Raw genomic sequence first — 72089 nt, 5'->3', positions numbered from 1 at the left:
TCCAGTTTCCTCCTTGAGAGAATTGAAGCGGAAGAAATGGGATGACAAACAGGTTCAGACTGCCCGAGCCAAAGTCTCTGAAACTCCTGTACAGCTATAGAAGCAAGGAGATTGGAAACCCTGGCTAAAAAATGGGCTTCTCCACTGAGCTCTGACCTCTGAGCATGCATCAGGGGGCAAAGAAGGTGAACCCTCTTCCATCGTCCTTGGAGTCATTAGACATTAGAGCAGTTTTTAAAGTGCTCCTCAGACCCGGAGGGGTCGACCAGATGTGCTCGTTCACCTCTCTGCCCTTCAGTCTCCAGAAATTCCAGAATCTCTAATTAAAGCAGAAAATGGGTTCAGGGAAGGAGCAGATGGTGTTAGGAGTCAGAAGGTGTGAATACGCAGCCACAGGGATTTGAATTGGTTCCCAACCTCATCTCCTGATGGGTCCTGCAAGAATGTGGTGCTGTCCCAGAACTGCACCTTTTTTATGAGGAAGGTCACTGCAAGAGTCAGAAGAGGGAAAGGAAGAAGACTCCAAACAGGTCACGAAGCTGGGTTCAGCTCTGAAAAACACACTGATTATTTCAGAGGAATTAGCTTTCCTCTTTGGAAGGTTACTGAAGTAGCCAGCACACAGACGTGAGGGCCCGTGAACGCAAGCGAAGCAGTAGGTGCTTAGCACCTGAAAAAATCAGGGATCCAAGAGGATCTGAAGCTGCTTTGCTTTCCATCCCCGGCCTGGAGCTAACCACTGCTGCTGAGCTGCGAATCCAGACTGAGCTTTGTTAATTTTTGTATGTTTTGAACAAAAGGGTCCCGAGTGCTCCATGGGAAAGGAATAGACTCCTTCACAACAGCTTTGCTAAGACAGATGACTTAGGGACATCTTCCACTACCAAAAACTGAAGTGGGGGCAGTGCAATTCAGAGGACCAAGCTCTGGGTCCGGAGGCAGGAGACCTGGGCTCCGTTTGCAGCTTTGCTGCTGACTTGTCCTGTGATTTCTCCATCTGTGCAATGGAGAAGAGGATTCTGCTCTCCATGGTAAAGCACTTCAGGCCCATTCTCCTTCAGTTAACATTTAGCCTGGGGAACTTTCTGTCGCTTAATAGCATTGTGACCAAGAGGAGAAATATATGTAGAGGTATAATAACATGACTTTAAAATACCCTGAAAGATAAGATCCTGGGCTAAAAGGATCTTTTGGTCCAATCCAGGATGGCAATTTTTATGTACCTAAGTGTTACTAGGACTATCTTTGTGATTTAGCCTTTTCCTGTATACATTTTCACTTGTAAACAGAACATAAATTCTATGGCACACTGGGGGGGAAAGCAGAACTGAATGAACTTTAAATTTGTTTCCTAAATAGCTGGAACAAGCCAGGTAATTTGCACAGAAATTGGTCAATTGTGCACTCTTATTCACAGTTTTCTAGCTACTGCCTCCACTTTCCGCAACATGTTATTTGCTTCTCTAGCAAAAGATATTTCCCAAAGGTATCTGAGCATGTGTAGCTATATTTCATCCCCTTAGTTAATTCTAACAAAGAGAATACTGTTAAGCTAACTATCAAAAACCATTCTCTCTGCATTCAGAAACAAAAAATGCATGATCAAACCCTGCCATCAGTTCAGAACCATTTAATAACCTCATACTTCACCAATCAGAATAATTAAATAGGCTTTTTTATTTTAAATATTCATTGCATCCAGATTCAATGTTTGGCTTTCTTGGTCAATTTGGTTCCTGCTAATCTGGGGTGGGGAAAAGACTATTCTCTAGTGGTTCATTTGCATTAAAAACACTATAATTTGTAAGTAAATTGGAAAGGTTTTAAGTGAAAAGGGAACTTCATTGACTTGACAGTCAGCGCTCTCCTTTGTTTTTCAAGCATAATGTTGCAGAATGATGTTCTTCCTTCCCTTGAATTGCACTGCTGTATGAATGGAGCTATGTAATCTCTCATTAATCCACAGCTATTAAGAGTCTTGGGGAACAAACAAAGCAGGTAATATCTTGCTTGTAATATCTTTATTGGGAAATTAACTCTAAATGGCTCCATCTATGTAAAGAAGAGCGGTTTACTGTCAGGGCGGAGTCAGCTCATTTGGAGAAAATATGAATGATCCAAAAATGGCCACTGAGAGATCATGAGGTCCTGTGGATCAGGCAGCAGAGTGGGGGAATGCAGCCCTGGGACATGCTTTTTCCAGACTCTGCCTCTGGATTGCCAGGTGACCTCTCTGTATTTTACATCCTCTCTCTGCCACATGGCAGTAGATAAAACAACTGCCATTGTTGCTTATCCCCAAGAAGGGTGTTTGCACCCAAAAGCTTGCAAAGAAGAATTTTCCCAACTATCTTAGTTGGTCTAATAAAACACCCCGCCTACTGGTAGTAGTAGCGCTTAGATTCTCTATGGCCAAGAAGGAAAAGAAGTTTTCTCTTGGGTCTCCAGCTGGTAAATGTGTCTGTATTCCCATTAAAAGTCTAACCAGATTACCACTAAATGAAGATCTGGTTCCTGGAGAATATTTTGGGTTTCTCTGCGGTTTTTTATGGTGACCAACTAGATCCAGCCCTTCCTTTTATTCCTCTCTTGATAGATCATGTGGTTTCATGGGCAGTTCTTGAAAATCTTCATCTCTGCTGTATTAATGACATTGTTTTCTTTGTCTCTTCCACCTCCTTATTTAGGAGGAGGAGGGGAGAGGAGTGAGAAATGTAGCAGAGAACCTTATTTCCATGCAAATCTATTGCTGATAATTGCAGTTTAAAAATCTTCTCAACCTACAGCTGAACAAAGATGAAAGAATAATGGCTGTGAATTATTAGCTGTTCCACTTACCTTGAAAATAGTTCTTGCCTTGCTGTGATACTTGAATATATTTTTGATGTTTGTGGTACTTGAATATTTATTGTTGTAGATCTTCCTTGGTCTTTTTAATATACTTGCGAGACCCATTATTACTATTATATTCTAGTCAGGACTTGGTGGTGGCAGTGGGGGGGTGTGCTGTGTCGATTGCTTTATGTATATATTTCAGAAGGCTAAAATCAGTAACAGTTGGTTTAGAAGAAAGCTCTTGCAGTCTTTGTTCCACACTACACTATTCTACTTTCATGCTAGTTCAACACTATTTCTGGCTATGGAACAACACGATTACAAATTGAGAGTGAAGGAAGTGATTTGAACTGATTCGCAACTGCTTTTAAGCTGATGCAATGGATTGCATCTGTGCAAACTGAGCTAAATCCTTAGCTCTTGTGAATTTGCATAGGTCCATCCAGGGCCAGATTAATGCACAGGCAAACTAGGCACATACCTAGGGCCCTGAGTTTTAGCGGGGGCTCGTCCTTCCCTCTGTGGTGGTGGCACAAATGGCCCCATCTGCCTTCCTCCCCTTCCCCTCCCCTCCACCTGCCTCATCACGGCGGTGGCTGTTTCCTAACGGTGGCTCCAAGCCTCGCTCCCCGGGGGTGACAGCGCCAGGGTGGGGAGAGGGGCCTCGACCAGCCTGGGCTCCCCAAGTTTGATGGATCTGGCCCCAATTTAACCCTGTAGTGGGCACTGGGCAAACAAAGTCCAAATGTACGCAAGTTTGAAGTCGTGTCTCAGTGTGTGTAAAGCAGGTGTGAAACACCACCAAATCAGGGCCATGGCGTTTTTCCCACACCATGCACTTACTGTTTCTAGCTGTCAATGACCAGTCAGGTTATAAGGCAGTGAAGTACCAGACATAATGGAACTATTGTGAGACAAGGATACCCATCCCCTAGGAATTTAGTGCCCAATATCTTTTACTGATAGCAGGGATATAGGTGAGCCTTTAGCTATTACTGTACCCTTCCTCAGGTCTCCAGAAGCTCATCTTTGTCCCTTCCAATTAGTTGGAAGTTATCACCCACACAAATCCTTCCTTCTGACGTATCTCCTGCACTATCGTGGCTACAATGTCGCCGCAGCACTACTTTGCCGGGAACTTTTGCCGTTCGCTTCAATCAGGATGGGAGTTTTCATCCAACGTATGTAAAGTCTTGGAAATCTAAAACCCCCTGGGGACCTGTGAGTAATATTATTGCATGTCTGTGGGTAGAATAGGTGATGTCTGAATTTTAACAGGTACGACCATGCTGGTCCTTGATTAGAACTTATAAAACAACAAAGGAATAATAACAGGAAGAAGCAAGGCTATTAAAAACGGAATTCTTCACAAACCCATGCCACACCAAGTTTTTCTACTTTCCCAAGATTAGTCTTAATGGCCTCTTCCCTTTGAATCACAAAGCGTGCCATGCAGCAAGCAAACGCGGTAACTGATGCTTGTATTTATTTTCCGTGGCAAAGGCATGGCAAATCGAGATGGATACGTTTCCACCCATCTGAACTGACAATTTATCACCCTGACTCCTAATGGATCAAGCATCTGCTAAAAGTGGGTAATTGTTCGGATGTGAAGCTTGGCTTTCTGATGTGAGGGATTTATGATGTGTCAGGCTGCAGACATCAACTATAACATCATATTATGCTAATTCTTGTCATGCTCATATATGTGAAGTGACACAGTGTAACGCAATGTGACTCTCTAACGTTGAAAGGGAACGAGGGTCTTTGTCATGGGGATGCCCACTGTTAATTTATAGAGCGATTAGCACGTGATGCCAACACATTGATAAAGCTTGACAATGCTGACATCTGGTGAACAGAGCAATCAGCCATCTACCAAACGTTGTTATGGGTGGAAAGGAAAGGAAAGGAAAGGAAAGGAAAGGAAAGGAAAGGAAAGGAAAGGAAAGGAAAGGCCCTATTTGTGTCAGGGTAGCACTCACAAGGAAAGGCCAGAAGTATATTTGCCCTGTTGCGGAGGAAAAGGCTGTAGTCTAGGCAAGCAGGGTTTGGCTGCAGCAAGAAAGCCGGGGATATTCTGAAATCCTCCCCTCCCCGAGCAGTTGGGCTTGTACAACCTGTGTTGATTGCGTCTTTGGATCTCTACTCTAATAAAACTCCAATCTGAAGCTGTTCCAAGTCCAGGAGTTGACTCTGTGTGAGCCCACATATCTGAAGTAGGGCCTTGACACTTGAACAGGCAAGCAAGACTGGAAAAGGAGGTAGAAAATAGAATACCCCCTCCCAACCACAGTACAGATAATAGTGGACAGAGCACAGGGATTTGGATGCAATCCTGACCGCACTGAAATTAATAGTTCTGCTGTTGTCTTCAGGAGGGCCAGATTTCACCCTCTGCGTAGGGCTTGCACCACATTTCTAAGGCTCGGTGACCCTGTCTGGTTAGAATTGTGATTATAATGAGCTAAGTGTATGCGTGTTCGCAAACCATTTGCAGTCCCCAGGTGGTTGGTACAGCAAAAGTGCTACTTCTTCTTATTAATTAAGTTGCTTCTGAAAAACCAACAGATTTTTCAAACCTCTATCATGGCTATTAAGAACAAATTAATTAATTGCACTTAATTTGGGAGTATTCTCTACTGACTTGACTGACTAAAACAAGCTACAATGACCGCTTCAGCAGGAAATGAGGTTGTTTTTGTGGTTAAGGCTCTGCACTGAGATGGAGAAGATCAGGTTTCCCATTTTTGGCTCTCTCCTAGACTCTTAGGCTGACCTTTAGCAAGCATTTCAAAGGCATTGTGGAGGACGAGCAATGCAAGCAAGTGCATAGCCCCTGATCCTCAAAGGTAGTTAGGCACCAAATGCCTATGAGAGATTGTCGCTCTAGTTGCGTTCTAAATAATAATTAATATGCAATGAAGAGTTTTCTTGTTACATTTCCTTCTTATTCAATCTTTGCACAGTTGTCCTGGAGCAGTCACTAAAATCCTTTGCCTAGGCTATCTAGATAGTGAGATCCTTGGGGCAGGGACTGTGTGTACAGTGCCTGGCCCAGCAGGGTGCCATCCGTGGTCAGTTTTCTGGCCCTACGGTAAGATGAAGGTTAATAACAAACACCTGGGAACGGTCTTTCCCCTGCCATCCCCAGAGGAATGTCACCTGCTGATCAGAAAGAATAAAATCCCCATGTTCAAGGAAAAGGCAATGTGTACTTATCCAGGGAGCAGCTGACACACAAGAAGGCATTGTTTCTAGCAGGAGGTTCTGGTGAGAAGAACATCAAAGATCCTAATGACTCGACAGGAGTGACACTAGGGTAAGACTAATAATAACAAGCAGATGAAGGAGAGCTCATCCTCGGTAGAGTAGCTTTCACAGCTTGCCAGAATAGCAAAGACATATCTGATCTCCGGCAACGAGGTAGAACCACAGTTGCTAGTGCACGCAAAGGGAGATGAATTATTAACACAAGACACTGGATCATCACCTGAAATCTTGGAGTTAAACATGCGATCCTTGTTAATAAGCTTTTTACTGACTACTTGGGATGTGCAGGCTGGTTTCTGAGAAAGCAGAGAGAAAGGGTGGCATACGGAGGAGCTGGGGGTGGAATATTACCCATACAAAATGTACAAGCCTCTGGTTTCCAGTTGCAGCTGGCATACATTATCCACATTAGCTGAACATACATCTAATTCAAGCGAAGGACAAACGTTGAGGCATCAAGGATTTGATTGTTCTCCTCGGCTGGAGGAGGGGCGTTAGACCATATTGTTTTTGACACTGCGTCTCAATTAGGTCTTAAAAATAAAATTGGTAGTACATGCTTTGTGAAATTGGAGAAGCGGTGGCACGTTCCTGGGAGAATTGAGCTGCTTGGTTTAGGCCTGAGCGTGATGTTTCTCCACAAGGGAGCCACCAGTCACAATAATTACATTGCTGTCTTCTCATAATATGATTTATTTAGATGTTGCCTTATGAATTAATTCTCTCTAATTGCTGTTCGTCTCACTGTAAATCAAGGTTTCCTGCTTTCTGGAGAGCAGCGAACATGATCCTACACTGAGGTAATTAGTCCAATTAGAAAGGAAGGCAGATGTGGAAAACCAATTACTTTCAGGAATATGTCGGCTCCTATGTTTTCCAAGCGCTATTCAATTGAAATTTAATAGCGACTTAATAAAACATTGTTTTATTCATAAACTCAGCCCAACATTCAGACTCCCTTTGGGTTATTTATTTTTTCTGAGGAGCCAGCTCCAATGAATTTTATGACTGGTGAGTCTGGATCGGATTTTCCTCTGGTTTACAGAAGGGTGCAAATCAGAATTAAGCCCACTGATGCTTATGGCGCTACATGGGTAGAAAAATGCGGCAGAGAAAAGCAGCAGCAGGCCCTTCCTGTACAGTGACATTAAGTTATTCACCCTGCAGTGAGAACGAAATGAATTTCAGCCCCTGGAATTAGTACATTTGTCAAGGAAATACCCAGCAGAGGTGTGAATGGATTGTCATCCCTAGGCCCGCTTCTCTTGCGGCGAATTGCACCTAAAGCCTTGCCGGAGGCTGTACCCACATCAAACAGACCGAATCACAGTAAATACACAGACACCTGTCCAGATCTGTAAACATTTCCCGAAGCCTCGTGTCGGCAATCCTCGCCGCCTCCATTCATCTGTGACCCACATACAGACCCATCAGCAGCCAGACAAATATCAAGTACCCAGGATGTTAACAGGGGACTGGTCGATTATTCATAAAGGATATACAAAAAACTAAAAGCAATCATTATTCTGGACATGTGAAATTCTCCGTTTTGCAAGCAAATCGGTGCTAGCTGGACATTTTTTGAGACAGTCTGAGGGAGGGAAAATACTTTTGGAAGAAAGGTTCAAGACCATGGTTAAATGAAACTATTCCAGCTTTACCATCTGAGGCAGAGTTTCATTTAGGAACTTAAACTATCCAGGCTAAAAAAAAAAGACAGGGGAAAGATGGTCAAAATGAAAGCAAGCACTTCACAGTTCTGGGAATTCATATTTTGATAACCCTTAACCAACGTTTGTGTTAGATTTTTTTGATTGAAAGTGTTCGTGTTTTTTACTTTTCCCCTAGATACAGGACAGACGAATGCTAGAGATCAGGGAAACCCTTGTGCAGGGGGAGGAAGCCCATTGCTCACCCATCTCTAATGATGACTGATAGGCAAGGTGCCTTGAGGGGCAGTTTGTTGTTTTGTCTAATCAGCCTTGATCCATGGCCGGGTGTTCAAGTGGAGATGCCACGCAGCCAACCCGCCTACTGGGCTGTGAATGTGTACCAATGTAATGTGAAAGGTGTGAAGCTGGAAATATTTATAGGCCTATATGGGGAACGTCCTTGTCAGATCCTTTTTATTTTACCCGGGATGATGATGTTGAAGAGGACGTCTTGCCTTTCATGGTAAAACATGTGGCCGTTAGCCTGTCCCATTAACTGGAAATCACCATTCACGACTGCCCTGCACCTGCTAGACACCATGGTGGACTTGTGATTGATGCCACTCATTATGATGGCCCAGCATAGCGTCAGTGACTTGCTTCATTTGTCAGCAAGGCCATTAGGCAGTTGCTTCACCTGAGAAAGCAAGATTTAGCAAAAAGCTGAAAAGTGAATATTGGGCCAAATTCCACTCCTGGTTTTACACCAGTGTAAATCCTGAATAGCTCTACTGACTTTGGCCATGTGACCTTCTGAACTACACTGGGCAGTTAGGAGAACTAGCCCATTCGTACTTCGACATCCCAGTTGCTAGATGCATGTAGCAAAGCTCCAGAGGAAGAGCACATTCATACCCTTTAGAATAGGGTTTTCTTGGGGCTGCCATGGAGAACACAGGTAGGAGGACTGTGGAGCTACCTTAATGTCAGTGCTCGAGTACCTGCTACTTTTGCACCTAAGGATTTGTGTGTGTATGAGCGCACTCAGAAGCACGTGTGTTTGAATTGCACTAATCTTCGTACATCCCTAGGGTGCAAGAGAGGTTGGTTTCACAACAGCCAGCTCAAGAGAAAGGGTTTTCCACCCACTGAAGTCAACGGATAAGACTCCACTGATTGCAATGATGTAGTATAGAGCCCTCGGTTTTGCAAAAGGTATGGTGGAGTCAGAGAATAGAATTAACTCGGGGAAAGATAGGAAGGTTGGGATGAATCCTTCAAGGAAGGGACAGAATTGATGCATACCCTATTCTGTACTAAGTTACCTGGAGGAAAAACCAAACCCAAGTGCAGTGCTGTTGATAGCCTCTTCAATGGCTGCTTGGTCTAAGGCTATGAGATCTAGAGACTCCATTGACTGACAATAAACTGAATCAGTCAGTTTGGCACTGAGGAAACACAGAAAAGCAGTGGCTGCAATCAGGCAAATAAAGAGTTACACTTGAATCCAATAAAATGATGGTCTGACTCTTCTCCACCCCATGAGGACACTGCAGCTAATAACATTTATGCCAAAGTGATGTTGAAAACAAGCTATGGCTCCGATAGTCCTAAGCCCAGAAATTCAATGCCCTTAGCAAATGAGCAATAAATACTGAGAACTGGCTAGACAGAGTGCTGGACAAGAGCACAGCTTGTGCTCTCCAGGCAGCAGGTTTCCACAAAGATGCTTTGCGTACAAAGTGCCACCATTTTATTGCATGTGTAATTGTGTATCATCCATGTGAACCGCAGGCTAGATTCTCAGCTGGTGGCATCAGTGGATTTACACTGCCTCGGAGAGGAGTATGTATTGGACCTTATTCTGGGCTCTCCTACATGGTTTTTATATTGGCAAATGTCTATTGACATCTGTGTTTCTCCTGACTGACACCAGCCTAAGGGAGACTGGAATTAACAGGACCATTTCTTTATTGCAATGAGATAATTGCAATAGTGGGGCTGATTCTGGTCTCTCTCCCACGGCATTTATGTCTAAACAACCCACTGTGATTTCAGTGAAGTTAAGCCCGAAGTGCCCCCATGAAAGGAAGACCAGAATTAGGCATTCCAGTCTACCCAAAAGTAGTGCACAAAGTTGCTGCCAAGTTACCTCCCTGAGAGCAGAGCAATCAGACTGAAACCAGCGCTCACAATCAGATTTGATCAAGGCAATTTGGAGACAAAGCTTTTATTCTCAGAAACATTTCTAGTAGACAGGCAGCAGCTTGTGTGCTTGCAAGTAATGGTCCTTTCTCTATTTATATCCCCATCATGCCTCTCCAGTTTGGAGATAGGATTTATTTTACAAAGAACGCACTTTGTTTGTTTAGTATACAAAAGTAATCGATAAAACATTAAGTGCAAGAAATGGAGAGAAGCAAATGCTCAGCACTTTTCCCTGTAATTAATTTAACAATGCAGTGCTCGCAATGCTGGTTGTTACAGCGTCTCATGGAGAGAGGCAGAGCCAGAGGAAGAAACAAACCCAAGGCATCTAGCTGTAATTTGAGCACAACAGAGCTGGAATTGCTGTTTTTTTTGTTTTGGTTTTTTTTTAACTCTCCATTAAAATACCTGCAGAGGAGTTTTGCACTGGAAGTTTGCCCATCTATTTTCTCCTATCTACTGCACATGAGACAAGCATCCCTCTAATTGGACCATTAAAAGAGGTGTTGAAATGTTACTAATTGTCAAAGGCAATTAAGTGTAGCAACATGTCACAGGTAAATTAACGAGACTCCAGGTGTCTTGAGCAAATTGCATTTATGTGGATGTAAAACAATTTCTATCTTTTTTTCCCCCTGCAAGTTGCTGGTGGTTCCCCCTCCTTTCTCTTCTTTATGGTATGAAATTATGCACCAGCATTTGGGCTGATTACATTTATGGGACCTCGTTCATTAAGCAGCACATGCTGCATGGGCCGAATGCTAGAGATGCTAAAAAACTACAACTGCCGCTTAAGGCCACGGGGGTGGTGTCTACTCCTGGAGCTTTGAAACTCCGGCTGTAAAAGACTTTGGTCCCTGGTAAGTCTTGGCTGCAACGACGCTGAAGCCTTTTCTCATCTTGCTCCAGCCTGCCATTTGCATGGGAGATACAGGAGCTGGTAGACAGGACGGTTTTCATATTAGCGACCTTGGCTGTATTTCTCTAGCAGTGCCAAGTGGCACTGGGGAAAATCAATGCAGCAGATGAATTGTATCCCATTTTCAAAGGAGACAATGGGCACATCCTCCAAATCCCGGCTTTAGTCACCCACTCACTTGTGCACACAAGGCAGTTGACTTCTTTCCCAGCTCCCCAGTTGTGAATGCAATGGTGGGGTTTTGCACACAAACTGTTTGTGACACGATGGAGAGGCCTGGCTCATGGCAGCAGCATTGAATCAAGGTGATTCCGATTCATCCGAACCAGTCCAGCCATGCCAGAAGGGAACTTCAGCCTTTTGTAACAATCTATGTTGTGGAAAGAGGAACTGAATTGTGACTGCAGGGATTTCATTTTTGCTGATTATTACCAGAACATGGGGAGAAATGGATCCTGCCAACAACTCAACACCCAGGTTCCCCTTGATTGCACTTAAGCATAATCATTCTTGCCTATGTCTCATATGGCACCATTCATCTCTGGATCTCAAAGCACTATCCAGGGGTATTCCAGCAATTCAAATAATTTGTGCTCTCTCTCTGCAAAGGGGTGAATTTTACCCAATCTCCAGAAGCGTGCACTCATCTAGATTAACTCCCTTTCCCACATAGGTGGAGTCACACTGGTTATACTGGTTAAAGCTAACACAATTTGTTGCAAAACATGACAGTTACTCCAGATTTACACCAGAGAAAACAGAAGCAGAATTTGATCTTGTGTGTGTAGCGCTCAGCATTTGTTTCTGCATAGGGTGGATCACGGATACTTCTTGCCATGATGTATTATTCATTTTCCTGGGCATATAAGACTGTTTTTGGATGGCTGCCTCTAGTGATAACCATTCATCTTTGCCAAAATGGTTGACTTTTGAAGCCAAAGATCCAAAAATCTATCATTTAAGCATGATGGAAATGATGGATACAGAAGAAAGAAGATTCTTAGCTAGTATAATATCAGCACAGCTCCACATCTTTAATGACTGCAGAATTCCTAACTTCTCCAATAGTTTGGAAGGCTTTTTTATTAAAAAGCAACTCAAACTATTTCAGGGTTTTATTTTAGTTTCAATACAACATTTTGATTTTTAATTTTGCAGGCATGATTTCCTTCCTTGCATAGCCTCTCTGCATCCCTGTGTTTTAACAATAGGGGCTCATCGCTTTGTTAGTTTGAAGGATACAGAGCATTGCTCACTAGGATCTAGTGCAAGACCTCCGCATTTATTTCCCACAGATCATGAAACAGCAACGAGTGGATCGATTTTGGACTACAGTGATTTGGAACGAGCTGAACATGATGTCCTAAGTTTACAAGCTCTGCAGCCCATTTCCAGTCTTATGAGTTTCCTATTTCTCAACTAGGTTTAATAGTAAATCTGTTTAGGCTCAGTAGACATCACGAGCTTAAGAGTAGCTCAGAGCCATAGTCTTCCCTTGCTTTATCACCAACATGTAATTAAATCATTTATTTGAGAATGGGCTTCAGCTCCTAAGTCACTTAGTCACTCTTAAAAATTCTACTTATTTTTTCGTGGAGATTAATGTCTGGGTTTTTTTTCAGGTTCTGGTTTGTTCTTTCTCCTGGTTTTCATCCCATCTCCATGAGGATGTCAGATGTTTCATTAGTTAATTATTTCTGCCATGAATCTGTTCATCTCAAGCTTCTTGTCTTTTTTATATTTTAAATAATTAGGCAGCTCTGGAGGAGACAGGAACATGACAAACAAGATGAATTAAGAGAGATTCATACTGCATGACTGTGTTTATTACATAAATGTGAACTCCTGTATAAGATACTTGATATTTCATTAGCAATCCAGGTTAAAACATATTCAGAAATGATGGAACCTAATTGTTGGGGTTTTTTGTTTCAGGCTTTGACATGCTTCCCCTGCATTATTTACACCTTTCTTTGTCTTGCTTTATACCGGTAATCGGGAGATTGTGTAGGGTGTTTGTCAGCAGCATTTTATATGAGGAACTAGTCAAAGTAATCCTGAAATATCTGCTTCTTGCAACCTTCTAATTACCCATAAGAATTTGGCAGAGGCATCTGTTAGTTTATTTATAGCTTGAAATAAAAGCGTGAAAGAAATCATGGTTCACTGTTGCATTGTGGCAATTCTTCTGCATCCCATTGTGTCCTGTAATGAGAGAGCCTATCCGCCACATGAGTAAAGCCCGAAGCTAAGCCAGATTTGCAACAGTGCTCTTAGGTATGTTGTGTCCACGTTGTGTGCTGAGCTCTTCCGAAAATCTGACCAACCCAAGCTAAAATCCCTGATTTCAAAGGGAAACGGATTATTTTTCAGAAATTAAGACATTTTCGTAGAGAAATGAATTTCTGTTCACATTTTCCATTCTTTTAGTGACAAAAACCCCATTTTCTTCCTGTTTCTGGGAAGGGAGAGTAGATTTAGTGACCTGGAAATGATGGGGATATGCTTATATGGCAAAACAGAGGGGGTTTTTGGAAGTTATCCTGATGGCTGCTTTAAAAAACCTGCCCCTCAAGCATTTCTTCTTTTTCAGGTGAGAATTGCTGGGCCTGATAGCATGGCCAGTGAAAGGCCTGATTTACAGCTCTTTGTTGGGTTGCTTTATGATTTCTTTACTACCAAAAAAGTGGGCTAGGCACCTCCCAGAAACAAGGAAATGAGCAAATCTGGCTGAAAATGCCTGCATTTGTGCCGTCTGTCTAGAGGCAGGTAGGAACAAAATGGCTAGTCTGAACCTGCCAGGCATTCCCAAGACCCGTAAGGAAGCCCTTAGCAGATGCAAAGCCAGGGGACCACTGCTCTCGACATCAGTCATACTGTAGGGGACTTGCTGAAAGTGTGTTCATCACCAGTCTTCCCTTGGTGTCCAGTCCACTGGGGGCTGCAGGCAGCTGCAGGAGCAGCAGCACATGGTAGTGGGGAGGGAGCTGCAGAGTCCCATAAACCACTGATGGAGCTCCTGCAAGGAGCTCCAGCAAGGTGCTCCTGTTTAGACACCACATGGCGTTGCTGTGCTCCACCTGTCCTTCAGCATCCAGCTGTGTGTACGGACAGTTGGCAACCACTAGTTTCATATGGGTCCAGAGACTAAAGCATGCCCAGAAGTGATGGTTGAAAATGATCAGATTTAGACAATTTTTGAGTGGAAGAAAGGATTTCCTCCCCATTTTTCAGCCAGCGGTGGTTGAAAATGTCATTTTTCAAGCAGCACCGGTGCCCACTCTGAAGGCCTGGCTCAGGCTTTGTCTGACCTAGCTGAACCAGGGGACCTTGGAGGTCCGCATGCCATTTCCAGAACAAGAGGCACTCAGAGCTGTTGAGAGATGCACCCAAGCTTTTGAGGGACCTGAAGTCTTGGCCAGTCTAATTGCTGCTCTATCTCCACTTGGCTTTGCAGTTGCAGTCATTAATTCATACCGATTTTTTGGTGTCTCTCTAACAAGACCCTTAATGAGATGGATGAGCAGCTGCTGTGAGTGCCTCTGAGTGGGAAGAGTGAATTCAGAGGAAGCCACATCACAAACGCTACCGCAGTTTCGGCGTCGCACTTTGCAAACTGCATCCTCCCTTCATTTCAGTCCATTTGCTATCATTCGGCTTCCCTTTGATCCCTCTGTTTCACTTGGAGCTCAGCTGTGGCATTTTTACTTCCCAACTCAAAGGCAGCAGCCGTGTTGTTGCGCTGGCTAGCACTGCCCCTCTTGTGAGGCACAGACCATTCAGTCTGGCTCTAATTCAGCCGCTTTGGCTGACCTGCCGTTTCTCTCTTCCTTTCATATACCTGAATACGAGACACACGCAGAGAGGAATTTGCTTGGCAAGTCTGTCATCAACAGACCTCATAGTGTTACAGGGGAAAGGGATAACTTGTTTCAGTGCATCTCAAGAAGAGGTTCGTGTGAGTATATGTCTACTGTAGCATGAAGCCAGGCAGCTGGAAATCTGGGGAAAGCTTTAGGCAGAAGCTTTGCAATAAATCAGAGACAGAGTAGCTTTAGGGATCATAGTGCTTTTCCTTAGCTCTCTTTTGCAGGATGACAAATACAACCGATAGACGGCTTGCTCACATCTTAAGAGACCTTGGTTCAAATCCCTGTTCTGCCACAGGCTTCCTGTGTGACCTTCGGTGACATTTTCAAAGACGACAAATGGGAATTTGGTGTCTCAGTGCCATCTGTGGCTGGGAAATCATTTCCCGCCCCCAAGTCTGCCTCTGTACCTCCATTCCCCATCTATACAATGGGGATAATAGCACTTTCCTACTGCTCTGAAGTGTTGTGCAGATAAATGTATCCAAGATTATGCAGCATTCAGAGTTCATGGTAATGGAGAACCTGTGAAGCACTAGCTATGGCTGATGGATGCTAAAATGGTCCTTGTTCGGTGTTCAAGTAAGAGTGCCTTTTTCTTTGATTGCATTACCACATGAGAACACTTAAAGATAATAGCACCATCACTGAGAAAGCAGAAATGCTAACAGCTTGTCTGCAGAGAGACAAAGTCCTTATTCTTTCAGGTTGGCACCCAGCTCCAATTAATTTATAGTAAGAATTTCTGTTATTTCTGGAGACGCTGGGACATCCCATCTGTTGAAGAGCATTGCGGAGACTGTCACAGTATGATGGGACTCCTAAGTGCTCCAGGTGCTCTTTGCAAGGTGTTTTTATACACTTTTCCTTGTATGACAAGGAAATACAGAATATACACAATGCAGACATATTATTATTATTATTAGCATTTCCCTCAAATGGAGCTTTCTTCCTGCAAGGCTTCCCTATCTGCAAATGGGTGGAGGCAGGAGAAAACTCCCATCCTGGAATAGTATCTGGTCAAAGCCAAAGCTATTATTAAAAAAACAATGGAAGAGAAACCCTGAGCCACGTGCTGAGGTTCATGCTGTGAATTCTCTGGACACCTGTATTTTACTTTATTGAGTGGATTGAATTTATTGTATTTTGAAATGTAAAAGAAAAACCATGCAGCAGATGCTGAGAGCAGTTTTGTGAATTTCCCCCGCTCATTTTGATTGACCGGTAAAAACAAATCCGTTTCTGAAATGTACTACAAGTTCTTAAAAGATGCTAAAAAAAGAGGAGAGGGAAGATCTACAGCCACCACCATCAGCCTAGCATCCAGTGTGAGGTACCCAACGACAACGTACATGCCAATCCTATACATTTCATGACAGGAGTTCCACATTAAGGTTTACATTCAACGTAGTACTTGTCCTGAATGTTCAGCGCATTGATTTCAGTGGGATTGTAAACGCTTAATGTTAGTCTGGTAAATTTGGGCCTCAGGTCCCAAACCTGTAAACACTTATCTCAATGAATGAAAACACCTACAGTGCATCTACATGCACATTAAATCGCTTTAATTAATGCACATTAAATCTAGTACCTCCATTGTGAGGTACTAAAAGAATGTACATTAGTCTGTCTTAATGCACATTAACTAAAGAGCATGGTTTTTAAGTAATGCTTACTACACATTAGCCTATCCTAATGTGCATTAATTAAATAGCATGGGGTTTTTTTAGTGACGCTTTAATGTACATTAAAATAGGCTAATGTGCATTAAAGTGCCCATGTAGACATGCCCCTATTTACCATAGCATGGGTTTGGCTTTGTCATGGGACAGTATCTGCCCTTTCAGTTTAATATAAAAGAGCCTGGCTTGAGGTTGCTGGGCAGCTGCATCTTTACATCCAGAAACATCCTCTGCTGTCCCATCCACCCTACAATACTGTAGATATAGAGAGAAGCATGTTCCCATAATTAGCACTCTTTGTTTCTTTTCTGTTCTTGATGTGTTAGATCCCCTCCCTGCAAAGAGACGTGTGATTTTCTGTGTGTTGGGGGGGTTACACTCTTAATTGTATATTATTAAAATATGATTTTTCCTCTTACAAACTGCTGGCGATGTACGGTACCTCCCTGAAATCGGGTGCAGCTGGCTTTGACTGGCACTTACAAAGTTGTCCTCCAGGTGCTGCATCAGAAATCCTTTGACACAGTGTCAGTAATTAAGTGTACAATTAAGAGAATGTCTGCAATTAAGTTCAATCAGTCAGTCAATCAAATCTACATTTCTAAAAGACCTTTCATCTCAGCCTTTCTCTTGTTTTGGAGCTCTGTGCAAAGTTAACACCAGACACAATGTGACACTGCATTTGATGCTAAATCAAAGAAAGGGCTATTGGGTTAGCCTGAGAAAAAGAAAGGCATGCGAGGTTATACACTTGAATGAAACTGGTTAAAGGAGGGAACTTAGATGCTGCAGGAAGATTTGTGGTAAGAGGACCTTGTGCTTAACTTTAGGGATATGTATATGGAGGCATTCTTTCTAATTCTGTATCGTTATCATTGCTGTTCTATTACTGTGACCTGAGAGTTATCTTGTCTACAGGTTTACTACAGCCATATATAATGTAGGATAGTCCTCACCTGTGTAAAGTGGCATAGCCCCACCCATGACTTCAGTGCAAAGTCCAGCAATTTTTGTCATGTTGGGCAAGTTTCCACAGGGCATGTTCCTTCCTTGGATCCAGTGTGCAGCAGTTCCTTTTGTTGCCAAACCATTATGTATGCTACTTGATGATGGAAGTCCATCGATAGGAAAGATCACCCAGGGCAGTCTTGCTGTTTAACATCCCCAGCATCAAAATAACTATTCATCCTATAGACTGAACCCTCTCTGGAGGACTGTTAGATTTACAGGCTGTGAAGACTTACACTGAAAGAGCAGCTCTGTCTGAGTTACAGGGAGTAGCGTAAGGAGGCCACTTCTAGTTCCTGATTCTGCTCCAATGTAGCCTATTAAGAAGGGTGCTATTTTTTCCAACCTTCTTTGCTTTCTTTTGCCTATCTAATAACTGTGAAATTAGCTCAGAAGAGGTCAGTAATCATTAATCAATATTGCAATTAACCATGCCTAAGAACGACAAGCTTGCAGAGTGAGGCGTCTCCATCCTCTGCCCTCCTTGCCCATCACCTTTCCCAGCTGTGGACGCTTCACGGCTGGACCTTCCAGGCAGCAGCGAGTCCTGGTGCTCAATTCTAAGGACTGCTCTACATGTGAAAAACTAAAATCCCTATGACATTGCTGGTAAACCTAAAAGCACAAATGCCTTTGGAAAGGCAGGGGTAGGGGTAGGGGTGGGAGGATATGTGTTTCTTCGCATTGAATCAGAACTCGTGGTAGAGGTGATATCTATTTTTAAACCAACTAGATTTTTTGCAATAAAAAGGTCTTTAGTTCTTTGGGCAGATGCATTTGGGGTTTAAACAGGCCCTCTAGCGGTTTGCCTAAAGTAACAGCACCAACATTAACACAGGCAACACACACCAGGGCTGAGCTGCAGTCGGTGCTGGCTGCTTTGACTGACAGACTCACATCTGTCTGACTCCATTCAGTAGGAAGTCATTTTGACACACGCGTCTAAGCAGCAGCAGCAAACACTGATGCTGGAACAATAGCAGTAACGCAACCTTTCATTGTCACGCAGTCACATCACACTGATGTCAGTGTGAGACTGCAAAAGAACGGGGGAAGCCAGGCCCATAAAGGGGAACGTTACTTCTTCCCAACACACTGGGATACCAGACACAGGAGAAAAGATGCTGATTCTCACGTATATGCTGCTGTTCTGCATCCGAGTGCTTGCTGCAAGCTTTGCCTTTTGGTTTGAATCATCAGTTACCAAGCTGCCAGCAAAGGCCTGTACATATGAAATCCTAGACAAGCGCATGTTACTTTGAAGAAGTTTGGGGTTCTTTTCCCCTTGTCTCTAGAGCCGCATCAATGCAAGCCACAAGCCGTGTGTTGTTTGATAATAATCTTGCATTTACATAGCACCTTTCATCTATTTTAAAGGAGCTTTACTAGCTACATGGGTATATTGACAAAAGTCATCCACAGGGATCCACGTCTCTGGTGGTTTATGCTTGTTGTCTCATTCAATTTGTGCCTTTTATGTATGCTAAGCTGTTTGCCAACATTCCCACCCGCATGTGCAGGGCAGAATGAATTGATATGGAGAGTGGTGTAGTTTGCGCTGGTGCGATGCTGCTACTTACCACTCACCCGGTGCTTTTCCGCCACAGATCTCAGATGTGCTTCACAAAAGAAGGTAAATATTCTTATCCCCATTTTATACAGTGGGTTAGGGTGAAGTGACTGGCCAGAGGTTACACAGAAGCAGGTCTCTGGCAGAAATAAGCCTAGAACCAAGGAGTCCTGATTCCTAGATGCTAGCTTTGACCACTGAACCATGTTGCTACCTACATAGCAGTGTCGTAGGTCTAGCTACTCCATATGTATAAGGTGATGGAAGCTGCAAGTCTTTCATCTGCTAATGTTTGGTCTTTAATATTTACCCTTTATGTTTTGCCATTTTGTCTTTGTACAAAGCTAATGGAAAAAAAAAAGTGTTGCCTCTTTGTATTGTTACCTCCATCAGTACTCATCACCAAAACACTGCTTCAAGGAGGCTCATTAAGATCTCAGCTTTGCTGAGATGCCCTGAAGAAAAATGCTGCCTGAATGACGCAGTTGTAGAATACTTTCTTTTTGGAAATGATGAAAAGTTACCTGTGCAGAGAGGGCCAGTGGATTAAAGTAAACCACAGCAGTGCTTTACAACATTTGTATTTTGTTGACAAGTCTAAAACTATGTGTTTTTGAAGGGAGATGTGTAACAGCCTTTCAAAAAAAATCCTTTAGTGTAATAAAAAAAGGACACATTATTTATAGGGTTTCTTTATGCACTGGGGAACCAGGATGGGGCTGTGTATACCACATTAGATTAGGACTGAGCAGGCCAGAATTCTGTTTCTAGCTGGCTTGGCTGGTTGCCTTTGGGCGAGCTGCTTCACCTCTCAGTACCCAGGGGTCCTCATTTCTTGAAAGGAGATGGTATTGGCCTTCCTTGAGAGCTCGTGATGAAACATGCTTTATTAGATAGAGATTTAAATTATGTACCCACCCTTGAATTATACTTAATAACTTTAAAAAGGATTCTATTCCCTAATATTGTGTAGGGGGGGTTGATTTTGGTAGAAGCTGGAAAACTCATTGGCTCATTCTTATTAAACTTGATAGGACTTTTTTGTAGAGGGTAAACCGGCAGTCATATCAGATGTCATAAGTCAGAATGCTATGCTAGCAGTATTGCTAGAGTGCAGGATTTGTATTGCTCATAGCTTTCCTGGATCAGGGTCATATTTGGTCACAGATATCTGGCTCTAATATTGGGAAAGGGCTAGGGGTGGGCTTGGGGCATTGAGTTTTCCTGAATCATTACTTCAGGGGAGGAGTAGGCTGGATACAGGTCCTACTTTGTGCCTCCCACACCTGGCTGAGTCCAGGTGAGTTGAAGAGGTAGGAAAGCTGTGTACCTGGGCTGGGGTCCCTTGCTCGCAGGTGGCTGTAAATTCCCCTGTCATTGTCTGTGCCTCCCAGCTGCTGCTGGCTCCAAAGTAACTATGCTGCCAGGACTTCCCCAGGTTTCACTGAGTCTTAGAAACCTTTTTCTGGTAGCTGGTGATGGAGACAATATGCTGCCCTATAGCTGTGCCCCTCCGCAGGCACAAATCCTATGTAATTTCCTCCACAGGGCCAAAGTCAAGTCTTAAAGTGCATTAAAGATTTGGAGGGTTGTTGGTTGTAGCTGTGTTGGTCTAAGGGCATAGGCAAGCGAGTTTGGGGAGATGTGATATCTTTTATTAGACCAACTAAATAGTTGGAAGAAAAGCCTTACATCTGGAGGTGCTCAGCTATGGTGGTGATGGTGGTGGGGCATAGCAGTACCTCAGAAAGATGATGTTGGTTCTGAGCACCGCTTAAGTACCTTTAAATGCACGGCATATTTTGATCTGTTACTTTTTTTAAAGAAAAGATTCATTAAATATATTGACGGTTGCAATGTAGAAGGCCAACACATTACTAGGAAAAATTCTGGTTTGAAAATACAGTTCCGTTCCCGGAATTGGGGTCACATAATTCTGAGCTGGGATTGTGGCTTTAACAATAATTAGTTTTGATGGGGAGAGGAAGGGATATAGGGCCTGTGAGATGTCCAGGACTATGTACAAATTCTGCTTAGGAGCCAACCTTTGGAAAAGTGACAAAAAACCAGGAGTGTCAAAGTTGCTTTCACTCTGAGAACCCAATATCATGTTCCATCAGCAATGGGTGTTAGGTTGCTGAACAACACATCAACACATGCCTTGCAGTGATTTGGATTTGTGAGGAATGCTATCAGCAAGCATTTTTTTTTTTTTTAACGCTTTTAAAATCAGTCAAATAAAAGAAAGATTAGGCAAGGAACAGAGAAATAATACAGGACCATAAATCCTTGCAATCCGGCACTAAATCTATCAAAGCAAATAATATGTCCCAATGGTGGAGGGACATTATTTGTTTGTGTTTTAAATTTGCTAAGCCTCGTTTTTTGAGCATCCGTCTCAGGGAGATGAGGGCCGTGAAAAGGCAATTACAACTGGTGAATGATTAGTGGTAGATGTGACATTTTTATGTGTCAAATATGTTTAACTGCATTAACCTTTGTGGAATTTACACTGACATCTTAAAAGATCTATCTCGCAAGCAGCCTGAAAAATCTGAAACCTCCCTCAACTTAAATCTTATTTACATTCATTTTATTACAAAATAAATGGGCCTAAAATTTTAATGGAGTTTTTGCCAGGTTCTGAAGGCATCGCTGCCAGGAAATCAGATGGAAGCAGGTGTTGCTTGTAGATTGCAAAGGGAAGGTTCTTTCTGCAAATGCACAGCTTTGTATGCACACCAAAAAAAAAAAAGTTACATTCCAGTTTTGCTAGTGGATGTGCCATCCTGGAGGGAAAAATCGCTGAAAGAGACAGGGTTACACATCTAATTTAGCTATATTAGAGTTTAATTTCCTGCTAATGAGACATTTAAGCTTTCAAGAAAGCAGACTGTGGTCTTTTGTGGACTTTTTAATCTTTACATATTATTCAGACTGTAAGTATACTTCCAAAATAGTTTTGTTTTCGTTTTGTTTTTTCTGGAGACTTTCAAAGATTATACAGGCCATTAACATGCTGGGTGGATTGCTCCTCTCATTGCTAGTTTCCTAGCATGCTTGGTATCTGGATGCTTTGCTTATCCAGTTTTCCATGGGGAGCGCTTCCTTCATTTGAGTCGTCGTGCAGTAGTTCCTCTCGTTGCTGATTCAACTCCATGTCTCTTGTGCTTCACTCCACTGAAATCTGATTAGGTATGAGACAGACTCCGGTGGAATGAAGGACAACAGAATCCATGGATCATTCTTAACTCAGAAAAATCGAGTGAACATAGAACATATGAACATGTCCCAATAAAAAAGAAAAAAACAACATAGCAGGTACAGTGGGATGTTCATGTGACATGCATGACCGTGGCAGGAGACATGATATTTTGCAATGAGGTCCTAGGTAGGCTTTTTTTTTGCTGTAAATTCTCTTTGCTAGAGATTTGCACGTCCAAAACTCTCTGTTTTTATCTGTAGCCTGTAACAAGCTGACCACTGGGTACAACTTCTACTTACCAATGCCTGTGAGGGTTTCTCCATCACTGGAAAATCCTTAGATCAGCATGCTTTTTTTCAGGCATCTTCACTAGCTCAACCAGAGCTCCAGGTGCAGGAATCCCTAACAAGGTTTGATGGCCTGTGCTTTGATTGTGGTCAAGCTAAATGGCCAAGAGGGTCTTTCCCAGTTTAAAAATCTATGAATTTATGTTTGCTGAGGAACAAGTGCATATACGGTTTTCTTCTGCGTGTTCATCTTCCTTCATGATCTCTATCAGCAGGAAAGAAGCCTGTAACTAGTTAAGCCCAAACTCTTCCTTTCACACTTGGTAGGGGGAAAAAAAATATCTCTTAGCTATAAACAGATTAATCCTGAATATGGGCACTGGAGTCTGATTGCTGCAGGTTTGTTGTCAAGAACAAGTTGATCACACAGAAATAAAAGCATCTCTTATTCAAAGGCTCTTTTTACCTTATAACATTGGTTTTGCAGACACATTAATACAACAGTAAAATTGATTATTCGCATTATGGTGGTGCTCCAAGCCTCCAGTCAGAATGCAGGTTCCCACTGGGCTAGGAGCTCTGCAAGCCCACGTGGATCCTGCCCACAAGAGTTTGCAGTTCTCAAAATACAAGAAAAGCATGTTAAAAATATCAGGAGGTCTCAGGTAAAAGAAATATAGTGATGGAATGAAAGACGCTTTCAAAAGAGGACCACGGGCGAAATCGTTTGCTCTCCTTCGGAGGTTGGCCCTCCTTTGGAGGGACCAATCCTTCCTCTGTGCTTAGAAAGCACCTAGCGAACTCTGGGTGTTGTTGCAGTAAAATCACAATAGTCCTGACTCTTTTGTCCTTCCCCTCCCAACAGGACAGCCCTTTTTTGCCACCCCTTGCAGAGATAATATTGGAAGCTTTAATATGATGTCTATAGGTTACACTTGCATAATGCCTTTCATTGAAGGAACTCAATGTAAGACATGATTTTTTTTTTAAGTGTTGTAAAGCTGACACCATCCTGGCAAGGTTGGGCAAGTGGTGCCACTTCCAGCTAGCAGATGGGAAAGAGAAGTTCACACATAATAAACGGCTGGGTAGGGTTCACTTAGGGAGGCAGAAATTGGGGCCTTATTCCAATCTCATTAGTAGAAAACCGAGCTGTGTCCTGTGCAGACGATCACAGGAATGTGGCTGAGATTTTCCAAGCTGCCTGGAGGTCAGCATCCAGTGTTCATGAAACACAAACCTTTTCCAATGTCTCTCTGAAAAATCTCAGCCCATAGCTTTGGTAGAGCAGGGGATCCAGCATGAATAGGCTTGGACATTTAAATGGGGGGGGGGTTGAGGGGTAGGATCTGGCAGTGATTTGCTAAAATGTGGGTTATTAAATCACATAGCTGCTGAGGTAGGGCTGGGGTGGGGGGGTTCTTTTTAACTTCCCTTTTAAATACAAACCTGCTTTCTGCTGCTGTGTTGAGGCCTCTCCCTGAGCTCTGTTGAGACATGTTAAGAGCTTTGGGGCAAGTTCTTGAGAAGGGTGGATAAAGCAGGAACCCTTCAGCTGAAATTCCTCCTGCAATCCTGTCTTCTTTGAAATGCCTTTTTATCAGGCAAGTTCCAACAGGCGCGGGTGCAGTAAACACCTACCGACAGCTTCCCGCACATTAACTCTTTGCAGCGATGGATGCAGCAGCATGCTTAGAGAAAGGACTGTCCTGGCCCAAAATCTGTTTGGCTTCCCCCAGGAACAGCTCAAATTGTAAAAGCAAGGGCACTTTATCAATAGAAACTTCCATTTAAAAAAAACAGTATTAAAAACTTGATATCTCTGCTCTAGGGACCCACCTGCAAGAGCTAACTAATTCCCTACCTTAAATAACCCATTTAAAGTATATTAAAGGTTACCAATATCATTTTTTTGCAACCTTTAATTAAAGAGACACCTCTGGGTTTTGGCTGGTCCCCAAAGAGAAGTCTTGAGATTTAAGCTTCAGAATAAAGCCTGTCTCACACTTCCACCCAAGGGAACAGCAAAGGTCCTTTGCCTCCTTACAATTGATGGGCCTTTAACTAAAGGTCAAATGAAATTGTACTGGACACCTCAGATGAACTTTAAAGTGAGTGAAAGTTACTATATTTGCTCGTCTAGGGAGGGATAGAAAGAAAGATGCTGGGTTTGAGACAAAGCCCATTGACTTTCTACTGTCTTCAGTGGGCTACAGCTGAGAGCAATAGGCAGGAAGCCAATGAAAAGTTCACTGCTACTGAGGCGATGGCACACGCTCTCCAAAATGTCAGTGACCTAGGGCCTGATCCCAGAAAGTATTAATCATGGGCTTAATTCTCATTGATGCCTATGGAACCCAAGCATGTGCTTAAAATTAAGCATATAACGGTAGGCTCTCTCTCTGAGCAGGTTTTCAGGAGGGCCAAGTGCCTGTCCCTCCTCCTGGGTGTCGTGGAGGCCGCAGAGGGTCCATATGTCTGGAAATGAGGCCCTTTGGAGACAGTGTCTTGCCTGATACTCAGCCCCTTACTTGCTTAAGGGGAGGGGAATCTGCCTCCTGCCGCCAGTCCCTTCCCGCTGCTCAGCTGCTTTCACGGCAGCACCCTGTAGCGATCCTCTGAATATGCCTGTACCAGTGCAGTCACTGATATGAAGCCTTTCAATCTGGAGAGAGCTGCTGTTTTAAAGGAAAACTCCTCTGCATCTAATTTCATGAGATGCATGAATGCCTGACTGGCTTAGATTCGGGCGACTGGGTTTAGCCAACCCAGGATGGTCACTTGAGTTATCACCGAAGAGCAATGATTTTAAAGAGATAGCTGAAAGTCATTTGCAGAGCTCAAGAAGACCCCAAGCTTTTAAAGCCTTTAAGAGGGTCCGGCTGCATTCCTTTCCATTAGTGCCGGTGGGAATAACACAAACAGACCCAAATGGAAAGCCAAAGGCCCACTGCCTCAGCAGAATCAAGAAGCAATCCCCATGGGGTCAAGAAAAGACCCAGTTACACATCTAATATTTCATTACTGACAACATATAGCAATAAATACCCTTTCATGACCACGCACTTTGCAAACATGGTTAAATCAATATGAGTTTTTATACCTTTTTCTCCTTAAAGAAAGATGACAAAGTGATGCTCTGGTATTCTTGAGGGCTAATATTTTTACAAACTTTTGATTTTTGTAGGCTATTACATCATTTTATCTGTGACAACAAATGGAAGGAAAATTTTAAAACCCACTTTTATGAAACTATATCTTAAAATAGGTTTACAGGCTTCTTATAATACAAGCAGTGTAGGCAAAAAAAATCTACCCACTGACATAAGAAACTAAACATCTATACCTGTCAGTTCAGGTCATAGGCCTAATTTGGTAGGTATTTGCACTGAATAACTCAAATCTAAAATAACTCCACTGATTTTCACTGGGTTACATTCTCCTTGCAATCAAGTAATACTGAACACATTTTTATCACCTGCATACCTGCTCATGTCAATTGCTGTCAGAAATAATCCAGTAATTAATTATCTAGGATTTAAAACATCCATTAGAAATGCTTAAGCTATTTGATGCTTTTCTTTTTCAAGAACTGACTACTGCCATCAGCTTGCAAACAGCAAGGGACAACTATCTCGCTGTTCAGCATGGCTAAATAAACAGGGCTGCTGGTATGTAGGCAACACTGAAGCAACCTGTTGCAGCCTATTTCCTTCCCAGCAGAATATCCTTCCTAATACCTTTCTTATAAAGCTAGGTATTTCTTTATAAGAAATGTATTTTCTTACAGATCTCCCAACCACATCACTTATAACAGAATATTCTACATATAGCAAAGCACATTGTAGCACTGTTCACTCACCTGCCCCTTGATAAACTAGGTACAGTCCCAGTCTTGTAATAGTTTTACTTAACTTTAAACCAAAATAAAATAAAAGAACAACTCTGTAATAACTAGAAAGACAGAAAAGAAAAATAAGAAGTCAATTAAAAAAAATCAGAAACTGCTTTTTCTTTTCTTCTTTTCCTTTTCTTCTTCTTTTCTCCTCTTTTCGATAGGGCTCCAGAGAAAGTGAAACAAACACATAGAAGAAAATGACTAGTCCTCTTATTAAGACTGTAGTCTTGCTTTCAGTTATCTTGTCCAGCTAAATAGACTGGAAGCAAATAAGAAGGTTTGGAAAGAAAAAAGATGTGTGAGGGGTGGGGGTGCAGAAGAGAAAGAGGAAGGAGAAGAGCAGATACCAATGAAAGTGTGTTGAAAAATGCATAAGAATTTTTTTTTTTTAAATAGTAGCAGAGATGGAGAAGAAAAGTTCTGCCCATTTTAAGGTGGTGTCCTTCAGGTTCAGTCTTTATTCACACTGTTGTGCAGGAGGCTCCAGTTACCTGTGGGCCCCAGCCAATGAAGAACTGAAGCACTTCACCTGACTCCACCTCTCACCCTCCCGGGAAGGAATGCAACGCTGCAGATCTGACAGCAGGCCTCATCTGTTTTTCCCCTCTCCTTTCAAGCAGAGCCAAAGGAGTGACTTCTGAATCAGTCCACAGCCAAGCAAAAGACCAAAGCAACCTAGATGACTCCAACCCTCTTGTTCACTTACGTGGGGTTTTCCATTCTGACCTAACCTGATGTGAGCAAGAAAGGACAAAGACAAACATCCTGACCTTCTTAAAGGGTTTCTGATCCATGCACTGATTGCAACTTCTGCAATGCCACTGTGCCTGCCACTTGAAGGAACGGCTCACCCCTCTCTTATCCCGCCTTTGTCAACTCCTTATGACTTGAATGGGCCAATGCTGTTGACAGAAACCCTTCTTTTTGGCACAAGAAAAAAAAATACAGATTTGGAGAAACCAAAATGCTTTGAAAATCTGTGATGATTTCATCAAATTGTCAGGTTTTAATCTGCAACAAAGCTCACAGCCCCACTCCTGGAAGGCTGAGGGAGATGTTTAGGTTTCCACAGTTTTTAAAGCGAAACAGCAACAATGTTTCAAACAGTGTTTGGTTTCAACATTTCCTTCCATTTTCTATAAAATATTACAACTTGTTTTCCCTGGCTGGAATGGAGTGGTATTGAACCAAAGTGTTTCATTTGACTCCCAAAAATCTTTTCCTTTCAGATTCGCTGAACATTTCCAGAACTGTCATTATCAGTCAGACCTTAAAACACATATTTTTTTAACTTTCTGAACTGCCAACAAACTGAACTCCTTATTCACCCACGTGTGCTTACCAGAATGCCACTGATTGCAGGTGCCATGGTGCAATCACCATGAAAAGCTAATTAAAACAAGAACCACCCTGTTAAGCTGGGCCAGGTACAGACATTACACTTTTACTGGGATAAGGGATTGGAAAGTGGTCCATACCCATAACAGAACAGAAAGTTGGCGCGCACAGACTGGTTTCAAAATGGCAGAACCTGGTCTAAGATTTCACCCCCCACCAAAGGGCGAACGCGTATTTTGTTCACTTCTGATCTAAAGTACACCGCTTCCAGAGCGCCGTGTAACTTAGATCGATCCTGCTTCAGGTATTTTGAATGTCGCTACCTAGTCCTAGTGACACAGCAGCACCTACCCTCCGATAGACAACACAGACATTGGGAACTTGTGTGAAGTGATATAGCTTCAATGCAGAGCAATGGGCACATTTTAGTTCTAGCCCTTATGGAAGCCTGGTTAAAATGAAGTCATCTGGGGTGAAGCAGTTTCATGTCATGGATGTGAATCCCCTGAGTTCATCTGCAAGATCCCTATAGCAGTCTCAGTTAGGTGGCTATGACACTTCTAGCTCTGCCCGGCTCCCTTGACCTTAACTCACTCATGCACCCATTCCCTGTTATGTCAGTCGTCAAGGTGCATGTTTCTAAGGACAGGTAACGTCTTCCTGGAGAAGATGGCATGGATTCAGAAGAGACCAAAGCAGAGATGTCCAGCTGCCTGGCCTCCACAAGCAGCCAAAGTCCAACCCTGTCAAACATGGGCAAGATTTTCAGAGGTGCCAAGCACTCACCAGCTCCCTTCTAATACTTATGGCCCTATTTTCAGAAGCTCTAAGCATTTACTGGGACAGGCTCCCTTGCAAATCTGATGATTTTTTGGTTCCCCAATGGAAGCTGAACTATTTTGAAAATTATAACCATGGTAGGTGATGCCACTGGGCATAATGATGACAATGTACAGTTGAACACTCTTGGTGGACAGGGACCAATCCTTCCTCTGTGTTTGGAAAGGACCTAGTGAATTTTGAATGTTGTTGAAGTAAAATCACAATAGTCCTTACACTTTTGTCCTTCCCCTCCCAGCAGGACGGCGGCACCATGGAGATCCCAGGGTCTCCTGCCGGCACAGTGGAAAGCCAAGGGACCTCAGTTCCTACGCCCACATCTTGCAGCTGGCAAAAACATATGGAGCTCATTTACTTCTGGATTTTGTAAGAGTTCATTAGTCCAAATTAGGGAAATCATTTCAATAAAGGCATATCTATTTTGAGTAGAGCAGGGTGTGGATAACTGGGAGCATATTTGCATTTCAGCTAATTTCACTTTTTTTTCTTTGAATTTATTTATTCTCCTACATCTATTCTCCCTCAAAATTATGGTAATTGATGCTTGTTCTTTAGCTTGCTCATTGGGTAGCGGATGCTCAGGCTGCATGATATGCTTTTTCCCTTTTTCTCATTGCACAAGCATAATTCATAGCAGCATGGGTCTAGTGTAACTAGCCGTGATTACAGATTCCAAGTTGAGATGTTCTGCAACATTCATTTAAAATGCACTATATCAGTGATCACTTCTGCCGGGAAATTTAGCTGCTTGGAATATTCATGAAAAATGAAAACGGAGAGTTACATATATTGTCTCAGTGAATTCAATTACACATTTGAGTGTGCATTTGTGTAGTCTCCCTGGTAAAACTCACCCAGCTGTAATTTTTCAACTCTGAAATGACCTTAAACAGTGGACTTTTGCAATTTCTCTTGTAAGAACTCCGCATCGATAGACTCTAACCATTAGGACAACTTTACAAATCTTCTTTTTCTCAAGTGCTCTATTACTCACTTTTTTACTCTTTACAGCCACCTGAAAAAATGAGGGCCAAATTCTTTGCTGACTTACATCCTTACTGCAGACAGTGGTGTAAGTACAGAATTTGGGTCTTAGCTATAAAATGTATGTCTCTTGTATTAACATAAAATATATAACAACCACTGTCATTAAGATGCCACAAGACTGTAGAGACTGGAAATCTCTACAGTCCAATGGTGTAATACCCACTTCTTTCAAGCATCAAGCCCCTCAAACTTTCAAGACATGTACTTAAAGTGGAATGAGCTGCCAACACATCTTAAAACAGCTACAGCAAGGCTTACAAACTTAGCTGAGAAAAATACATCGGGGAGGAAAGTTGTAGTGGCTTCTCCCAAACACATTCCACGATTCACCGCAGGACAAGGAAACTTGTGTGGTCTTGAAGGCTTGTCAGCTTTGACCTCTAAATTTGTCCAATAAATGGATCAAATTATTTACTTTGTCTGCAAGCTTGAGACATCAAACACAGCTGAAGAAAGCTCAGGGCCACATCTCCTGAAATTGCCCACTGTAAATCCAGTCCACAAGCAGGTGGAGAATAATTACTTGAGGGGCTCCCTGCCACCCCATCTCTTTGAATTTATTTATGATTGATGAAACATTGCCGTATAAAGCAGCTGACTATATAGGAACAGGGATGTAGTTGGTGCCGTCGCTCTCTGCATTGTGACTCTCTCTCATCTAAGAAAATAATCAGTAAATAAATGCTCCTGCTTTCTCACTTTTACCTCAGATAACTCGTATGACTTGACTATGTTGCCATGGGCATGTCTACATGTGCATTTACGCCGACTTAAATTTACAGCACGTTAAGTTACTGAGTAGTAAGTGGGAATAGGCTGATGTCTACATGTGCAGGCATTAAAGCGCATTAACGCTGTGTGTGGACTAAAGTTAGTCCCAAGTCAGGCCACACATACAGTGTACACATACAGTTGGCAAAAGTCACCATATTTACTGTGCAGTATGGGCATGCACATGTAGGCATGCACCCGTATTATGTAGTAATTTTGGGTTACTACTCAGTAAATGCATTCATGTAGACACGCCCAATGTTACCCAACCCCGTGTCCTCAATCATCCACCGCAGGAGGAAAACAACCCGGTGGCCCTCCCAGAAGAGAAGACAAAAACGCTTCATTTGGTCATAAGCAATCTGCTCCTCTATCATTTTAAAAGCACACACTCTGAAAAATTGTAGCTTTTGCAAGAATTGTAGTGCAATCTTTGTACAGAAGCTACTGCTAAGAGCATGGTTCAAGATGTCTGGCTCAAAATTGTAACGAAGATGTGGATTACTGAACTCTCAACTTCTTTATCTACATGCCTGTGTCTTCTGTGAAGATGGGTATGCGTTGAATCCCATGACAGAGAGTGGAGAGGAAAACTAATTGCAAACTGAAGAGCAAAGGCTTGTAGATACAGCGCTGATCTTTTATGCTCCATCAAGGTATATAAACGAGTACAAAATAAGTGGAAGGAAATCATCCAAAAGCAAACATAATTGCAAAACCGGGTAGCATTATAGATAAAGATAAGTGGAGCATTTTAAATGGCCCTATGGCAGTTGTACTATAGAAGGAAGTGTAGAGAAGTAACTAAAAGATAGTACAGTTATCATATTGGGCTGGGATTTCCAAAAAAATGCCTAAAAAACCTAAGCCCAGATTCTACTCCATCTAGTACGTATCTAAATGGGCCTAAATGCAATGAAAATGAAAATCCATTTCTGCATCGACTTTTGCAACCTGCCATCATCTGATTTATAAGACTGAGTCCTAAGAAAGCAGCGAGGAGGCAGAGGACTCACCTTCCATATTATTCCATCCTACTCAGTCGCTGAAAAATTGTTAGTCACATTTGGGCGCCTAAGTCCTGTTCTATACCTAACACCAGGGCAAGAATCTAACAGGAGGGTCCTTAATCTCTAACTTCTCCATTTTGTCTGGAGTCCATAGTACTTCAGAAAACTGAACAATTGATACACATGGATCACTCCACCACCACTGATATGCAGCCATTTGTGGGGCAGGATGTAACAACTGCACTAACACTAATTAACAGTTCAGGACTGAATCCGCTGGGAGAAGCCAACAGACAGAACACAGCTAGTGACAGTCTCCAGGACACCAGTCTCGATACATTCACTTCTGCAATAAGTGCTGTTAGATCGTCAATGACTTCACATAGCCAAGACCTGAATTATAAACTTAATTAAAAGAGGTCTGTACAGAGGTCAGACATTGGCTTGTTACATCCAATACTTTGATTTTAAATGCTGTCCTCCACAATTGCCTATTTGCAAAGGGAAGGAAACCAACTTTTCTGTGTCATCGTCACTCCGTCCCCAGGCTCTGCATAAGATATTACTCTTCTGTTTCTCCTTTGAAGGTAAAGGCAAACATTTACCTTTACCTTTACTACCTTTACCTTTACCTCTCTTCTGTTGCTATGATCCCTGTGGCCCTAGGAGCTGGCACTAACCAACACCTGGTTTTGCAGCGTAGCAGTGAAGAGTCTTACTCCTTCACACAAATGCATTTATCCCTTTTCTTCTTTGGGAGAAGTCAGATTTAATAACAGCCAGTATCTTTGATAATCCACATGTCTTTATGATATGTCATCATTCACTGCAGTGGAAGACACCAGTATCCATCTTCTCACCATTAAACTTCCTCCTCTGTGTGAAATGTAAGCTGGATATCTGCAATGGGGCCACTCAGCCTTTTTGCTTGTCTCCTCTTTGGAGCATATGAGAACACCCAGACAGAGGTTTTAGACATCTATATTTGTGAAGCAGGCACACCTTCTTACTAAGAACAGCATGTGATTTGCAAAAATCAGCCACATGAAAATGCCTAAACATTATTCTGGGGGCCAAAGGGCCAGGCAGTGGTGGACAGCATGTGCAAACACAGTTTTCTCAAACTTCTTTAAAAAATGGGGAAAAGAAGATAATGCTATAGACCAAGTTCACCACAAGCCTAGTGCTTGTGAAAGCAGGTTAGGAACCACATTGTTTTTCTTTCTCATCTGCTCCCTAAGGTCTGGGCCTTTCTTGTGCACTGTTAATGTGGGTGGGAACTGTTGTGTGTGTTGAGGGCATGTCTCAGTGGCTCAAGGCAGCACTGTGCAGAGGCACCATAGCTAGCTGTAGAAACCACATTAGCTTAGCTCTGCTCTGAGAGAAAGGCAAGTGGCAGGGTGTATCAGTCCAGGTGCAGTATTGAGCCAGTATGAGGATACAGCTCTAGATGTAGGTGTGCAGAACCAGTGCATTGTGTGGGCACATGTACCCATCGCACGCTGTGGCAGTGAGCCTATTGCAGCTCTCGTGCTTTTGGTGGTGGCGGCACATCTTTTATGAATGTCTTGAATCTGTCTGCATCAAAACTCACCCTGCTGTGAAGAAAAGGATGCATGCTTTTCATGAACATGGTTGGGGTGGGGTGTTTTGGGATTTTTTGGTTGTTTTTGTTTGTGGTTTTTGGGGGTTTTTTAATTTCGTGTCTGGGGCCAAATCAGTTCTGAATTCTATCAACTGAGCAGAGCTCAATCGTTCAAGTCTGTGTGGCGCTACCACCAGCAAGTCTCCTCCCTCCCAGACTTTTCAGCCTGGAGCTTCAGATACCCCCAAATCCACAGCGGGCATCCTACATGCAGGCCCAAGGCTTGGAGCTCAGATACCCCCTAGTCTTGCTTGCCTCCAGCCGGAAGGCCAAAGGAGCAAGCTAGAGGGAAAGCCCAAGAGCGATCCCCTGTTACCATGAATTGTGTAGCTGAGATTCTCCCATTGGAGGCATTTGTATGGTTACCTGGCAGGGGAGGTATCGTGCGGTGGCTTTTTGGCCCAGGTGGTTGTACCTACCTGGGACAGGAGATATCCTTCTTCTCAGCCTTGAATGACTTGGTGTAGTTAGAAAGTGAAGGCCTGTCCCTCGCACTGCGGGCAGACTGACCCCTGCTCTGCATGGACACGATTAGATCAGTTTTAAACGGCTTATAGCCATTGCATGTAGGTTAGTAAGCAAGTAACGTATGTGGGTAAGCAAGCGCTTTGCTAAGGCAGGGTGAGACTTCAGAAAATGATGATGGCTCCATGGCGTTTTGCTCCAAGGTCTGCAAGGCTATGAAACAGCAAGGGTCTTTTGCTTTTTGTCTTGCTCTCAGTTCCTGCAGGCATTGTCCAAAAGCTACTCAGAAAACAGATTAAAGATGATTTCACTTGTTAATATTTCAAACAGTTGTGAACTACCCTCTCCTGAAACCCTCCAGTCTGGTCTGCAGGGGAAGTTCTTGCGAGGTAAAGCAGTGCAAAAATTTACAGTACATCGGCTACTAGGCACTAACTTCCTGCGTGGACAAGTTTAGTGAACAGGTTGTACTTTCAAAGTGGAGTAAGCTCCCTTGCAAGTCCCTGAATGCCTTGGCGAATGTTTACTCTGCTTCTGAAATGAGACTGGGCACGCTGCTGGGAAATAAGCTCACTTACACCCACTCCACGTGCACCTCAGTCTGCAGATTTGCAAATTAGACACCTCCCTGAGTATTACTTAACACCGCACTCAGGCCCTCTGGAAAGGGAGATCTTGGGGATAGTGGCGTGTCTGCTCACGAGCCCTCCTTGAGATCAATAGGGTTACTCCCAAACTGAACCAGAGTAAGGGGGAAGGGAATCAGGAGGACCTCCTCATCACCACCAGCACACAGGCAGAACTGAAAGGTTTCAGGGGGAAACAATGGAAAACTTTATGTTTTAAAAAACTTTTTCATGAAGAATGAAAAATTTTCTAATCTGTTTTTTTTTTTTTTAATTTTCTGGTTTTCACTCTCCTCTGCCTTCCCACCCTTATCCTTTGTAAACTGCCATGTGAAAAAGAGCAAGGATAAAAGCAGGAGAGGATGGGAAGGGAGAGAAAGGGAGCTTTTATAGATTTTTGGTTCTGTTTTCAACATATCAAAAATATTGGAAAAGGGCAAATTTCCCTTCTGTTTCCATGAAAGTGCTTTTAAGAGGGGCTTTGTTGAAATATGTTCTGAATGAAAAGCTGTCGCTGCTCCCATTGCCGCCTTGCTCTAACAAGGGCCTGTTCATGTAAGATGCCCCTGAAAAGGGGTGGCATGTTGTAACCTGCAACTTCTGCACCATTTCATCTGGGCGTCACGGCCATATTTCAACACAGCCTTCTAGGTCTGTAAAATGATGCCTGGTGACACATCATATTAGCAGTGTATTTCCTACCAATGTTTATAGGATGGCAAACCAAGACTGAGCTTAATAGCATGCCTGGAGGATGCTGAGACACTTGAAAGCTTTTGCAGTAAAGTGGAAAATTAGAAACTTTGCTGTTCCCTTCACAATATCATTGTCTGGCCGCTCCAGGTTCCAAATGCATCCTGTGAAGCATGAAATACTAGCTAGCTGGTTCAAGACAAGTTAAAGGGTCTGGCCCCTTCTTTGCTTCCTAGATTAACAATAGGGGATGAGGCCTTTTTTGTTGCTGTACATGTAGCAACAACTGAAAATAAATGCTTCTGTGACTCAAGCCGTATGAAGACAGAGGATGGAAGTTGGACAAGAGCAATTGAAAAGCAACATACATTTGAACAAGAACAAAATGGAAAGACTGAAATTGCTTCTGCCTTGTCTGCTCCCACTAGTCTCGCTGCTTTGATAATATTGGTATAAAGCAGTACAACACTACACACTGGGTGCAGTTATACCAGTCTAGAAGTAGCTAAACAGGTAGAGCTTATTCTTGCAAGGGGAAAGAGGATCAGTTTAAAGCTAGGATCAAGTGCCTCTGTACCACTGTAACTCCACCCGCAGTAGGCAGAGGTGTCCAAGATCCCTATCGCTTACCTGTACAAAATCTGTATGGAGGCAGAGGTCCCAAGCCTGTTGTGCCAGCCTGCTCTGCAATGCCACGCTGCCTTCAGGGGAAAGGAGGAGATATGGGAAACCATTGCAATGACCTCAGTAACAAGCTCCGAAGGGCTATTGTGAGGGAAGGACATAAATAATAATTCGTGCAAAACAACTGAAGACCAGTCGTAATATAACTGTCGAATGGTACCCCAGGCTGTAAAGGTGTCAGGTCTTTTCCTCTATTTTAATTGGAGATAAAAGAGAATGACCCTGTTTAATTATTTAAAGATTTCTTCTTTTTCTCCGTCTGGGCAAGAGGACTATGATTGACAATTATGATAGTTCTCCAACTGCCCATTTAGAAGAGCACTGTATGTGTTTGCTATGTATTGCAACATCTATAGGACTGGGTTTGGGAACAGCAGCCACTCAATAAGAGAATGCAGTTCAAAATTCCTCCTTCTCCTGTATTTCTCTCTGGCTTTCTCGCAGTCGTACAAGAACGAAGCCTCATGCAGAGCCCAACAAGTATGAGCAAACTGACGGGAAACAAACTAATTATGCATTAAGCAGCAAATGCCTACCCATAGACCAACACTCGTGAGCTGTCTTGCTAGCAATCAGACTAATAAGCAATCCTAAAATAGCAAGTCAGTAGGCACAACTCAGATCCCATGCCACCAGCAAATTACTATAGTAAACCAGTGAATCTGACTCAAGCCAGACGGGTGAATCTGCAATGCCAAGACACTTATTCAGAGGAATATTTGCAAGAAACCCTACCAAAACAAACCAGTCCCTTTGCTCCTGAGTTTCTCCCCGGCACAAACCCATTCTGCAGACTTTGGTGTGCTGTTTGTTCATGCTTTACCTGGCAACAGGAATCCAGCAAGCACAGCCCTGCAGACAAACCAAAGTACCGTAATTAAAATGCAAACCCTGGTGCCCCTGGCCTGGAGGAATCCACATACAGAGTTCAGTTCTGAGCTGGCAATGGAAATAATTTTATATGACAGAGAAGACAAAAACCTACATTTCCTTTCCTAGTGATTTCAGCAGCAAAGAGGAAATAACTGATGATTTTTGTTTAAACAGTCCTGCAGGCTGCATCAAAGAAGCTGTCTGCCTGAGAACCCACTGTACTGACCACCCTTTGCAGCTTGATGCAAACTCGGTACTGCAGTTGTAATGCCTCAAGTTGTGGCCCTGCAAGTACCATTTGGAAGTGCATTATCTGCCATTCTTTGGAGTCCCATGCCTCTCTGCCATGCAGCTGCATTTTTTAAGAGCATCACCTGCCTTTTCCCAGGACACAACCAGTGTAGCTTGCTATACACTCCCAGTCCAATAAACCAAGGAAATTCTGGGCTGAGGAATAAAAATATTCCAGAAGTCTGGTGACACTGAAGCAATGATTTCATATATGAGAGAGAGACCTTTGACTTGTAAAAACCTTTCAAATAAAATGTTAAAAGCAAAAGGTAAAAGTGCAAGAGGGAGAGAAAGCGATGGGTTGTTTTCTATACTTTATAAACACACAGAGGAGGGAAAGTGGCACATTGTGAAAAATTAGATTACTCATTACCTGCAATATATGGAGACGATATTACTTTTCCTATTCTGCTGTTTAGAGCAACACTGACAAAGTTAGATGCCACAATAATAGGCACGTTAGAAATCTGATCACTTCCGTAGGTTAGATAGACAGACATCCCCAAGTTGTCAAGTTGTCTATAGTCTGAAGGCACAATATGTTTTATTGGGAGAGACATGAGTAATAAAGCTGCATGTCTTCCAAAATACCTAGGGCCTGATTCTCTACTTACACCAGCTGAAAATCAGAAGTCGCTCCACTGGTGACAGTAGAGTTACTCTGTTGTAACCCAGGTCTGATGGGACTGGGGTCCCATAAAGACTGGGGGGGTTTTTCTCATTGTGGGGTGCCCAAAATGAGGTGTGTAGGAATAGGGAGACTCTTATACAACTTCCTTTTTTCATTAATTCCCATAGGTAGTTTTGAAAAGCCCTTCTCTAAATCCATAGGCAGGATCCAAAATTACAGTAAGTGTCCTGATTTCATTCCATCCAGGAAGAGCACACACCAACTGCTGAAGCGTCCTTAGCCTGACGAAGGGTTTTTGAACCCGAAAGCTTGCTTAATAACTATTCTCCAACCATTTGGGTTGGTCTAATAAAAGATATCAAATTCACCCAAGGAACCTTGTCTGCCTATGTCCTTAGACCAACACGGCTACAACCCAAACCCCTGATTTCCTGGGGCACCTGAACTTCCATGAAGAAACAACAGCTGTACATGGCCAGAGTTGATGAAAGCAGCTTCTATATTTAGGAGCAGGGCTATGACTGTTGGAGCCTAACTTTGTCTGACCCTACTTGAACGTTTTGGCCCCGGTACTGTTCACCTTTTGTATTGCAATAGCACCTAGATGTCTCATCCCCTGCACCAGCACATAATTATGAAAAAGTCTCTGCGCCAAGAACAAATGCATACATATTTTCAGTATATTGGGCTTTTCAACCCCCACCCCAATACACACAAGTGAAGCAGCCTCCTTGTGCAAGTGTCAGCGTGGCCGTCTACTAAAACCAACCCCTTTGAAAGGCCATTTTGAAGGCTTCCTCCAAAAGATGTCAAATTCTTGTTTCCTCCCTGCTACCAGCGAAGAAACTGGTAGCAGCAAACATGCTGTGAAGTCCTGCCCTGTGTGCAAATGTAGCAATACAGAATATTTGATTTCACAATTAAGCAAGCCAAACAAAGCCAAACCAGCTTTGCAGACAGCAGGCTAATGCTTGAACATGACAGCGCATTAGTAATCGGCTGCTGCAATCTGTGGGGCTGATCTTACCGTTCCAGAAGCAGCTAAGTCTATCCAATCTTGCTCTGTTCATGTTTAGGGCACAGAAGGCAACGCCACTGACAAGCCTGACATTATTTGCAGACAGAGTTCTCTCCCGCTCTTGTAATTAATCTGTTTGCGATTTCACGCAGGCTCGGTTTCATTTCCTACAGTGACACTTTTGTTACCTCTATCATGCACCAGCACATTCCTTTTTTTAGAGAAACATTTATTTACTGTCATTTTAAGCTAGGACTTCTCTTCCTCTGCTGACCCTTGGATTTCCCAGAACGGAGGTCACACGGGAAAATGGACTCGCATGCAAACTCACCCCTTTGCTGATGCTGAGTTCGTTTTGCTGAGCTACATCCTGACCCTAAAAAGGTGCGGAGATTTTGCTTGTTTGTGTAAATGGGGAGCAAAGGAGATCCGGCCTTTTCTAGGAGTTCCCCAGTGCCAGCCAAGTTTCTGAGTTATGGACATATGATCCCACATGTGATCCATCCATGACGAAAGTGCCCACAAATTTCAGTGCTTTGCTTTTAGGGGGCTAGATGTGAGACGCCAACATCAGGCACACAAAGTTATCCGGGCAACATGGTATGGATCCACCCGTGCATAGAAAGCATGGACCTGAGCGACAAAGTGAATTAATGTGTAAGACAGGCACTCGGGAGAGGTGAACTCCACCTCTCAGCAAATAGCGTTTGGTACCCTTCAGCAGGGAAACATGTGAATCACTCCCTTCTCGGGAGAGAAAACAGTAGCATTAGCATGACTAACTTGTACCATCACCATTGTTTCCTAGGGAACATGCCATTTCCCATGATGCAAGGTGCATTGTGGAATTGAGAGTGCAATCGCTGTGCGTGTGAGCACATGTGAGTTCCTGCTCCAAGGAGATTTTAACAATCCCTTTAAAACTGCAGTGCAGATAGAGGTTGATTTTATCCCCTTCAAAGAAGCCTGTGTTAGGTCATGACATGAGCTGTTCTTTTCAGAGGACAGAGGAGTAAGTCATGTCCATGGCAGGGACTTGATACTAATTGGAGATGATGGCAAAATGGTTCAGTTTAGTGTGGATAGTTATCCTCATTTCCCAGACTCAGCTGACACTTTTCTGTCTGGAAAGCGGCCCGGGAATCTCGAGAAAATGAGTTTAGTGGTGAGGGGGTTTTGTACTTGGTTTGAGCGACGCTGGGAAGACCAAGAATGATCTTTCTCTTAGAAGCCCAGTACTTTTGCTCCTTGTACTGACTAAAAGCAAAATGCACAGAGGGGTGTGAAAATTCAAAAGCCCAAGCAATGTTTCTTGGAGCCTTCCTAGACACTAATAGCATCACTGCCCATGTGCACAGAGCAAAATGTCTCTCCGGCACTTAACATATGCACCTAGAGAACGTGCCATGTTCAGCAGGGACGTATATAGCAACACAGGTCCTGACTCGGTTCTAATTAGATCCAAACTACCCTCCCTCATCCCTTGGGACATTGTTTCCTGTCTGTGGTCTCCCCTTCTCCACGATCTGTTGGTTTTATGAGAAGCCTCTGTTCTGCGCCTTCATTTCCTGCACACATCAAACAGGGACAAACCTTCCCGCTCCCTGTATGTGTCCTAGCATGCTGAGCAGCAACTTTTTTCCAGCTAGTTCTTGGCTGCCCATCTGCAAGTCAAAGTGCAATTGCGAGCAAGCCAAGCCCTTCCTTTTGCAGACATGAAGACACACGCTGGCTTATCTAAACAGCAAGTCCAGCCACAACCACAGACACGCCTTTGGGAACACTCCTTTCTGTACCCTTATTCAGCTGAGCATTGTCTCAACTTGTCCTGTGATGCTCTCTAGAACAAAATGCGCCTTTCAGCATGGGGCACATACATGGAAACATGATGATTCCCGTTCAAGCGTAGTGCAGATAGGAAGGCAAGTGGCTGCCTCAACTTCAGGCCTCCTTCCATGTGCTGGATAATGTCTGCTTTGAAAAAACCTTGGAGAAGAGATGGAAATGCAACAGGGTACTGCGTCTATGCCATGTGTGTGCAGGACCGTGTGCGTGTGAGACTGTCTGTCTCACGGGTAACGCCCAGATGATCTCACTTGAGGTTTCATTCTTCTCTCGTGACTAAGCATCATGTTGCTAGAGTTTGGGAGCGTGCAAGCAGGGAGTGGCAACTGGGAACTAGATTTTTGGATGTTGTTGAAGATTAAGGTTTACTGGTATCCCATGGGAAGATGGCGGTTACAATGTATTGGATCTCAGCTTATTTGGAGAAGGATATTCTCCGCCTCACCCCAGAAGTTTCCCCTTTATGATATTGGCTACTGCCTAAATTCCCCCTGGGAGGTCTCCCATCCAGATTTGAACCTGACCTTATTTACTATATTCACATTGACAATATGCCGAATGAATCACTTTGGTCAGAGGTGTGAGGGGTTTTTAATTAAATGGGTACAACAACCCCTAGGGCAGATGCAATTAGCCCAGCATAGAGGGCCATTACATCAGCAGAGATTATTTCTCCTAAATGTACCAAAATATGCTATGGCAGCAGAGGCGCTTTTACAACAGTGTAAATACATCTGCTCTGGGGGATGCAGCATTTCAGCTACGTTGCTTTAAAAATGGTATAATTAAAGCAGCACAAAAACTGTGTGCTCATAAGCCCCGAAGCACATCTTTAGAGTCAAGCACAATGTCACAGTGTTTTGCTGAACTGGGACCTCAATGTGCTGTGTGTATTAGCTGCGTACGAGCCACGTGGCTATTCTTGTTGCTGCATGGCATTTTGGCTTCCATTGGTATTTTTCCCTCATCTGATGCCGTTGCCTCTGTGGGGTGCATAGGGAACACGTGCTCAGCGCATACTGTGTGCTTGTGTAAGTTTGACCACACCCTGAATAAAGCCTTAGCAGATCCTCTGATTGCAAAGGCTGGGCTGTGTCCTTCTGGCATCACACAAGCAAAAGACATGCAAAGGATGCTGCATGCTAATCTTCTTCCCCTTCATTATTTACTGCTGTAGCACGTGCTCCTCACGTGCTCCAGAGTAAGGAGATATCACGCTGCTGGGCTTGGTCAATGATAGTTAGGAGATCAAGGTTGAAGCAAGGCTTGGGTGCAGTCAGGACCCCTCTGCCTGTTTAAAAATAGACTTCTAAGAAAATCCTCACCACATGAGACCATGTTGTACTGTCTGCCAGTTTGCAGACCTGTTCTGCCTTGATATATGGGATTTTTATTTGTAATCCCAGTTTGCCCGTGCTCTATTAATGATTTAGAATCAGATGTTAACTTGCATTTCCTGACAGATTATCTTGTATTTCATGTTCTAACAGAGAGATAATTTATTTTTTGGATGTGTAAGGGACCAATATTAAATATAAATATAGATGCTGCTTCAGGGAGCCGCTCTCGTTCCTGCTTTGTGCCAGACGGAGAGTGGAGACCTCGCACAATTAACAGCCTCTCATTTTAGTTTGTTTAAAATTGACTTCCTTTCATTCCAGCTGAAAAACTCTGCAGTGATGTCTCTGGGGACCAAAGCCCTGTATCTAGACACAGAACATGCAAAGGAAGGGATTTTAAAGGCTCCAGCATCATAGGGACCCAAGGAAATTCCTCCCTCTGAGCTGAATGGGAAGTCTTCCCCCCTCACCACCTCCCAGGTAAGCAATGGACAGTTCTCTGCCAGCGCTGGGGCAGGTGCAAGGAGAAATCTGACCTCCTTTGCACTGGTTTTATATGGGTGTAACTCTACTGAGTCCAGTGGGGGTATTCCCAATGCACATCAGCATATTCAAGAGACAGTTCAGACCAGAACATCATCAGCATCCCCAAACCAGCCAGGCCCGACCTGGTTGAGAGAGGAAGGGAGAGATAGTGGGGCTCTGGGAGCAGTCAGGACTCCCTTGCAGTCATGACAGCTGTACTGGCATGAATCAAGAGCAAGAGTATGTGGCCACTTAGTCGTGGGCATCTCTCTTCCATCCGTCATCTGAGAAGTGGGGTGTCATCGTGGCTTTGCCGCTACTGAGACCTGAATTCAGCCTTCTCCAAAATGTTTCATGTAATCACGAAAGAGCCTTCAGATGGGAGAGGTGCTCTGCAGGTCTTGGTGATCTTGCCTGATTTAAACTCTTGATCCGGTAGTATCACAGACGTATCAATTGATCTGTCTATCTATCTGTCCGTCCCATTTCAAAGGGGGCCCATCCCTGTGGTATACATGAAAAGCCAATACTTTTCTACCAAAAGGCGGTCAGCAATTCCCTGTGCCAGGTCAGTTACTAGAAAAGAGACACTGCAGGTATCAAAATGTATGTGCAAATCCCTTCACTATTAGTTACCAGGAGGTCTCCTGTGAACTTATCCCATCTTCAGAGCATTTGCCACCCAGGGAAACCCCTTTCCCCTCTATTCTGCACTGGTGAGGCCACATCTGGAGTCCTGTGCCCAGTTTTGGGCCCCCACTACAGAAAGGATGTGGACAAATTGCAGAGAGTCCAGTGGAGGGCAACAAAAATGGTGATGGGGTTGGGGGACATGACGTATGAACATTTATCTTGCTGGGATCCTTTGACCCCAGCTGGCTTCCTGCCCCTGGGGCAGGGGGCTAGACTCAGTGATCTTCCAAGGTCCCTGCCAGCCTTAAAGTCTATGAAATCTATGAACTGGGCTTATTTAGTCTGGAGAAGAGAAGACCGAGGGGGATTTAATATCAGCCTTCAACTCCCTGCAGGGGGGTTGCAAAGCGGATGGAGCTGGACTCTTCTCAGTAGGGGTAAATGACAGAACAAGGAGCAATGGGCTCAAGTTGCAGCAAAGGAAGCTGAGGCTGGATATTAGGAAAAACTTTTGCACCCGGAGGGCAGTGAAGCACTGGAACAGGTTACCCAGAGAGGTGGTGGACTCTCCATCCCTGGAGGTTTTTAAGACTTGGCTCGACAAAGCCTTGGCTGGGATGATGTAGTTGGGGCTGGTCTTGTTTTGAGCAGGGGGTTGGACTAGATGTGACCTCCTGAGGTCCCTTCCAGCCCTAGGGTGGCCATCATAGACAGCATCCTGGTTTTCTGCTACTTTGTCCTCTATTGATATGAAAACGGACACCTTTATGTCACGGACACCTTGAAGAGAAAAACGGAGGACATAAAGGCGTTGGGTTTCGTATTAATAGAGGACAGAGTACAACCGGACTGTCTTCTATGATGACCACCCTATCCAGCCCCACTTTTCTATGATTCTGTTTCCTTTCCTAAAGTCCTCTGAATCTAATCAGCCAGGGTTGCCTCTATTCATACTATGCAGCAGCTGCCCAGCCCTAAAAGCCAGTAAAGGGGGGAAAAACAGCCTTTGAGTCAATTCCTTTCTTTGTCTAGGGAATGAGCATGCAACAACATGCCTTGCTGATGCTTTACCCTGGAATTTCTGTAGCGAAGGCAGCAGGCAGCTTGGGGAAGCTGACATCACTCACAGTCGTACAGGTATATTCAGTTTCACAATCACACGCAAACCGTTTTGTGTCTGTACTTGCAAAACTTCACAAGGTTGCAGGCTTTGGGAAGCTAATATTGCCTCTTGCCATGATGCTAAACTGAGCCAGGCCCAGAGGTACCCCCCATCTAGATCATTTACAGCACTGTCACTCTGTACCTGCCTAATTGAGGGCAGGCTTCGTCAGGCTACTTTGAAGGAGAATCCTTCAGTCCAGACACAGAGGGAACAGCATAAAGAGACGGCACGGTTTCCTGCACAGTGGAGAGGTGATGGAATAAAATGTGGTAATAGCTTCTGGGTGTACTGGCCTGATTTGGAAGATACCAAAGTACATTTGGAATATTTCCACATTTGGCAATCTCACTCACCCTCACTGGGGCTAGGGACAGAAATTACACATAAATGGGTATAAATGATTCAAAACTGGTTCAAATCTGTAACACAACAGAAGTTCAGTGCACATAAACCACTTTCAAAATGGCCAGAACTGGTTTAAGATAAACCTGGATGGATGTAGTATCAGACCTGACTGATTTAGGTTAAATGCATTTATTGAACTTCTGTCCCAGGTCTGGGAGCCTTGTGTATGTAACCTGTGTAGGACATGCACACACATCTTTATTGTTGTCCATGCTTAGCATAGACAAGCCATGTTTCAGATCCTCTGTTATGGCCAGGGCCTATTTACTTACTCATGCAAATCCATTATTTGTGTGTAGAGGGTGAATGGGATTTGGCCTTACTTCATATCTGGGTTTCTAGTTCTGAGAAAACCCTGGCAAAAGAAGTATAACAATCAATACACTATGTCTTTTTTGTTCATATAAGATGCATCAGAGGCCCGTAAAGACTGGGGTTGCAATTTAGCAAAGTGTTTAAATGTGTGTTTGCTTACACACTGAAATGTCCTTGAAGTTAATGGCCGGTGACCAGATTCCTAAAGGTAAGTTCTCTGCTGGAGAGAGATGGACTGTGGACTCAGATCCTTGGGCTGCTGCCCCGTTGTAGTTTGAACACATCCAAGTAAACAGATAGAAATTTTCTCCAAGGGAAAGCTCTCAAAGACAAACTCATATGAAGAAGAGGCTAACCAAGGCCACTCATTGAACTAAGTACTTGTAAAATAATGGAAAGGCATATCATCTTCCATTACACAGAACACAGCACGGGCTGATATTTGGCAGTATAGCTGCAATAAAGCTGTCCTACTGCACTAGGGTTTTTTCCTTGAGTGTGGTGAGCGGGAATAGATTTTTAAGGGGCTCATTTTCATTTGTTTTTTGAAGCTTTAACTCTGCTGGGTAAGGCTAGGGACTGAGCCCTCAGCCAGCGTAAATCCACTCTGCTGTATTGAAGTGAACTGATTTACATCAGCTGAGGGTCTGGTTCTTGATGTGGGGAATGGAAGCAGGTGGATACAATTTCTCTACATTTCCACTCAAGCTGCACATGCCTGCAGCACCAGAAATTGAACAGCACTTTCCCTAAGAGTAAAAAAGATATTAGCTTCATATTTGCGCGAGTGCTTCGCTGCTCTCCCTCTTGACTTGATCATCTCATCTAGCCACAGGCTGTCTCTGGCAATGACTTTGTCTCCCCAATAAAATTAAAAATCACTTTTGTTTCATATCTTTTTAATAAAGGCCTTGGCTCTTTAAGGGGTGATGTGCTGATGAGCAGCCAGGTTCAGATATTATTGCGCTTCCTTGATTTGAATTTCTCTTTCTGCATTTCAGTTGGAATTATAAAGCAGAATGAAAGTTTCGGGCAGGCTGGAGATCCAACACAAAGCCACCTGGGGTGAGGGTTGGCTACAGACTCAGGTGCAATTTCAGGCCCTGTTCCAAATGAGACAAGGCTGCCATGTGGCTGTATTGGTGAGAGCATGCCTTTAAATTTAAGTTAAGAAAATTGAGAGGAATGGACTGGGGAAGACATGGAGCCAGCCCCATACCTGGTCTTTGGCAACCTCTCACAGTCGAGGATGATTGTCTTTTATGATGGTCTTATATGCGGGCCTGAATCTGGGTGCCGTGGCTGATTCGGGATCGACAGACTCTGTTGTAACTGGAGCATGCATTTCCATGCGGGGTGGCTGGCTCTGGATTCTTGATTCAGTCCACAACACGCTGTTTCTGCCGCTCCTGTTTTTCCATCTCCTATTATACCATAACTGGCAGGATACAGTGTAGGATCCAGCTATTGTAATGTATCATAAACACATTCTGGATAGCAATATATGATGACAGCTAATGGCTAGGATGAAAAAAGAAGAAATGACTCAGTGCATTGGCCCTCCACACATGCCCATGTGTATATATACACACGCACACAGGCACTCACTCGCTCACCTCTCTGTCTCGCTTTGCTTTTCCTAGGTAGGGAGAGTGCTTATCTACTGCTTGTTTGTCTGTCTGTTTGCAATGCAAGAAAAATTCCAGTCCTGCAGCCAAGTCGGAGGGAAGCCCTCGGGTATGACAGTGGCACCGTTTAGCTGCAACGCTGTAGTTAATATTGTGTCAGCCATTATAACTCCCTATGGTATTTATACTGCTTTCTATCTCAACTGCAGAAAGTAGCTTCAGGCTGCACGCAGGCAGGAAAGGTCTCAGCTGAGAAGCACGTTGTTTTACAAATAAAATACAAAGAGACTCTACTGGGACGTGTTCGGTCTATAATGTCTGGGCTGTTCCACAGCTGGTCCCAGGCTGTTAGTGGTGCTGGGTGGAGTGGTGATCCAGGCAGTGAACAATACCATTGTTTGTGAGCATGTACTTCTAAACATGAGTGAAGCTAGTGAATGTGGACTGTTGGACAAACTTCAGCAGAAGGCCCTTTTCCCCGATGACAGAAATTCAGTGTGTTGAAAAGATCTTAACTATGTGAAAGCCACTGGGAGTATCTGAGCCCAGGAGAATCGCAGCTAGGGACACATTTTCAGCCCTTGACCTGCACGCATTATTAGAGAGGGGGCACAGCATTTAGATCAAGTTTTTTCCCAGGTGAGGAGGGTGCTTTGGATTTGGGGCCTAGTTTAGCTCCACTACCGAGATTCCCTAGATTCATAGGTTCACACTGTGGACTGAAAATTTCCAGGTGTATTTTCAACCCCAGCCTCTTGCTTGGTGAGTCTTTTCTACAAATTATGCCAGGATGGAAGTGTGCACACAAACTTTACATTTGCACGCACCATGCAAACCACCACTGGTGGTGGTTTGCACATGGTAACACACAATTAACTTGTGCTGCACATGCAACTGCACATTTTAGTCATGTGACTTCCTGCACACACACTTTATAGGCTGAATTAAGATGCAAAAAGCTTTGGCTCCCAAAATAAATTGCACCTATAAGTTCTCCTGGGTAGAACACTGTTTCTACGTACGTTTGTGCAGCACCTAACACTGTAGCCCCAATCCCGAGTGGGATGTCTTGGTAGTAGTGTAATAGAAGTACTGAACAGTAACTACAATAATCAGTTCTGAAAAAATAGTGCTGGAAATTACAGTGTCTGGGGACAGGAGGTACTTTGGGTGAAGAGAGCCAGCAAATACCATCTCTAAAAGAAGTCAGCAGAGGTGCAAGAATATAGAGGCAAGTTTTTGCCTGCTTTGGTAGCTAGAAGAACCTGGTGTCTTATGGTAGCCGCTGAGAGTCCCCCAGCAAACAGTAGCTCTGAGCTGGTGTAAAGACAACATAGTAGTGACTCCTCTGCCAACTGCCCCAGAGGTAAAACATAAGAAGGGAACCAGACACAGCTGTGCTCTACCACTTCTTAGTTATTGTGTGGTCCCGTGGAGATCAAAGCCAGCTGGCATGAGTTGGAGCATTCATTCCTCAGACCACTCAAACTTGCACCAAGGATGCCGGGCACGGACTAGCTTGCAGACTTCCCCGGTATCCCCATTCTCCTACACCAAATAGCTCCTGTTGTACCAGGAAAGGGGAGCTATGTTACAATACATTAGAAATTCAAGTCTGCAGCGGTCTGGTGCTGCCGTTGGGTGAATAAATAAAATTATACAGGCAATTAGCTTATTCTAAAAACCGTGTGAATTTCCTGATGAATGCCGCTCCCTTTAGCATTCAGATGCCTGCTTTCTAGTACAGAAAGGGAGAGACTTAAGAGAGGCCAGGTTCACTGTGCACGGCAGAGGCTGGGACTCCTCGAGGAACGTTGCCCAGTCAGGAGTCAAACTCCAAAGACAGTTTCTTGCCTCGTGGATTTCTTTTGCTTGCGTTTACTTGCAGGAAAGGGACTGATCTTTCACACACTGTGGCCAGCTCCTTTGTTCCCTTCTGGAGAGGTTGAGGAGAGCTGGGAGTAGAATCCTCTTTGTTCTTAAGTTACTTAATGAACTTCAGCATTTATAGGATTTACCATGCATGCCACTGTGAGGTAGTCTGGCCTCAGGCAAGATTACATCTGCCTCCTCCCTGCAAGGTTTTCCCTGGCTTTCCTGTACAATGGAGATAGAGCCTACAGGTTTTCTAACAAAGGCCAGGGTTGCAGCCAGGGTACGCCAATGGGTAGCCTTCTCTATTAACTCAGTGCCCTCTGCCTTCTGGGCATTTAGTTGAGGGCTAGGAGTGAGACTCAAGATACTGTGGCCATTTGCAGTTGCCTGTTACAAAAAAAGCTAAAGTCCATCTCAGGTAATGATGTGCCGTCTTCTTAAATCTCCTCTCTGCCCCCAACCCTTGGCCCCCTGAAGTTCCCACATCTTCCCTTGCTGCCAACTATTTATGTGGGATGGCTTTGTGATAGTATAAGCTGCAGTTATTAGTGTTTAACAGCAAAGAGGATGCTTGAGAGCTCCAAGCGAGAAGAACTATATTCAGAATTTTACAAATAGTAATTCCTGCTAACTAGGCAAGTTGTGCATTACTGCCCCATTACAAAGCCCAGTACAAACAGATTTGGTGACTTCTCTGGGGTCATAGCTCAAGTCATTGCTGTAGTTGATAACAGTACATAGATCTGCTTCCCTTGGGGGCTTTATCTGCCAATAACTGACTTTTTTAGTTCATTGGAACTTAAAAAAAAGTCACATTGGGTCAATAGGAAACAAAATTTCAACCCCCTCCTCCCCACAAAATTTCTGAAGTGTGAAAACTCCTAAAATGTAGGATTGAAGCATTTCATTGGATTCAAAGCTAAACGTCTTGTTTCAATTTCAAACCTTTTTGTAACTCCTGAACTGAAAAACAAATAATGTTTCAAATTAAAAACAAGTAATTTTCAATCAAAACATGAAATAATTTATTTAAACCATGTTGAGATACTTTGAACTTCAGACAATTTTTCCAGGTTTCTGTTCTGTTTTTGCTGTTGGACTGAGCAATTTAATGAAATTAAAATGAATTCATGAAATCTTTTGGAGCCACCAAAAGTACACTTTTCACTTGAAGTAATTCTAGTCAAAAAATGCATCCAGGCCTGATTCACTGCACCATAAGAAATAAATAGAATCAATATTGACCAAATCTTTATTTTCTAGTGATGAGCAGGTCCGTCAAGTTCTAATTTCATCACAGTGATCAACTAACTAGTCTATTCATCTAAGTCTCCAGAATCCAATTTCTTCCTAGCCGAAAAACAAAACTAAACTAAAAATCCCCTAGTTAGTTAATGAATTGCACTGGTCTAAAAGTGACATCAACCCTAACTTTACCTTCTTTTCCTGGAAGTTAGGATGCTCTGCAGACCAAATCAAAATGCCTAAAGCTGGGATTTCCAGAAGAGCTCAAGATGAAATCTTCACGTTGTCGGCCTCCATATAATCGGGGCCAGATTTCTACAAGAACCCTGATCCTATACAAAGTCAAGATTTTTCAGGAGTGCCATGTATCCCACAACCGGCACGGTAATGCTCACAGCTAGAATTATCCAAACCGTTCAGTATCGGATACGCACCAATCTTCCCGAGTTCCCTTGAATAATCTGATCAATTAATTTGGTCCCTTACTGGGAGCCGAGCTCTTTTGAAACTTCTCCTCCTTGTGCGTGTCTGCTCTTACGAACAATTTCAATTCTATGCGAGTTCTTTGGTGTGAGATGAATGAAATAGATTTTTCCAGTGTACATTGATCAAAGTTATATTAGAAGCTGCAATAACAATTTCAGGCCAAAGATGGGATTGAAAAAAAAGCCCTGACTTGGGGATGGAGAGGAGGTTTAACATTTGAACCTGGATCAGAATTTTCCAATTGCTTGATGCTAGAGGCAGGGATTTCATGGGGTGATGTATTTTATTGGACCAACTATGTACTTGCCAGATAACACAGTGACATCTTCTTAAGCCTGTGCAAAACTAACATAGTTGGTCCAATAAAAGATACTACGCTAAGAAATCCTTGCCTCTCATATAATGTCTGGATCATCACAGCTACAACATCCCCCTTACACCACTGCAGTTGCTGTATACCAAAGTTATGGGGGCTGTTTTACCCCAGACTTGACTCCCAGACTGCACGGACCATACTCTACATCTGGATCCAAACTTTGGCCCATCTTTAATATTTAAATGTTGCTGCTAACACATCATCGTCATAACAGTAATAGAACTGTGAATATATTCATCACATTGCCTGGCCTAAGGATGTGGTTCCATGAAATATAGAAGATTTGCCATGCATTAGTAGTTCTCTAGAGCCTTCCTTTTGCAAGGGAGTGCTTTTGTGGTTAGAACTGAAAGTAAGGACTTGAGCATCCTCCGGGCACGTGATTTATGCCCTCCAATGTGCAGTGTGGCTATATTTACCACACGGGGCCTTGGTGAATGAAGATGAATGCCTGCCTGGTACTGTGAGCGCAGTGGATGAAAGGTGTTACAGGAGTGCAGATGCTGTGAATTTTTCTTGGTGATTTTTCATGAGTGAAGCAACATGCATCACATATCCGCAGCAGAGCCGGCTTTGTGAGCTCCTTCAGACCTGCATGCCTAGTGACTCGGAGCAGAGAGGCATGGAGCCCTCTCAGCACAGAGAGGGAGAAGCCACTGGACAGAAACATTTGCAATGGAAAAAGGAAGCATCTTCTCTAGCTGGTTTTGTTTCTTTTGTTCCACTTGAAGTGAGAGCAAAGCATAAAGAAACAGCTGTAGGGGCTATGCTGGTCCAAGTGTCTGTTCTTTAAAGGACTGGGCATCTGTCACTAAGGGACTGATTCCCTCCTCACTTCCACCAGTGTAAATCAGAGGTAACTGCTGAAGTCCATGGAGATGGATTAATGAAAGTGGTTTCAGACTCAGGCCTTCCCCCTGGTTTAGGTTCACATTTGCCCAGCTATGCAATTACTGTCACTGCATCCTTTCTCCTTTCACTTCTCCAGAGCAAGAGAGACAAGGAAGTCCCGGCAGATGAAAGGCGTACGTGTAGGGGGGAGGTTTACTTCTTAATCTTCTCCCTGTAAATTAGATACCATTTTATTTAAACTTTAAAGAGAAAATAAAACTGGGCCAGACCCCGGGCTGCCAAAATGTAAGCACAAAAAAGTAGACGCAGGCTGAATCAGACGAAGAGCGTGGCTGCCTTCCGCCCTTTAACGTATTAGAATCACCTCTTTCGGCATTTTGAATCATTTTGAATCATAACAACTTAAAAATTAACAACATAATGTCTGATAATATTTAGCTGACTTTCCTAACTGCTGCTGAATGATTTCTCCTCAGGAACCCTTTGACATCCCATGCCTTTGATTGATGAAAGCTGCTCCTGTGCTCTTTGAGGCTTTGGTTCAGAAAATGATTGAAGTTTTTCAGGTGAGAATTCAGTTCAGACACTCCCTGGAGCCCCAAAGAAGTCTTCAAGTGAAAAAAAAAATCTTCCCTTTAATTAAACCAGAATTTTCAGCTCTTTATTACACATGTGCTATGTTTCCTGGGGTTTCTACGCAAGAAAAAATAATAGTGGGTTAGACCTTAGGTTGGGATCGAGCAAAGGAGGCATACACAAGGAGTCTCCTCCAATTCTAGGACATACAGGCCTCATCTACATGGGCGGCGGACTGCGCAGTTGTTACACGCAGTCATTTAGTACTCATATATGTACTTAGATAAGTATTAAATAACTGCACAGTAATTGGTGTTACTGCACTGTACCGTCACTGCATGGTTTTTTTGTTTTTTTCTGATGCGACTGAGCAGTAGCAACGAGCTACTGTTCAGTAGCTCGTTACTACTGAGAGCAATACCGTCGCTGCACAGTTAGTGCCCAGCAACACTACTGCGCGGTAGCAATGAGCTTTTGTGCAGCATCTCATGTAGACGCGCCTACAGAACAGCTCTGTGCTACTCCCTTATGTAATAGGGATCTGTCAGGGGCCAGATCAGCTGAGCTTGGGGGAGATTGCTGCAATCAGACTGGTACAGTAGGCAGATCATGATCTGGGATTGGGGCCTTTGTGGATGATGGTCCAGACTGACACAAGTATTTTGGTATCTGAAGAAGCAGATAGGTGTCTGACCTGGTGAGGTACCTTGCTCTCAGCTACTTCAAGACATTCTTTGGTTCCTAAATCAAAACCATTTACTGCACAGTAACTTAATGCGCAGTAAGTGGTTTTTACACAGGCCTCTGCACATGTAGGCATTACAGCGCAGTAACACCGTGTGTGCACTGACTTGGGAGTACGCTTAGCCCCAAGTCAGTCCGCACAAAAAGGGTTACTGTGCACTAAGGCATCTACATGTGCCTTACTATGCAGTAACTACCTTTCGCTCTAAAGGGAAGTCTAAATTTGCTACCGGCATTATGGAAGTAGCAAATTTACTCCCGAGTTGGCATAAGTCACCATAGTTACTGTGCAGTACAGGTGTACACGTGTCAAGGCACGCCTGTAATTTTCAGTTACTGTGCAGTTACCCAAGTTACTGCACAGTAACAGTGCACGTGTAGATGCGCCCACAGTGTAGCTCTTTAGTCTCGCCCCCTTCCCTCCCTCTCTGCCCCCCAACTCTTTTTCTTATCCTTTCTTTGGAGCAGTGACTTGGAGAGAGAGATTCCAGGTGCGAGAGCCAGGAGGAGCTTCCTGATTGAGGTTCAGAAATTTATAGCCTGCGGTGGTGGGGTGGAGGCAGGGGACAGTGAGGGAAAGAAGGGAAAAGAAAGAAAAAATGAAGTGCTCTCCACCACCTGCCATTTAACGATGGGTTCCTCAGATAAGGCTGCTTTCAGGTGCATTCCAGACATGTGGGTCCTGCCCAGACACAGCATGAAAGGAGAAGGGACTTAAAATTTAAAAAAAAAGAAAAGAAAAAGAAAACACAAGAGGAAGGCAGGAAACACCCAACCCTAATGGAAACCTCTTTCCTCAATCTGTGTTTTCTTACAGCTTTAATTATAAACCCCTTTCAAAAACACACGCGTGCACAAACCCAAAGCTTGCTGACAGCTGTCACTGGAGGTTACATACGCGTGATCCAAGGTAAATCAAAAACTCATATCACTGGGGAAAAGCTGTTGGTATTTGGAGTTTGGAGGATACCACATCCCCTTTTGCGGTGGTTGCAGGGAAACCTGGCCTGTTCATCCACCGCTAAATTAAAAATAATGACACAAAGTCTCTCTGGTGGGGTGAGAGTGCTCCCTACGGCATTTTAATTTTTTTGGACAAAAGTAAAGCAGAATGCAACCTCGGTACTACACCTAGTACAGGCATAACAAGCACACAGGACCTAATCCTGATCTCAGGCCAGTTTTACCAGGCTGATTTCAGTGCCGTTGCTCTGGCTTTCTTGCTGTTATAACTAGAAGCAGCATCAGAACCGCACACGTTCAAGTTGTCAGCATGGTTGAAATGGGAAGATGTACACTTGTCAAGGGGGTGGTAGTCTTTTTTTTTTTTTAATTAGCTTTTCCCTTTATTATTTTTATGTTCCTGTGACTGCAAGTCTCTTTCACTAGGGAAAAGAATGACACTCTTAAATTTTTTTTGCAAGATTCTGTTGATGATACAATAAATTTTATTCTCTAGAGTATGGGGAATGTCTCTCTTTGTGACAGACACAGTATAAAGTTGCTAATTCATTCAGGTTTGCCCCCATGAAAAATGAGGCTGGAACAATAGGCAATTGTTACATCAACTTAGAAAAATACTGGTGCAATAAAAGTGGAATCACCCAGTAAAAATCTGTCATAAAGCTCCTAAATTTCAGCCTCACTTGTCATGCAAACACCAAGCAAATTTGCTCTCTATTGGACTGTAAAAATCAAGTGGCAGACACTACTTTCTGATGCAGGAGTAAGAAACTATCTCTGCGGGACAGAAATGTTATCTTGAATCTTTGAGAGCTTTTTATTATTATTATTATTATTATTTCTTGGAAAGACAGTTAATTTCAATAAGCAGTTTACCAGAGGATTTCTGCTCTAGTCCCAGCCTCCCAAACCTTCCCAACACGAAAATCACTGAGAGTGTTGATAAGTGCCATAATAGCAACTTGTAAGATCATGTACTGGGCTCATATGAGCGATAAACCAAACTCAAGAAAAAAATGTAAGCGGGAGTTACAATCACATTTCTGTTCCCTCCATAGAAGAGCCTGTTTAATAAAAATAAAAAAGCCCTCTAATTTATTTTTAATCAAAGGCTTATTCTGTTCCTAAAGACCTGATGAAGATTTGGCTGAGTTTTGATCTGCATTACAGGCTGTAATTAAGCAGGGGAGACATGGAGATCAACAGGAGTATAAATAACAGAGGAGCTTTAGCTCTTTCCAGGTACATGGCATTGTTTTCCATGTAGATGGCAGGGAGCTCTGCGGGGCTTAATGGTAGCCAACAGACATTAAAAGCCAAAAGGGGAAGAAAAAATCCGATTTCTTTACTGAGTGTTACATTCCTGTGATGGTGCTTGGAGCCATAGAAATCTTTGCAAACAAACCCATCCATCAACACTTTGCTTCCTCACATCCAGCCCTGTGCACTCATCCCATCCACCACCCCCAGCTGTGCAGCCACCCTGGTTACTCTCCATGGCCCCAATCTAGCGACTGACTCTTGGGCAGTCAACTGGTCTTGGAAAGCAGAGGAGCCTCCCCTTGGATGCGGGGGCTGCTCATTGAAGGGCTGGGAGGCTCACCAGGAAGCACCATGAAGCCTGAGTGCTGAATACACGTGGACACTAATTCCACAAGGCTCCGACGAAGTACTTAACTTCCGGCACTTTGCATTCAGCAAAGCACATCAGGATGCGGGTAAAGATAAATACACGGCTAAGAGCTTTGTTGAATCAAGGCTCACTGACTTCTCTGCTGGCATCTGGCCAACAAGCAAGGTTTGCAATGAGAACCAGGTTCAGAAAGGCGCAATGCAGCACATCTTGTTTGACGCCGCGGACCATCAGAGGTAAAAGCCTGAGCATCTACAGCTTGTGCTGAAGAGCCAGGCTCTCACTCTGAGAGCACTTTCCCCAGCGCGTGTTGCATTTCCTTAGCTAACAGGGTCAGCTTAAGAACCACGGGGGCTGATTTTCTTGATTTCAAGAGCCTTCATTTCCAGACTTGCCAGCACAAGCCCCGTTGATCTGCATGTAAAGAACGCCAGGAGTGAGAGACAATTTTAGATGCTATGTTAAGGCCTGTATAGTCAATTAGAGCCAAAATATTTCAAGGTTCAGTCCTTAACAAGAGGAGAGCTCTTTTTCAAATGCCCTGCACTCCTAAGGAAAAACTACAGGCAGACACAGCCACTAATGCCATATTACTGCATAAATATTCAATGTGGAAAGTAATGAAACTGCAGAACTTACAAAGAATTAAAATCTCTGATGCCATTTAATGCTCTCCTCCTGGCATTTCACCTTCAATAATAGATGATCTCCCTTTACAAATAACTTGCTTTAAAATTAAATCCACGTAACTTTCCTCGTGCCCTCGAGCGGAAGAGCTTTATATTCAGACACACCTTCTGAAACCTGGGCGAAGGAGACTGAACATCCATTGTCCTCCACAGCAGCTTTGAACGATTGTAATTGCGCATGTCTGTGAAACTGTCCTTCATACAAGGGGACTGAGATGTATCTGGGCCTCACTTTAAAGTAGTTTGGTGTCCTCAAAATAGAGGCTAAGTGGGATTGGGATGCTCCCTAGGCCCATGTAGGGGCTATGCTGATACAAGTGTCTGTTCTTTAAAGGACTGGGTGGTGCCCTCCCCTGCCCTGGGGGTCTTTAATAGGTTCAGGACAGGCTGAGATTTACACCGAACACTATACAGGTCCTGGTACATTGGGGTTTACCTGATTCTGCGCTGAGTCACAGAACAACCAGGACGCACTGGTGAAACGGGTCATGGGGGTGACTTTGTAGCTGATGTCAAGGCTTGCAGGGAAACAGCAAGTGTCTTCCCCTGCCCTTTTTTTTTTTTGCTCACCCCCAATCCATCCCAAACTAGATTTTATTTCTTCTGATGGGTATTTATTCATAGGGTCGGAAGGGACCTGAACAGATCATCGAGTCTGACCCGCTGCCTAGGCAGGAAAGAGCGCTGGGGTCAGATGCCTATCCACCCTTCTCTTAAAGACCCCCAGGGCAGAGGAGAGCACCACCTCTCTTGGAAGCCCAGTCCAAATTTTGGCCACCCTTACCGTGAAGAAGTTTTTTCTGATGTCTAGCCTAAATCTGCCGTCTCTCAGTTTGTGACCATTGTTCCTTGTTACCCCGAGAGACACCCTGGTGAACAGGGCATCTCCGATCCCTTGCTGCGTCCCCCTAATGAATGTGTGGGTGGCCACAAGATCACCTCTCAGCCTTCTCTTGCAGGGGCTGAAGAGGTCCTGGTCCCTCAGTCTCTCCTCGTAGGGGTTGTCCTGTAAGCCCCTAACCACATGAGTGTCCCTCCTCTGGACCCTCTTGAGTCTATCAACACCCTTCCTGAAGTACGGCACCCAAAACTGGATGCAGTCCTCCAACTGCAGTCTGACCAATGCCGCATGGAGGGGAAGTATCACCTTCTTGGATCTATTTGTCATGCATCTACTGATGCACGATAAAGTGCAGTTAGCTTTGTTCCCCTGTTCATAGACTTTAGGGCTGGAAGGGCTGACCCCTGGTCAAGAACACCGAGGCAAAAAGGTGAGTCACATGCATGATCAGAGGGCAAGAGCACAGGCCTTATGAAGAGAGGCTGAGAGCCATGGGACTCTTCAGCCTGGAAAAGCACAGGCTCAGGGGGGACCTGGTAGCTGCTTATAAGTACATAAGGGGTGTACGTCAGGATCTGGGAGAAGGTCTGTTCACCAGAGCACCCCAAGGAAAAAAAAGGATCAACAGTCATAAACTACTCCAAGACCATTTTAGGCTGGACATAAGAAAAAAATTCTTTATTGTCCGAGCCCCCAAGAGCTGGAATAGACTCCGTCCAGAAGTGGTGCAGGCACCTACTCTGGACTCATTCAAGCAACGCTTGGATGCTGATCTTGCTGGGATCCTTTGACTCTAGCTGACTTACTCCCCCTGGACTTGATGATCTTTGAGGTCCCTTCCAGCCCTAATGTCTATGAAATCTATGAAATCTATGAAAAAACTTGTTGAATAGCTCAGCCTTGTCTCCCCTATCTGCTCGTTCTTGTTCAGTAGGGGTCCTATGCTGCCCTGCGCCTTCCTTTTAGTCCCTATATACCTAAAAAAAGGCTTTGTGTTGTCTTTAATTTGTGTTGCCAGCTTCAGCTGTGTAGTTGCTTTGGCTTTTCAAACTGCGTCCCTGCAAGTGCGGGCCAAGTAGGTATACTGCTCCTTGATAGCTTCCCCCTGCTTCCAACACCTATATGCCTTCTTTTTTGCCCCTAGGCTCCCCTGGATTCCCCTGGTTAGCCAAGGAAGTTTTTTGGCTCCTTTCCCCCTTTTCCCTTGCAATGGGATCATCTCCCTCTGCGGCCAAAGGATCGTTTCCTTTAGGAATAACCACCCTTCCTGGACTGCCATCTCGCCAATACTCTTCCCCTGCAGTGCATCATTGACTAGACTCCTAAGCACAATGAAGTTAGCCTTCCTAAAGTCAAGCACTTCCACCCTACTAGTTATCTTACCCACCCTATGCTGTACGGTGAATTTGATTGATTGGTGGTCACTGTCCCCAAGGTGACCATGAATCCGCAGCTCCCCTACCAGCTTCCTCCCCAGTAGCCAACACCAAGTCCAGTAAGGCATTCCCCCTAGTGGGACCGTGTACCTCCTGCATTAGGTGAAGGTCCTGCATGCAGGTGAAGAACCTATGTGAACGGTTGGATTTGGCTGACTGCTCCTCCCAGCAGATGTCCGAGTAGTGTAGGTCCCCCATGACCACCACATCCCTAGACCGTACGGCCTCTGAGAGCTGCCTCAAGAACAAAAAGTCTAGCTTTTCCTCTTGGTGTGGTGGTCTGTAGCAGACCCCCACCACCCAGTCCTTTTCTTCTCGACCTCCATGTATCCTAACCCACCATACCTCAACTTTCTCCTCCTCTGATCCCATTTTGATTAGGGTAGATGTATAATGCTCCTTAATTCTCCGGTTCCCTTTTGGGGCATCTCCCACTGCATTTCCTCCACCCCCTTCATGATTACAGAAATAACAGCGAAACAACACCGACCATGGAGGGAGGTGGGGTTCCAGTTTGGGAGGAGTTAGCGAAAGCAACTGTGTCTCTTCAGTTTGGAGATCAGTTGACATAAATAACATGGGCGGAAGCAGGGGCATCTCTGTTGGGCTGTGAGATGCATGGCTGGTAAGCTTTGCAGCCATATGTCAACTCAGCAAGAGTTGGGCCTCTCTCCCCTCTTACGTCTGCCATCACTCCCCATCCATCCACAGTGGATGAACAAGTACCCTTCAAGGAAGCTATATGACATCCATGCTGCCATCTCAACCAGCCTCTGCCTGCACAGCCCTTTCTGAGGGAAAATAACAAGAAAAAGCCACTGCAGCATTTTTGACGCGGAGATGAAGGATCGTCCCTTCATTGCCTCTGCCTGCAGGGCACAACTTTTGTGTCCTTTCAAATAAGGAGAAAGAATCTTCCTTCTATTTTTATAGAGAAAAAATGTGACGACTAGTAATATAGTCCTGTGCGAACTGCTGAATGGAACTATCTTTATATCTATAGGCGATGACTTTTCAAATAGCTGTGCCATAACCCTTAAGCTTTCTTGTTCTCTCTTCTCCTGGAGACCAGCTCTGCTCTCTGTTCCATAGGTGAATGTAAGCAGGAGTTGCTTCACTTCTGGAGTTGCTTCACTTCTACTCCAGCAGCACTGAGATCAGATTCTGGCCTTTGTGCCCTCTTCTAGTGCAACCGCAGCCAACAGGACAATGCAACCTTTAACTGTTGGTATCATAGTCCTGAGCAGGAGTCCCCGTCCAGACTGAGTCCCTTTGAGGCAGATGCTCTCAGGGGATATTAGCTCAGCCTGGAAGAGTTCACCACCTAAATTAACGTGACGGACAAAGAGATGATATTGCTGTGTCCATTTTACAGCTGGGGAAGTGGAGCTCAGAGAGTGTATCTTTCTGAGGTCACAGCCAGGAGGACAGCAAGGAATCACTGACCCCAAATGGCTTATCTGCAAAATCAGCCTTCCTCTTCTAAGTATCACTTTTCTTTCCTCCCTCTTCAGCCTCTCCTTGCACCCTCACACCACTAACCCACTCCCACTCCCACCGGGTAGATTCGCCCCTGGACTGCCATCGTTGTTGCAAACTCCCACTCTGCCAGGACATCATTTGGCCTCTGATGGATCCAGGAGCAGAATGGGCCTGTGCTGACTTACTCCAGTTTGCCTCTGTGTCTCAATTCATCCTTAATAAGGTGCCAAAATTTCAATTCTTCCAAATTTCAATTCTTATCTCAATATTAGTTCCTGCCCAGCACCCCCCGAAGCATTTCAGTGGATTTGGTGAGCAATGGAGATGTTTGAATTTTATTGAAAACAAATGTGAAATTCAAATAAGGGTCAAAATGAAAACTGCGTCTATAAATATTTGAAAAGATCTGGGCCGAGGCAAGTTTCTTCCCTGTTGGGTCAGGGGAAATGTTGATTTACAAAGGTGTCTCAGCACTTTGGAGCTGATGGGTTTAAATGCAATCTTTTTAAAAAAAATATTCAAATCAATTCAAAATGAGCTGCAGCCTGGGTAAAGGTTAGACTATCTCGTCTCGTCATTCCTCTAACTTTAGTTTCCTTATCTTAATGTATTATATAGCTTCCTGCCCATCTAGTCCATTTCTATTCACCTCATGGAAGTATCTTGGTAATTACTTAGCCCCATCTAATTCCCTAAGGTCTCAAAATGCAAAACAATTCTTTGCGAGAGAGATTACTTTTTTACCACGAGCTTTAACAGAAATAAAAAAATTATTAAAATGATGTCATCCGAGAGAGAGTTTCTTTGCTCAGCCATTCGGCACCAGACATCTTTTGGCATATAATACATGCTGTGTGATTACATATGTAAATAGGGGCTTGAGTCTGTGCTCACCGATGCCAATGGATGGGAAAGTAACTGCATTGGATGTTGTTGGGCCGGATCTTCAGCGCGTGGGGATCAGCATCAGAGCAATATTAATTTACATCTGCTGTGTAGCTACCCTATTAGGGTCGCCCTGATATGCCTGACAGGACAATCAGGCCCAAGAAGTTTCAGACTCCATGGATACTATATATTTCCATATACTTCATCCCCTCGTTTGAAATAGCAGAGGTCTTTTGAAACACCTGTGGAGTGCCATCTTAGATTCAAACTCCTTTCGTTATGTCCCACCTAGTACATTTGGTCGTACAACTAAGCTACAGATAGCATAACTCTCTTCTGAGCCAGCCCTAGAGATGGATCCACCCAGAAAAGTCTTTTCATGCCTGATCAGACAGCACCTTAAAGATGCGCCTCTGTCTTATTTATGCAGCAAAACGCAGGGCTCCTGTCCAATGCCTTCCACTCTTTTGGCTTGCAAGAGTTTCCATTTGTCACTGAAGAAAGGAATTTCAATATTTTATGAAAAGCATTTTAATGCAGGGATAGCTTTTGGTGAATGCCAGCATAATTTAACTGAGATTTAACACCCCCTTTCACTGACTTGTTAAATTACGCCTCTCCATCACCCACCCTGTGGGTCTCCCTGCTTTTCGTCTTGCAGGTCCCATTACTTATTAATTCCCCCATAATACATGAGAGAGGCAGAAAAGCATAAAGCATCCCATTCAGAGATGATTTACCAGCCTCTTGGTTCTGAAGCAACATAAGAACGAGCCAACATTTTATAAGCTTCCACTGTGTGTATTTTTTTTGGAAAAAAATGTCAAGCAATAAGCATGAACTTAAGGCTTCCTTGGATAACCTGCTCTCATAGCTATGACGTCCTGAAAAGAGAGAGAGTCTAGCAGAAGGCAACGAAAGTTGTTCAGTGGCTGAGGGACATGACGTTTGAGGAGAGGCTGAGGGAATTGGGCTTATTCAGTCTGGAAAAGAGGAGACCGAGGCGGGATTTGATGGCAGCCTTCACCTCCCTGCAGGGCGGTTGCTAAGTGGATGGAGCTGGGCTGTACTCAATGGGGGCAGATGACAGAACAAGGATCAATGGGTTCAAGTTGCAGCCAGGGAAGCTAAGGTTAGATATTAAGAAAAAAACTCTCACTAGGAAGGTATTAAAGTACTGGAACAGGTTACCCAGAGAGGTTGTGGATTCCCCATCCTTGGAGGCTTTTAAAACCCAGACAAAGCCTTGGCTGGGATGATGTAGTCGGGTCTGGTCCTGCTTGGAGCAGGGGGTTGGACTAGATGTGACCTCCTGAGATCCCTTCCCACCCTCACTTTCAATGATTCTGTGCTTAGAGTACTTGTCTCTCTATTGATGGCCCAAGAAATACTTTGATTACATGGGGCTTGGAGAAAACGAGTAGTACACGCCACAAATTAGAGGGGGTTTGTTTATGAGCAAATAAACTATTATTCATTCCACGCGGGAATGAATGGGCAGCTGGCATCACATTCCCAAATTCCATGAAGGCAACAGGAGGCAAAAAAATCCCAGCTCCAATTCACTCTTGTCAACTTGGCAAGAAGCATGGGAGGGCTGGAAGGAAGCAGCACAAAGCCAGGTCTGCTGAACTGAGCCTTTTTATGCTTGCTCTCTGCATTCATCTGCCTCGTTGAAACCAGCCCCAGGTTTGCAAGGAAATGGGCAAAAATGATGTGCAAAAATGAGTTCCCCACTTAGCAACCAGACTTTGCCCCAGATTTCTCCTAGAGACTGTGTTCCTGAAATTCCCACCATACAGGCATTTGGAAGGAAAGCCCTGCTGCAATCAGCCAGCATATAGGATATCATTAAGCTGTTGCTAGCACATTAATAAACCCAGCTTTTTATGCATATGTGCATAGAACATTTTACATGTATGTTGTACATGTAGCATGTATGTATAGAGTTAATGTACTTTATTCCTAAATCTAGCCTTTCTTGACTTACCGTACTTTGATTTGTACGTGCTGTGTATAATTATCTAATGCCCTTTGGTCATGAGAAGCCATGAGAAAAGGTCATTCTCATTTTCTAGAGGATGCATAATGTGACCCTCTATCTTAAAATTATTTGAGAAACTAAAGATCCCCTGAACTCCTATGTGACTGTTTTTGGAACTGAATTTGAGCCCTTTTTTTGTTCTTCTTTCATAAGCTGAAATATTTGGAGAAGTTCCCTTTTTGATGCTTTCAACGCACCCAGTTTCTGGCAGACCCTGGAAAAGGAGATGCATGTATAAAACGATATAGATGCCACATTATGATATTTTTCTGTTGTTTTACTCAAAATTTAAAAATACAATTTGGCTGCAAAATTTCACAATTAAATAAAAGGTGGCCTCTTCTTTACCTGGACAAACACTGGCTTTTATTCTGGTGGAAATAGCATGTAAAAGATAAATTGTGTTTAAAATAAATTATTTATTTTCATATCATTTTGAAGTGACTATACCAAACCCACTCTCTCCATTCCTGGAGCTGCATTCAGTCTGAAGGCTTTGACTGCAACTATCCCCTGGAGCCCTGAGCCCTGAAAAACCTTCCCGCAGAATCTTTAAGTTTATTGCTATTCACCCTGCAAGGTCAATGCTGAGCCCCGGCACATCAGAGAATTACTCTACAGAAAGATAACTGCAATACTAATGGACCCAAATCCCCCATAGTGCAGCTTCACTCTACCACACCTCCCTGAAAATTGGGCCTCCAGGCAGGAGTCTAAAGTACCTGCTTCAAATTCAGCAGCAGAGAGAACGGTGAGAATGAAAAGTGGCGCTCTCCATTTCTCCTCTGTTTCAATCAAATTCCTGGCTTTATTTGCCCAAACATATCAGCACTGATGAACAGATGCTGGACTGATGCAGCTCTAGAGATTGAGGCACTCTCTTTACCCATGGGAGAGGGAAGACGCTTTGCACGGCTACTCACGTGTGCTCCCACCGTGATCTCCAGATGATACCTTTGGGTCTGGGTCTCGCTTGTTCTCTACCTTCCTTGAAGACAATACTGTTAAGGACACTGATTTGTATGTCCCTTCAAGACTGTCCTGACACGCAGGGAGTTATGTTTTTATTAGAAAGCAACACTGCCAAATTGCAGCATATTTTAATGGGATGTCCCCAGGCAGGAAGCTCCAAATGATACTTAATGGATGTCTACCATTTTTCTTCAGTTATCACTGGGAAAGGATGAACAGGCATAAGCACTGTGCTGTATGTGTAATGGGACCCTGATTCAGCCCTTCTTAATCTGTACTGAGATAAAGCTCCCATCTACAATGAAGTTTCATTAAGGACCAAGTGATGTCTGAGTGCTTTGCTCGGGAACAGAACATCAGAACTATAACGCACGTATTTTACACAGCAGAGAAGCTTGGGCAGGAGGCAGAGGGTAGCAAACATGCTGTGCAATTGAGAAGAAGGCAGAGTTTTATCTTGTAACATCCGTGGATGTCCTAAATGTTTGCAAATGTGCTCCTCTTCTCCACCCCTGCTGACTCCTGTTACGTAAACCCATAGGCTGAGATGCAGCTGGGAGTGAGCAAACCTTTGCTCATGCATCTAGTTCTTACTCGCACTTATGGCTCAATGAAACCATTCACAAAAGCACGGATTACTCATGGGAGCAACATGGAGATGCAATGTGCTATCCCGGCAGGAGGCTGGCTTACCTCTCCATGCTCCAACCTTGACTCAGACAAAAAGGGGCTGCAGCACTAACTACTCTAAGCCTTCTCGAGGGACCCAGACTAATTACAAGGCAAAAGGGTTGAGGCCACATTAGCAACACCTGCATTTTTCTTCTCCTTTTTCTTTTTTTAAACAGCGCAGTCAGAGGCACTGGAGACCTGGGAGGTGAGATGTGCAAGAAGGTGGAATTTTCCTGTGGCTGTACGGGCTTGTCTCTACCACAGGAATGCTCACAAGATGTAACATGCTTCCTTAGCTATTGTCTGGATCCATTCAGCCTCCAGGCGGAGGCAGCTGCTGATGCTCTTCTGAAATTTTAATGTGACATTTTTCTCATTATTATGATTTCTCCCTGGCCCTCCTTCCTTTTTGCAACTCCCCTTCCCCCAACTTTCCTTCTTTCCCCTGCCATTTTCTGAGAACCGCTTGCCTACACAGTACATGTCTGTGCTGAGTTGTTCCAAAAACAGTGGTATTGCTAAAGGTGAAACAAATAGGTCAAGGGAAAGCAGTTGTACTTGTGCCCTTTTCAGGGCTGCCTGATTGATGGAAAAGGGGACGTCTGAAAAGTTTTTTTTCTTTTTCTGCAAAAGAGGTGTTTTTTCCTAGGATTTTTTTTTTTTTTTACTGTTGTTACAAATATGGAGTCGGCAGTTCCTCTTATTCATAGCAGTGTAATGGACAGACTGGGCCTTTTGCATTCAAGTCATCCTGAACAGCTTAACATTTTTCCTCACCAGAATGGGTGAAATACCATTAGGAACTTCAGAGGTTTAAACCAGTTTCTGATCACTTAAACTGGTTTATGTATAATGTCTGGCTCTAGCCCAGGTGCATAGGTCGTAGCCGTGCTAGTCTAAGGACATAGGTAGACAAGGTTCTTTGGTTAAATCCGGTATCTTTTATTAGTTCAGCTAAAAAAACCTATTTTAATTGGTCTAATAAAAGATACTGGATTTACCCAAAGAGCTTTGTCTGCATTAGGAACTTCATGCTTTCCTGGTGGGAGGTGAGCCAAAGGCATCCTTCCACACCATGTACCCCCATGCACAGATAGAAATGTCATTCTCTTTTCTGCTTCTCTTAGCATTAGACATCTGAGCCCTTCTCAGGATGTTTCCTTCCTGTGGCTAGCCTGATCATTTGCTAAGCAGCTCTGCAATGTACCTGTGTCTACAGCCTCCAGAGCCGTGTGCGTTTTCCTCTCTGTAGGAATTTCAAACAGACGACGGGATTAGAGTCCCTCCTTGAAACCTAGGGTTTTCTGCGCTGTGTTTTCAACTGTGTGTCGATGTTTCTCCTAGGCTGGTACGCTTTGTTTCAAGCTATTTGGGCCTTTGAAATACAAAGTGAGGAGTCAAACCATGTCAGCAAGGCAACTGATCTGTGGTGTGTGAATGGTGCTAAAAAGCTTTGCTCTTTCTTCCAAGCAACCACCAATGCTGCCCCCACGTAAGGGAGTAGTTAAGTAAAAATATTATTTAAGTAAAAAGGAATTAAGTCATTAAGTAACAAAGCCACTACATTGCTGGCTTTTCAAATCTTTCCTTAAATATTACCTCTGCTGTGAGAGCTGCAAGCCACTTAAACAAGGGCTGGAGGGTATAGAGGGATGCATATGGAAAATCCCGCTTACAATGCTAATCAGCATTGTTTCACTGTTTACTTTGTCCTCCTTCCACCCCTTGCTGTCTCATCACTGAAAAGTACTGTACCTGGCACAATGGCATACTGATCTTTGATCAAATACTGTAGCTCTTCCTGTAGTAATATTTTTACATTGAAGCAACATCTGCAGAGAGAATGTGTGTTTTCTTAGGCGTCCTTCCCTTGCCAAAAGCTGAGAAAACAACCTTTGCCTTGAAAGCATACACCTTTGTTCTAAATATAATATATAATGCTCAAATGTGTTTTGGATTCAATTATTTGCAATTAGAATTAAAGCCCTCCCCCCCCCCACACACAACCTATAATTACAATCGAATCTTTTGTGAAATGTAAATCTAGTAATTAAGTAGTTTCAGAAGTTTTAATTCACTGGGCAATTAAAAAGACAAATGTTGGGTGTTAAGACTCTGAACACTTGGTAGTATTGTTCTCTGCCTTAAGTTATCAATGGAACTTTTAGTAGAAAGATTTTTTCCATTGATTCTCGTGGTTTTAAGAGGTAATCCTTCTAGTGCGCGATCATTACCGGTACTTAATGACTTCTCTCGTAAGCCACCAATGGAGCTGGGATCAATAGAAACAAACTGACCACAGGACTTTTGACAGCACCTGGCTGTGACATGTCAGTCTCTAAAGTAAAACCCATTATCTTCAAAGTAGTGTTAAGAAGGGGGCCAAATCTTGCGTGAATTCCGAACACACCGCGGCAAGGAGTGACGTTTCCGTTGATTTTGGTGATGCGGGATTAGGCCTATTGGGCCAGAAAGGGAGCAGGCAAGATGTTCTTCCAGACAGCATTACAAGCTTGGTGAGTTATATAAAGAACCCGATGCTCTTTCCTTTGGTTTGGTATTGACTTCTCAGCACTGACTTCAGCCACGGGTGGCCGGCATTATACCAAGGTGTTCCTGTGCAAGCTTCCTTTGTAGACAGGACAGATTATTACAAACCATGGCTTGTATTCATTTGCATTTTAACCCTGCTTCAAATGGGCTAATATGCACCCAGGGCAAAGTGTAATTTAGAATGGCTTCTCCTGTGTGCATTAGGGTTTTTCTTTGATGTTATTACATCGCTGACCAGGCCACACTGTGTACCAAGAACTCAATAAAGCAATAACCAGCATTGTAAAACCCTCATCACACCTCAATAATCTAAAGAGCAAAAACAATGAAATTACCTGGAAAATGAAATTCTACTAAGTTTCCTTTAAAGCAGGCAAATAGGCTCTGTTTGCTGAAGATTATTAGGAAAATATGTTGTTATCATGGCACCTTGCAATTCTAAGCAATTTACAAATCATAATGGATTCAGAGCACATTTATAAACTCAATTAAGGTAGCTCACTGTGAAGCACGTTCAGTGTTATTTAGAGTTGCACTGTAAACACAGTTTAGGAGTTGGAGCTCTTGGTTAAGAGGAACATATTAATAAAACCCTTATTAAATAAAGCAATTTAAAACAAAATTAGCATGACTAATAAGAACAACAACCTAGCTGGGTTTTTTTCATACCATAAGGCTAGTTTTCAACATTTGGAATTTAAATAGAGCCATTTAGAACAAATTAGAAAATACTTCTAGTACATGATATGAACAAAAGAGTTTTCCCCCCTCTGTCCTGATACTTTTCCACTCTGGTTTTTAATTCTTGCTATAAAAATGATAGCTCACTAGATAACATCAGTATCTGTGAGACTCACTCTTCATTCCTGGATTCGGTGTATTGATGTTCTTAGGAGATACATGGTTGTATGCCAATCCAAACTGGGATGCATTCAAAGCCTGAGAAAAGTCACTTCTATAAATGTGGCTCCAAGCTTGCCTTTTGATGCTTTGAGGGGAAAAGTGGCACACGTATGAAAGAACCATTTATTTTTCTTTTAACTATTATTTCATTTATTATTAACTGTTAGCAAAGAGCTCTGTTTCCCGATTGCTGTCACTCTTACGTCTGTATGGAGAATATCGCACGGTTGTTCAGAAAGCCATTGTTTTCAATTGGCACATCCCAATTTTATACATTTCCAGAGAAACAGGACCAGACCAGCAGCTATTAGAGCTTGATACAGCTCTGTCATCTTCACAGGACTGATGCTGCTGAGAACTAGCCCCAGCATGTTGAAAGTAAAGCGAGTTTGGTAGTGGTAGGTTAGCAAAAAAAAAAAATCAATCTGTCCATTTATCTTATTTTAAATAAAGAGAACGGCGTGCTATGGTGCACCTTTCTCAGCTGACGTGAATTTCAGGGTCTTTGCTCAGGATCTCCAGCCTTGATGCCTGTTTAAGCCGCCGCTTCATTTCCTACGGAGCTCCTTTGAATCTGCTGATCCCTAATGGCTTTGGCTGCTGCTCTCTGGCTTGCGCCTCTACTTCTTAGCAAAAGAAGTTTTCATTTCACTTCCAGCTGCGGGATTCAACAGTAATACCAACACAGGTTTGGCTGGAAATAGCTGAAAGTCACACAGGAAACGCATCATACGTTTCCCATCTTTTCCCCCTCAAGATGCTATTTTCCCTTCACGGCAATCCCTGGTCAACAGTGTTATCTGAGGAGCAGCCAAACCCTCGACTGTAAAAAAAGCAGAGCTAAAGAATGCCGTTATCTCAATGTCCAGTAGTATTAGTGCTGGTCTCAAGTGGGGCTCAGTCTAGCTCATAATGTGCACTATATATTGCTACAACGAACTGTGCCCAATGAGACGAGCGGGGATCAAGTCCTGGGTTGATCATATAACACATTGAAGTGCAGTGCTGATGAAAAACAGCAGTGCAATTTCATGCAATTGTTCACAGTTCCTCCCCTCCTCCTCTATTTTCCAGGCTGCTCTAATCAAGAATCCTTTAATAAAGTCAGTTTGAAATCAGTCCAAACCTTCGTCACAACTCGTTACAGATAGTTATCTCAACTGAAAGGCAGGCGTTCTGAAAGTATTGTCAAGCAATTTAAGTTAAAAGAGTTGAAACTCAGCTAGTGGTTTCAGTCAGTCTGGGTTGTGCAAACATCTTTAGTTTCAGTCTCTCTCTACTTAGCTACTTGTGCAAATCCCAAGTTTGGGGGTTTCGAGGTTTGAAAAAAACAACAAACCCATAAGGCGGGCGTAATGTGTCCAACCATGAAAAAAGGAGATGCAGTGAAATATAAGAACTACCGTGGTATCCTACCTATAAAACCAGACCTTTGATGCTTTTATAAAAATCTTACCACTTATACAGGGATATATTATGAGAGTATCAGTGTTTCAGATTAACAGTTTATAATTTATCAACTCCCATGAGACAAAATGGGAGTATGGTCAAAAACATGCATCCTTTTTATAGATTAAAAGAAAAAATGAAAGTATGTCTCAAGATACATTTTTGTCTGTAATGAAAGAATTGGGCATCTCTTGTACACTGAAGTGTTTGGTTTGTATTCAAAGTGACAGGTATGATTAGGGAGTGAACTTTCTCCCCTGGTAGACCTCAACACAAGATTCAGGTGGGGAGATGCATGATCCCCACTGTTCCTTATGGATCATTTATCCATCCAGAACATGGATTTTTTCCACTTGGTTTCTTTGCACATGATGTTGCCTTGCACTCTCTGTGCACTTATCACATATATATTTGTGGGGCTGAAATGGAGCTGATTGGCGAAACCAGCATTCACAAGGAGCAGCCAGGGACAAACCTGCATGAATTTCATCCAAACCTATGGCTGTAAAATTGTCCCCAGGGAAATGAATGAAATACTGGTTTGAAAAGCCAGCTCCTGTACAAGGAATTTCCCTGTAGAAGAAATAGCCACCTGTCTCAATGAGATGGGCTGTAGGGGAAAAAAAAAAAACTTGCAGCAAGACACAGTGGAAGTGGATGGATCCTTTTTCACCCTACTCTCCAAGGTCTTTTTGAGCCCATGCCATCTGCTTTGATGAGAACGGATGCGATTTCTGCAGAATTTCATGACTGCAAAGCAAGAGAGATTATTTGCTCCCTCTGCTCGAGGAGCAAGGGTTACTGCTGTTTATGTTCTGACCACGTGATGGCAGTACACAACTTTGTGAGTTTGAGGCTGAGCCCATTACTGCTGGAGTACGAGGAATGCACCTCAACCGGGCAGAGGTGTGTGGCCTTGCAGAGGGTGGTAGTTCTCCAACGCCACACTCACTGTAATGCAGCCTTTCTTGCAGACAAAGGACAAAAATGCCATTCTTTTCTTCCAATTCTAGTGCCAGCAGGGGTGTTACTTTGGGTCTCCTTTAAAGAGAAAAGGAAAATCCAAAAAATAAATCATTACATGTCACCACATGATATTGTCTGGCATGTGGTGTGTGTTCGTGTAAAAACAACAATCTTGTGGCTTCCTTCCAAGTGTGAAAATAATGTTAGAGGGGTGTTGGTTGTAGCCGTGTTGGTCTGTGGACATAGGCAGACGAGGTTCTTTGCGTAAACGTGATATCTTTTATTAGACCAACTAAATAGTTGGAAAAAAATGTTCTTTGCAAGCTTGTACCTAGACCCCAAGGGTGTTTATACTTGAAAGCTTGCAAAGAACAAATTTTCCAGCTATGTAGCTGGTCTAATAAAAGACATCCCATTTACCTAAAGAACCTTGTCTGAATAATGTTAGAAGCATTTTGGGTCCCCTAAGTGCTGAATGCCCATAGTTGCCAGTAGCTTCAAATGGAGCAATGGAGATTCAAATGGATGTTTTCCCAGCATTTCTGAAAGTGAAGCCATTGCGCTACCCCTTTCTACTCTGATGTATGAAAAAGATTCTGCTTCAACTGCTAATGCATTGAATTGACATTTTCTAGCAATATTTCACTACAGCTAGTCCTAGCCTCCACCAGTACTGGAAAGACATCCAAACACTGCAGACCCTCAATGAAATTCTAGTCCAGAGACGGGTTAAGGGCTGGAGATTTCTTATTTTATCCTAATATCTTTTCTCCTATTTCTCCAGTGGTCACTGTGGTTTTTCTCACACTATGGTTTTCTCTTCTTTCCCCAACCTCACTCAACCTAAATAACCGCCTATTTCAAACAGGGTTTAATCTCCTTCCTTCCTTCCTTCCTTCCTTCCTTCCTTCCTTCCTTCCTTCCTTCCTTCGCAAAACGCATCTCCTCCTTCGCCCATGGCAATCTGCAGACTCAAGTGTATCACAAATCAACCTGACAATGAAGATCTCCCCTTGAGCAACAGTGCTGGGAGTTACTGTCCTGCTTATTCTCAGACCGTAAGGGTGTGGAGCATTTTCCGCATAAAACCCAATCCTGGCTAAATGGAAGTAAATTTCCATTTCATTCTTGCTGTTGTGTAGCATTTTTTGCTTACAAAAAGCCAAATCCATTATCTCAAAAAACATTGAAGGCAGGCAACACACTTAGGAAAGTTTTCATGGACAATTTGTATGCCTTTTTAACAGTACTTAGCTGCTTCTCATGCATTTATCACTGTTCTCTCTAGTGCTTTTAATCTTAGGATCTCTGAATACTTTAACAACTCGAATTAGGCATCACAGCTGGTATTTATCATAATTGTCATTATCCCATTATCCAGGTATAAATTTGTGGGACTAAAAGAAGGAAATTGAAAGGTCCAAGATAACAGAACAAGTCAGTGGCAGGAATATAATTCCTCTCTTTTGCTTTTTACACCGTATTAAGAGCACAGAGAAATCACACAGGTAGTGCTGGCTCCTTAGTAACCATGCTGCTAACTATAAATGAACATACCTGGCTAAGCTACACGTGTATCACTAGTTTGCATGGTTTCTGATGGCTTGTAGATCATGGCATTTAGTAAGAGCCACTATAGGGCTCATGACTATTAAAGGAATAAACCCTATTTCTACGCATTTAAAGAGCTTAACACTGTTGCATCCTTGTGTTCTAGAAACTAGACTCACTCCTTCCTTTTCCTACGTGCAATATCAATATTATTATCCTGGAAAACAGTTGGGGTTTTGACCTAATCTGTTGTTGGTTGCACACATAGATTAAGAAGTCGCTTTACAGCAACTTCATATTTAACCCAAGACAAGCAATTTGGATGAAGCTCTTTGTGTCAAATAGTTTGAATCAGCAAAGAACTTTGAAACATCTGGTCAAAGAGTTTTGCTCTGTAGAGACTTCTTTTCAGTGCATAGCCTCTGCTGTGATTTTGGGAGGGGAAGTTGTGTCAATTATCTAGATTTAGCCAGAAGTTGCCATCTAACCAGGTTTGATTTATTAGTTTTATCAAATGCAAATGTCTTTAATGTTTAGCGCTTGGGGCAGACCATAATTTTAGCTCCATTATTATAGGTGTTAACCAATGTGTGAATTATCTTCAAAGACTTAGAGTTGCATTTAACGAGATTTCCCACTACAGCTATGAAACCAAAGGAAGGTGGGAAGGGCATGGTCTTTCAAGGGAAGAGACAGAGT

The 72089-nt window shown here is 43.5% G+C and overlaps 2 long non-coding RNA genes across 2 annotated transcripts; both read right to left on the bottom strand.

Annotated features, from left to right (window-relative positions):
• Positions 1-21592: 21592 nt before the first annotated feature.
• On the bottom strand, positions 21593-27090 carry LOC132244744 (uncharacterized). Its single transcript, XR_009456491.1, has 2 exons — positions 26371-27090; positions 21593-21821 (listed from the first exon to the last, which is right to left on the bottom strand). It is a non-coding gene; the product is annotated as an uncharacterized LOC132244744 (long non-coding RNA).
• A 21980-nt stretch (positions 27091-49070) lies between these two features.
• Positions 49071-64726, bottom strand: LOC132244780 (uncharacterized). The gene is made up of 2 exons (XR_009456536.1): positions 63248-64726; positions 49071-51239 (listed from the first exon to the last, which is right to left on the bottom strand). It is a non-coding gene; the product is annotated as an uncharacterized LOC132244780 (long non-coding RNA).
• Between the last annotated feature and the right edge of the window lie 7363 nt (positions 64727-72089).

The sequence above is a fragment of the Alligator mississippiensis genome, chromosome 14, assembly GCF_030867095.1.
Source record: "Alligator mississippiensis isolate rAllMis1 chromosome 14, rAllMis1, whole genome shotgun sequence".
Lineage (NCBI taxonomy): Eukaryota > Metazoa > Chordata > Crocodylia > Alligatoridae > Alligator > Alligator mississippiensis.
Note: the sequence above shows the minus strand (reverse complement) of the source record. Positions and strands in the feature narration are given on the sequence as shown.